Genomic DNA, 72,089 nt, shown 5'->3' with positions numbered 1-72,089 from the left:
TGCCACATGCTAGTAAGGCCATAACTAGAAAGATGATATTGTTTAACACATGGCTAAAGAGATAAGACCATAAGTATAGGAATAGAATTAGGCTATTTGACCCATCGAGTCTGCTCTGCGATGACATCATGTCTGATTTTTTCGCAGCCTCAATGTCAAGACTTCTTCCCGTATGTCTTCATTCCTTGACCAATCAAGAATCTATCAATCTTTGGCTTAAATAAGCATAAAGACTTGACCTCTACAGATGCCTGTGACAAAGCATTCCACAGATTCTCCATTCTCTTCCTATAGACATTCCTACTCATCTTTGTTCTAAGCCTCTATTCTGAGGCTGTGTCCTCTGGTCTTAGGCTATTCCACCATAGGAAGCAGCCTCTCTATATCCACTGAATCAAAGCCTTTCACTATTTGATAGATTTCAATGAGATCACCCCTCATTCTTCTGAATTCAAGTGAATACAGGCCCAGAGCCATCTGTCACGTACCCCGTGACGGGTTAAAGAACCAGCAGAAATGGAAAACACCTGAGAGTCTAGTATTGCTGTTAACCAATGGTATTTATTAGTAACTACACAATACAGTAATATAAAGGCAGATATATCAAACAGGTTAGCAATGATTTTATATATATATATTTGTGTGTGTGTGTGTGTGTGTGTGTGTGTGTGTGTGTGTGTGTGTGTGTGTGTGTGTGTGTGTGTGTGTGTGTGTGTGTGTGTGTGTGTGTGTGTGTGTGTGTGTGTAAATAGAAAAACCAGGCTTTTTCAAACCTAGGGCTAAATGAATACAGTCTTACGATGATGAGTAACGTTCAGTTCAGTTTGTGGTATTGAGTTGAGTAGTGATGGCGAGAGAGAGGTGTATAGAACTTCAGGTAAGTTGAAGTCGTCGATCTTCCCGTTGTCCTCTGAAATTCTTTAGAAGTCACCGAATGTGACCACAACAAAGGGGACCGTTCTTCTGTGGTGTAATTATCAACCCAGGCGAGGGTTGGACACACGAATGACTCCCCACCGGTCACACCATTTCGACACTGCGAGAGCCACTGTTCGATTCTCTTTATCGATCCTTCAAAAACCCACCTTCATGTGGACACAACAAAGCTCATCCAGTGGCCAAAACCGTGTGTCTGTGAGTCTATCAGCTGACCTTGTATTTATCTCAGCATGCTGAACACCATCAAGCTGCTCCGTCCTTCTCTCTCTGTAAGAACTTACAAGCAAAGCAGGCAGTGTCCTTGTAGAAATGCAAACACGCTGCCTAGAAACATAACATCATCTTCCTAGCATTCTTCACCTCTCTCTCTCTCTCTCTTAATAACAAGGTCTTTGTGTTGGACACCTCCCTCTCTCTCTGATCTTAAAAGCACTGCTCATAGGGTCAATTCAGGACCCTGTCACAGATTAAACACTCTTCATATCATAAACCATTCAATCCTGGAATCATTTTTGTGAACCTCCTTTGAGCCCTCTGTGTTTCAGAACATCCTTTCTAAGATGAATGGTGCAAAACTGCTCATAATGATCCAATTTGCTCACCTGTAGTTTATAAAGTTTCAACATTACATCCTTGCTTTTATATTCTAGTCCTCTTGAAAGGAATTCTAACATTGCAATTACCTTCTTCACCACAGACTCAACCTACAAGTTGGCCTTTAGGGTATCCTGCAAAATGTCTCCAAAGTCCCTTTGCACCTCAGTTTTTTTTTTGTCTTGTCTACCCATTTAGAAAATAGGCAACACTTTCATTTCTTCTAACAAAGGATATGACCATACACTTCCCAATACTGTACTCCATCTGCCACTCCTTTGCCCATTCTCCTAATCTATCCAAGTCTTTCTGAAGCCTCTCTTAATTCTCTAAACTACCTTCCCCTCCACCTATTTCATATTGTCTGCAAACTTTGCAGCAAAGCTATTAACTTCATCATCCAAATCATTGACTATAATGTAAAAGGAATTGGTTCCAACACAGACCCCTGTGGAACACCACTGGACACCAGCAGTCAGCTAGAAAATGCTCTCTTTATTCCCACCTTTTGCCTCCTTCAAATTAGCCACTACTTCATTCATGTTAGCATATTTCCTGTAATAGCAAGGGCTCATAACTTGTTGAGAGGCTTCATGTGTGGCTCCTTGTCAAAGGCTTTATGAAAATCCAAGTACACATCAGTCGATTCTCCATTGTCTATTTTGCTTGTTATTTCTTCAAAGAATTCCATCAGATTTTCCAGGCAAGATTTTCGCTTGAGAAATCCATGTTGACTATGGTCTATTTTATCATGTGCCTCCAAGTTCCGTAAGAACTCATCATTCATAATTGATGCCAACATCTCCCCTGCTACTGAGGTCAGACTAACTGGCTTATAGTTTCCATTTTCTGCCTCTCTCCCTTCCTGAAGAGTGGAGTGACATTTGCAATTTTGTAGTCATCTGGAACCATTCCAGAATTGAGTAATTACTGAAAGATCAATACTAATGTGTCTATTATCTCTTCAGCCACCTCACTCAGACTCTGGGGTGTGCACCATCTGGTTCAGGTGACCTATCTACCATCAGACCTTTCAGTTTCCTAAGAACATTCTCTCTAGTTTTAGACCACAGACTGTTATAAGAATCATAAGGTTTTTATAGTAGGTGATTTTAACTTTCTACATTAATTGGGAATCCCATAGTATAAAAGGACCAGATGTGATAGAGTTTGTCAAATGTGTTCAAGAAGCTTTCTTTCATCAGTATGTAGAAGTCCCAACTTAAGAGCGTGCGATAGTGGTAATTTGTTGAAAGTGGCATCACAGGTAGATAGGGTCGGAAAGAAAGCTTTTGGTACTTTGGCCTTCATAAATCAATGTATTGAGTACAGGAGATGGGATGTTATGTTGAAGTTGTATATGATGTTGGTGAAGACTAATTTGATGCATTGTTGCAGTTTTGCTCATCTACCTATATGAAAGATGTAAAGAAGTTTGAAGGAGTGCAGAGAAAATTTACAAGAACGTTGCTGGGTCTGGAGGACCTGAGTTATAAGGAAAGATTGATTATGTTAGGATTGCATTCATTACACCGTAGAAGGTTGAGGGGATATTTGATACGGTTATAAATATTGTGACGGATATAGATAGAGTAAGTGCAAGCAGGCTTTGTCCTCGGATGTTGGGTGGGACCAAAACCAGAAGTCATGGGCCTTCGAGCCTGCACTGCCATTCAGTATGATCATGGCTGATCATCCAACTCAGAACCCTGTACCTGCTTTCTCTCCATAACTCCTGATCCCTTTAACCACAAAGGCCATATCTAACTCCCTCTTAAATATAGCCAATGAACTGGCCTCAACTGTTTCCTGTGGCAGAGAATTCCACAGATTCACCACTCTCTGTGTGAAGAAGTTTTTCCTCATCTCGGTCCTAAAAGGCTTCCCCTTTATCTTTAAACTGTGACCCCTCATTCTGGACTCCCCCAACATCAGAAACAATCTTCCTATATCTAGCCTGTCCAATTCCTTTAGATTTTTATACGTTTCAATAAGATCCCCCCTCAATCTTCGAAATTCCAATGCATATAAGCATCGTCGATCCAGTCTTTCTTCATATGAAAGTCCTGCCATCACAGGAATCAATCTGGTGAACCTTCTTTGTAATCCCTCTATGGCAAGAATGTCTTTCCTCAGATTAGGGGACCAAAACTGCGCACAATATTCCAGCTGTGGTCTCACCAAGGTCTTGTACAACTGCAGTAGAACCTCCCTGCTCCTGTACTCGAATCCTCTTGCTATGAATGCCAACATACCATTTGCCTTTTTCACCGCCTGCTGTACCTGAATGCCCACTTTCAGTGAATGTTGTACAATGACACCCAGGTCTCGTTGCACCTCCCCTTTTCCTAATCGGCCACCATTCAGATAATAATCTGTTTTCCTGTTCTTGCAACTAAAGTGGATAACCTCACATTTATCCACATTAAATTGCATCTGCCATGAATTTGCCCACTCACCTAACCTATCCAAGGCACCCTGCATCCTCTTAGCATCCTCCTCACAGCTAACACCGCCGGCCAGCTTCCTGTCATCTGCAAAATTGGAGATACTGCATTTCATTCCCTTGTCTAAATCATGAATATATATTGTAAACAACTGAGGTCCAGCACTGAGTATTGTGGTACCCCACTAGTCACCGCCTGCCAATCTGAAAAGGGCCCATTTATACCCACTCTTTGCTTCCGGTTTGCCAACAAATTCTCCATCCACATCAATACTATACCCCCAAAACTGTGTGCTTTAAGATTGCACACTAATCTCCTGTGTGGGACCTTGTCAAAAGCCTTTTGAAAATCCAAATATACCACATCCACTGGTTCTCCCCTATCCACTCTACCAGTTACGTCCTCAAAAAATTCTATAAGATTCGTCAGACATGACTTTCCTTTCACAAATCCATGCTGACTTTGTCCGATGATTTCAACTCTTTCCAAATGTGCTGTTATCTCATCTTTGATAACCAACTCTAGCATTTTCCCCACCACCAATGTCAGGCTAACTGGTCTATAATTCCCTGGTTTCTCTCTCCCTCCTTTTGTAATAAGTGGGGTTACATTAGCCACCTCCAATCCTCAGGAACTAATCCAGAATCTAAGGAGTTTTGAAAAATTATCACTAATGCAGTAGATATTACCCTAGGGCTAGACCGATCAAGCAGTGGGTCAATAGCACAGTTCAAATCTCCTGAAATGATTAGCTGCTGTGTATTCAGGTTAGGTATTAATGAGAAAACGTTATTTGCAAAGTGGATGTCATCCAATTATGGGCGGAAACATTTACCAAAATGACAGGTATCTGAAAAAGAGATCCAGAGACTATAAAAAAGCGACCATTAGGGTCACTGATTACAGCAGATGGTTTAAACTGCATTCTTTCGGTGATTAATATTGCCACCCCCTTGGACCTACTATTAAATCCGGAATGAAAAACCGAACTAATCCATGCTTTATGGAGTCTGTTATGGTCTTCCACTCTTAAATGTGTCTCTTGTAGAAATATTATATGTGCTTTTAATTGTTTCAGATGAGAGAACACTTTAGCTCTTTTAGCAGGACAATTAAGCCCCTTTACATTCCAAGAAATAAACCTCACAAGGTGGCCTCCATCAGCAGCATTCATGTTAACCAGATCAAAAGACACACAGGGCCACAATCCAGAACAGTGCGAGGGCACAAGCTGCACACAATAACGCACAATGTAAAATTTTCTGACCAACCAGTTTCACACAAAAGAATAAGCTGCCATGGTGATCCCCCAAAACACTCCCCCTACCCCTTTACCAAACAAAAATAAACAATTAACCCTGGAATCCTAGATCTACCTCCACAACTGAGGATGATCGCAGGCATTACCAAACAAAAAACTTACACAGCATTTTCCATACAACCAAAACTTTCAATCTAATCTAGAGTGGCTCCCCTCCTTAAAATTTGTACAATCACTTATTCTACCTCTAAAATATATATGTGTATATATATATATATAGGCTAAAGATAACACAGGTGAAGCAAAGCATTAAAAAAAACAAAAACAAAAAAACTACGAAACTAAACGCCAGAGATGCAAATCCCAAATATTTACATTTTGCTCGTTGTAAGTTTTTGTTTTTGAGAGATACCGCAGCATAGCAGTTCAACCCGATCGCGTTCCACAAACTAAATTGGAAAAAATGAACAAAGAAGTGAATTGCGAAAATTAACAGTTTACCTCAGTCCTGGCGAAGGGTCTCGGGCCGAAACGTTGACTGTTCGTGTTAACGGATGCTGCCCGACCTGCTCAGTTCATCCAGCTTGTTTGCCCGTGTTGAATAGTTTACCTCGACGGGAGGCCCCTTCAATGCTGCATGAATAGCCTACAAAAAAGTCATTGCTCTTCTCGTTCTTCTTCTCCCGAGCGCGAATGATAAAACTCTTTGGCCGCCTCAGGTGTATCGAAATAATGCTCTTTACCTTCATGGATGACGCGGAACCGGGCAGAATACAAGAGGCCAAACCTGACCGGAAAGCAGGGATTTCACCTCCTTGAACGCTGCTCGTTTGTTCCCCAGCTCCACACTGTAATCTTCATGAAAGAAACGCGCGATGCCCGCGGAAATACAGCTCCTGCTTCCGTCTATTGATGATGCGTTGCATATCTTGAAAGAAGTGAAAGAGAACCAGGGATGTTCTTGGTCTCGTTTGCTTGGCTTCATGGACGCTGGATGGTTTAGACCCGACTCGGTGAGGGCGTGAAAGCACGAGAGGCCATGGGAAGAAATTCGTCCCCAGCACTTCGTCCAATAAGTCGGTCATAAATTTAACAGGGCCTGAACCTTCCAAATTTTCAGGAATACCGACCACTCTCAAATTGGATCTCCACGACTGATTTTCGAGGTCATCTAGCTTTCCCTTCAGAAATGCGTTTTCGCTCTGCAGCGCTGCAAAGGCTGCTTCGGCGCTCGCCAGTCGGTCACTATAATCATTCAGGCCATCTTCAACCTTACGAATGCGTTCATCGAGCGACTCGTAATAAGACATAATTTGTTCCATGGTAGCATTCACTGGTGGCAAAGCATCTTCAAGTTCTCCTTGTAGGGCAGAATGCATCGCTTGAGTCAGGTCAGTAAAAGTACTAAAGGAAGCCTCTCGAGATCATCAAGTAGCGCAGATCCAGTACCGTGCAACGGCGCCATAACCGTAACATCGGCTTTCTTGCTTGAGGCTTCGCTTTTGCCCCAGTTTTACTTCGAAGATGCATCTTATTTGCCACTTCAAAGTCCAGCAAAGTCCTGGGTTGTTCACAATGTTAAATATTCAGTTATCTCGAGCATGCGGTAAATATAAACAGGTAGATTTTTAATAAAAATCAAGAGCCACAGTCACACGCACCTACTTAGTCCGTACTCAACCCGGAAGTTCCGCAAAAATTGTTTTTGATATGTGTCATTTCCAGCCCCTCAAAGAACTTCAGAATGATTAGCATCAATGTCACCGGTCGGTAGTTATTTATTTCTGAAGGTGTAGAGCCCATTGGCACAAGGATGTTGGTGGCTGATTTTAACTTGTGGCACAGTAGCCTGGATGACTGAAGTATTAAAGATGTTGATGAAGTCGTCAGTGAGCAGGTGTGCACAGTCCCTGAGTACTCGGCCAATGGTATTGGCTGGTCGTGTCGCCATATGGGGATTGACTGTCTGCAGAGTCCTTCTCACGACCTTCAGTCCACATTCTGTAAATCTGTGCCCATCAGTTTAGTACTATATCAGTTGCTACACAGCTGATCAACTAATTTCCAAACCATGTGAAAATAATTGATTTCAGTTCCATGAGTTTCAATTTTTTTTCATAATTATGTGTAAATAAAACTCACATCTTTGTCCACAAATCATGACTTGAAGAAAAGATTATTTCTTTACCCTATAGCAACCCACCGTGTTAGTCTCTGATTAGCTAACCTTACTAGGGTGAGAATGATTGAAAGAGACAGCAGGAGGTATTTCCTTCTGTGGAATCATGAGCTGCTCTGAAGAGCACCTTTGCAAATCCCAGTGTGTTTCCTCGAGCTATCAATTCAAATAAAATGTTTCACGGGATTTACAATTAGATTCATGCTTGGATTCCAATTTTTAAAAATTTTCACAGGCAATTTGCAGTCAAAAAACTTTAATATGTTATGTAGAATAGCTTATCATGCACTCAACTCAGGAATGATCCATGGAATATGACTTTGGTGGACAGTGGGAGGGATATGGTGTGGCCCATAAAGCCCCAAGCTGGCCTATGCATGTCCATGCAAGGTTCTGAGTTGGTAGAGCTGTTAGCCATCAGTTCTGTTAGCTGTTTACTGGAAGCCCCTTCATGGAACATGAGTGGTTATTGTCATTTAATGTCGTTCACATATTATGCTGTCCAACCATTTTTCCTAAACCAACAACTTTACATTGTCATGACTAAACTTCTCACTTATCACCTACATGCCTTTCAGTTCATTCTTCCTGCCCCACTAAGTTATTTTCCTCCTCATCTGTCTTCACAAGCTTGTACTCCTTCCATCTCCCCACCTTCTTATTCTAGCGTGTTCTTCTTTCCTTCCCAGTACTGATGAAGGGTCTCGGCCTCAAACATCAACTGTATATTGCCTCCATTCTATAGGTAGGGTATTGCCTGACGATGAGTTCCTCCAGCATTTTACATGGGATTTCCAGCAGCTGCAGAAACTCTTGGATGTATACTCCAGCTGCCTTTCTGCTAACTTATCAAACCTGACCATACATAATTGCAGATCTTTGTGTCTTTCTAGTAATCATCTATATGATGCAACAGACTTTAACAGCGAAGCTTTATAGAAACATAGGTGCATCAGAATAATAGGTTCCCGTGAGTGTGTGTGTGTGTTGTATCTTTTATCCCACCAGTTACATTGTCAAAGAACTTTGAGAAGGTAGCAATGACAAGCCAGAGAACTAAAGGTCACTCAGGTTGACATCACTAGTGGGGAATTGACTCAAGGGAAGTCTGAGCGACAGGACTGGAGGAGTTAATATGGCTTTATTTGTAGGAAGTCATGCTTGATGAATATTCTAGAATTTTTTGAAGAAGTAAACAAAATGTCAGTTGAGGGTCGAGCTGAGCCTTCGATTAGATCCCACATGGTAGGCTGACCTGAAAGTCCAGGAATCCAGACAAAGGCAGTTAGACGGATTCAAAACTGGCTCGGAGGTAGGAAGCACAGTGGTGGGTGAAGGATGTTTCTCAGAAAATAAGCTGGTCTAAAGGGATGTCTTTGTTTTCCGAGTCTCTGCCCACTGTTTCCAGCATCCCTCACGATAGGAAACACTACCTGCACTCCACCTACTATGGCATTGATTCCATCATCCAAATCATTGACATATAACCTGAAAAGAAGTGGTCCCAACACCTACCCCTGTCGAACACTGTTATCCACTGGCAGCAAACCGGAAAAGGCCTCCTTTATTTTCACTCTGCCTTCTGTCAGTCATCCAATCTATCAATTTTTCCTGTCGAACCATGTCCTATAATTTTGTTTAGCACCTTTACCTATGGCGTCTTGTCAAGGGCCTTCAGAAAATCCAAGTAAACAGCATCCACCGATTCTTTTTAGTCTATCTTGCTTAATATCTCCAAAAAGAACTCGAGCAGATACGTGAGGCAAGATTTCCCCTTCACTAAACCATGCTGAATTGGCCTGATTTATCATATGCCTGCAAGTACCAAATTCTTGACCAATTAGGGAAGTGCACCAAGGTGATTCAACACTACTAATTGTGAGGTGATGGACTATCAAAGTCAAACCAGCATGGGACTTATCTGTGAATGGTTGGGCATTTCAATCAGCTACGAGTGAATGGTTGATAATAAAACAGGAACCTCCCCACACCGGGTCTCCGGAAACAGTAGTTTATTTAATCTTCCAGGAATATATTCCTATGAGATTTGAAATCGAGACGGAACACATAATGAATTAATTGATATCGTCTGCACTTCTCAATTCGAGTTGCTGAACTGTTTCTGCTATTTCCTTTCTTTCCAATAGAAATAACAAACACTTATAACAGTTAAATGTCAGGGAACTGCAGCGAATTATTCATTGTTTCCTTTTCAATGCCGTGAGGATTTGGTAAAATGCCAAACTAAGTTGAAGGAAATGTGTCTGTTACTGATAATCTGTATGATGTTTCCAGTGTTTACTCGCTGCATAGCAGAGAAGGAAACCGACAGAAAAGTCATGAATCACGGTCGGCATGCGGAGACTACAGGCATGCCCGGAAATTGAATTCTGTTATCCATATCGAAAAGAGGCGACTGTATTTCGAAAGTCTGTATTAATTTTCTCCCACATTGCAGCATATACTCCTCCACATCGTCTGCAGGCAAATACTGTCTCTCTGTTAATAACCCATTGCCCTCTGCCATAGCCCGTCCACCCGACTAGGTAGAGTGCAGCTGCCAGACATCAAAGGCACTACCTCTTTCCAGAGCCCCCTGCATCTATAGAAAGAAGATAAGATCAGGAACAAAAATCTTACCATCTACAACACAGGAACGGCCACTAACGGTCCACCTGTTTCGTAACAACAATCGTATTTCTCTGTATGAGGCTGGATTTCTTTTTTACCTTTCCTATATAGGCATCTGTACAAATGTATTTTAAATGGTATAGTTGTGGCCACTTCTATCAGCTTGTTCAAGATAACCATCACCCTCTGTGTGAATACAGTTACCCTTCAGATATCATTAAAATTTCCTCTCTCACCTTGAACCTGTGTTTTCTCATTCGAAACTTGACTGTCTTTGGAAAAACCGCCCTTCCTTCCTCTCATAACTTCATGAGCATGCCCATGCCTGCAGCGTTTCATTGGGAACAATCTCAGCCTACCCAATCTCTGCTTGTAACTGGGGTCCTCAATTCCAGGTAACATCCCGTTGAATCTCTTCTGCTCTCTTGTACTACCTGATCCTTCCTGCAGCTTGGTGACCAGAACCATATACCGAATGATTAAACTCAATGAACAATCGATGCTTTCCTGTCCTGCCACATCCCATCACAAATGGCCCAGTAGGAACAATTTAGTCCTGATAAATCGACCTTGAGCTATTCTTGTAACTATAATGTTCCTTCCAAGCAAAACGGATTTCCCACTGCCTCAGTTTTTGCCTCAAACCATGGAATACCATGAACTAATCCAGGTCTATATACAGATTGGCACAAAATGTTTTTACAGTATCAAATGACGGGAAATCATTTTGTCTCTGTGTCCTACGAACGTCGAACATAGAATGGTACAGTACGGGAACCAACCTTTCGGCTTTTTATACCAAATTAAATCGTTTCCTTCTGTCTGCATATGATTCATAACATTCCGCTCACTGCATATGCGTGTGCCTGTCTAAAAGCCTCTTGAAGACCACTATAATGTCTCCATCACTACGCCTGGTGGCCCAACCCCACCCCTCGCATTAAAGTCATTCTCTCTTATACTCGACATTTCTCTCCGTGAACAGTGATTCTCGCTGTCATGCCTCTTATGAACTTGCAAACTATCGGTCGCTCCTCAGCCTACGATGCTTCAGAGAAAACATTGCAAATTTATGCAACAACTCCTGATAACTAATGTCCTCTGATCCATGCAGAGTCCTTATAACTCCGCTTTTTCATTCTCTCCAAAGCATTTCACATTATTTCTATAGTTGAGCCACAGACCTACAGAAAATATTGTCACCAAAATTTTATACATCTGCATCACGACTTCCTGGCTCTTACACTCAAGACCCCTAACGACGAGGCAAGCATACTTTATCACTCTATCTAAATGCGGTGCAACTGCGGTATGGATTGGACCCAAGAGTTGCTGTATCATTTCATAATAATCCGGCGATAATATGGTATATACATTTTCATCTTTGTCCTAAAAAGATGATCGAAACTTTTGCAGAACTCTATTGCTCTGCTGGAAAATCGAAACCCTCAATTTCTTCAGTATTTGGCTTCCAGTGTCGTCGAGATTCGCCACCTAAATACGGACCCGTGTTCATGAGATTTGACTGTCAACTATATCACTACTTCGTACATAGTAGTGCATTGTTCTGCAAAAAGAACGAATTGTATTATAATATGCAATGCAACTAACAAAAAGTTTGATAATAAATATACTTTTAACTTTGATTGGAAATCGCAACTTGTATATGACTTCACGGTAATTGTGATGTCACAGTGTTGAGATATGATAAATTATATATCACAGCGATGACAGATAATTAAAGCTAAGGATTTTGAATCGAATTTCTTGCGTCCATGCAGCTTTTGTTTCAGATTTCATTACGTCTTCCAAAACTTGTTGCAGAAATTGAACACAGCGATATTGTCAAGGCACTAGCCCAAACCTGATATTACGAATTACTTTGATTCCCAGCATCTGCAGATTTCGCTTGTTCTTGATCATGAATTGGTGTTGTAGTTGTAAAGCTGTCAAAATAATCTCAAAACAGATTTATCAAATAAAATTATGCATCTTTTAAAGCAACACACACGCTGAACGAACTCAGAAGGTCAGGCACCATCTATGGAAAAGAATAAACAGTCGAAGTTTCGGGCCACGACCGTTCGTCAGCACTGAGAAAAAAGGGAGAAGTTGCCAAAATAAAAAAAGTTAGTGGGTGGGAGGAGTGTATATATGCTAGGTGGAAAGTGCTGGGTGAAGCGAGGTGAGTGTGAAAGGTCAAGGGTTGGAGAAGAAAGAATCTGATACAAGACGATAGTGGAGCACAGGCGGATGAAGGAAGAAGGAGGGGAGCAGGGGGAAGTAATAGGAAGGTGGGAAGAAGTAAACGGTCAGAGTATGGAGCAGTAGAATGGGAGTGGGGGTTTCTTTACAGAAACAAGAAATTGATATTCATGCCATCAGGTTAGAGGTACCCTGTAGCAATACGAGCTGTTGTTCCTCGACCCTGAGGGTGGCTTTATCTCGTCACGAGAGGAGGCCATTTATTGATACGTCCGAAAGGGAACCAATCTGGAATTCCTCTATTCCTCACTCTGATCTTTTACTTCTCACCTGCCTATTATTCCGCCCTGGGTCCCCTCCTCTTTCCCGTTCACCTATGGTCCATTCTCATCTCCTATTAGCTCCTTCATTCCCCAGTCCTTGAGCTTTTTCATGCACCTGGCTTCACTTATCACCTTCCAGCCAGCCTCTTTCTCCTCCCACCTTTTAGTTTTGCCATCTTCCCCCTTCCTACTTAGTCTTGAAAAAGGTCTCGGCCCATAGCGTCCACTGTTTATTCTATTTCTTCGATGCCGCAATATCTGCTGAGTTCCTCCAGCATTTTGTTTATGTTGCTATGGATCTGCAGACTTTCTCGCGTTTGTGTATAATTTATGTTTAATTTTATGCTCCTTGCGAATGTTTATACAATTTATGCCAATGAAGCTGCTGCAAATATTTTGCATTGAACCTGTGCACACATGTTTTTGTGTATATGGCAATAAACTTGATTCTGTGGGTTCTACTAAAAGCGTGGCCGGTTCGGCTAGCACCAATTTACCATTCTTTTAGGCTTATGAAATATATTGCCTCCGTGTAGTGGGGAGATGAATTGCAGACTGACACTTCAATTACGATCTGCAGTTGTGACTTTTAAGCCTCTAATTTCTGTGTTTTTCGCTTAGATGCAATTTATTTCCATTAAAATATTAGTTAGGGGAATCTGTGACGTCTGGTGGACGTTCGAGTAATTCAAATAAACTTTGAATGGGTGGAAATATCATAGATATTCCATCTCCGATTTTAATTGATTTCCATTGACGTATGAACAGCCTAAAGCGAACCTCACTGGTTCTTGATCTGTGACCTCCCGTGGGATAACAGTGAAGGGTACTTTCAGAAATTGGAGCTGAATAATTCGAGCGGGAGGGCCCCGAGACGCAAAGGGTGGACTGACCAGTTACATTCTCAAATGTAACAATCGGAGGGGAACTTGTTGACGTTGCGCAAGTTTCTCCATTGACAGCAATTTGTTCAATCAAGAAACTCGGCCAGGAAACGCAGGCAAATAAGATTTTGCATCATTTTGCGGTGACTCATTGTGAGTCTGAGAAACAGACGTTGGATTAAAATTCAACGGAGGCGTCTTTGGAGTGTCCTCGACTGTGTTTTGCTCTTTCATTCCGATGGGGAAAAAGAGTCTTTGCTATGGAGAAAATAAATACCTAGTGCTATTCCTATCAGCTGGATTTCGCTGTGCCATCTTTGGGGCTTTCGCAAAACAGGTAGAACACCCTAATCTTTACTTTATAAGAACGGGATCACAGTCAGGATAAGGGTGTGAGGTTTCAAAATATATTGAGCAGAATGACTGGTCATTCGTAAATCCTGCGAATTTAAAAGTCAAGTACGAATGTTGTGAACAAAACCAGGAAGCGCAGATGTACAAAGTGGAAGTTGCATTGAATATCAGGTGAAGGAACAATTGAACTATTTAACTTCCAAATTCACAAGATACAATCGATGTCCATCGTACTTATTCTGGAAGCCAAAGGGTAATTGGGACACTGTTTGGCAGAAACCCTGTTGTTAATCCGCTGGAGCTGTTTGGATTTATCAATAGTCTGTCAACTTAACTGCCAACATCTCTCCTATCTAGATCCCCCGCCTAAAAAGTTTAACAATTTTGCAATCAGGATATTTAGTAGAATGTTATGGCTTATTGGCAGAGAAATCGAATTCAAAATTGGTCCTGCTTCAGGTTAATAACTAGTGTCAGAGCCAGCTTTACGATCACTGAAAAACCGAGGTGAAATTTGCTGTTATGCAGCAGTAGTACCGTACAAAGACATAAAGATCTGTAAATAGTTCAAAAATAGAAATAATGAGGTGGTGTCCGAAGTCCATGGATCGTTTAAATATCAGCGAAATAATACTTAGAGACCTGTACAGAGTATTACAGTCTTGTGGGAAAATGTTAATTCTTTGGATTTGAAACGTCGCTGACTGATAAATGGAATAGAAGAATTCTGACGTTTGACTTATGACGAAAGGTTGAACAGGTGAAACTTGTATCCACTGGACTTCAGAAAGGTAGCAGGGGAACCTTTACAAATGTTAGTTATATTCTTACCGCTAGATTTTATTTTCAATGTGTGCGTTCCTGCAATTTTGGAGTCTCGTCATGCTTTTCTTTCGCCCATATTGAATATCATGTGAATCCTGACTGTAACTAATATTCAGAGGGAAGCGTAAAACTTTCGACTCCAGGACATTTGAGAAGTATGGTAGGACTGTTTCCAATGCTACTTTTAATAACATCATGATAACAGTTTTCGTTAGGATCACATTATGCATTGTACCGCAATGTGATATGTACAGTATATACCATATCCGTTGCTATTCCTTTTCCTTTGAATTGCTTATGGCCTACCAAGGCATATGTAGATGTGTGTGTGCGTCCTTAACTCCTGGTGGAGTCGTCGGGGCACCGTCATGACAAGCTTTTTGCACCGATCTTCTTGGTGATTGCTCATTATACAGCGTGTCTTGGGCATCTGAAACCCATCCATATCCAGGTTTTTTGGAGAAAGCCCATGGATTCGAACTCGTGAGCCTTCACTCAGAAGTCCGAAACTGATGCCATTACGCCACCAACCGGCCTATATGTAGATCTCGTCTATTAAATCTAGAATTTCCCTGCATGAATTTTAGATTGGAATTTTATTTAAAATACAACTTATTCTGTAATGACCAAGTTCTTCATAAATCAGTGAAACATTTAGTTCTCACGTAGAAATAAAAAAGTTCTCAAGTGGAGAATGGAAAATGCAACTGAGATGTGTTGCTCGAGATGGTTTTTAGAAATGACATGGTTCTGCAATAACTCCTGCATGAGCGCGAGAAACATTTTGGGAAGTGTCCGTTGGAATACAGACTCTCTGACCGATTGTGGATAAGAAGAAATAAAAGGAACAATTAATATATTCGTTTCTAAAATTCTACCCTGAGAGAAGGACTTAAATGGGACAACATGGTACTTTACAGGAATACTAAACATTCCAGAAAATGACCTTCACATATCAAACTCTGTTTTGAAAAGTAATTACAGATGTAAAAGTAAAACCAACTAACGGAGGATCACGTTAAAACTCGTCGTCTAATAATTACTAGGGATTACTGTTCTGTGTTTTTGAATATTAAGAGGCGCAACGTTTTAAACATGGGCTTTCTTTCAGAGTAGAAAATTACAATGCTGTACTGAAAGGGTCATCGATTTTTTTCACAATAGAACCAGTTTCCAAACTGTTCATTAGAATTTCCCCTTACCTTTTCTTATTATAAAGAACATATTTTACTGTCATTAACTTAGCATTTGTTTTATAAAAGTCTATCCAGCAGCAATTGACAGTGCAGAATGAAATGTTCGGAACAGCCAAGAAGGGTCAAAACGCCTGTTTCTGTGCTGTAATGTTCTATGGTTCTGTGGTTGGGAGCAAGTGAACCAAAGTTGTTATAGATTTGCAGAGGCGATGTTGCATCCACTAGTTCACCTGCATTGACACAACACTACCTGTAAGTCAGAGATTGCGGTAAAGAGACAACCAGACCGAATGGTCAAAAGTGTGTATCAACACATCATTTCATTTGTAAATCATTTGGTCCTTTCTCAGTTGAAGGAATTTTTGTTGTGGTACGCACAATAGTCGAACCATTACATGCATATGCAATAGCGATAATACAGAGATATGAATTATCAATTGGCTCATATTCTTTGTATGCTTCCAATCAGCATCTGATCACTATATCTCAGATATGGAGGAGCTGGTGTATTTATCACTTCATCCGAATGTCGTGTCATTTGATGTGCTGTGAACCTGGAGTTGTATTGTCTTTTCAGATCATTTCCATTCAATCATATTCAAGTAACACTTAACCTAAAATGAGCTTATCACCTTCCATATATGTTCTGAACAGAAGGGAACGAGTCTGTCACCATGAACCCTGACAGTCTCCAGTGCAGCTGAATTACAGACATCAAGACGGATGCATGATGAGTCTTCCTGGTATTGTCCCTGACTATGTCTTGAGTTCTTGTGGGGTTCAACTGGAAGACACACTTTCAAACATTTTTAACCTCTCCCTGCTCCAGACTGTGGTTCCTTCCTGCTTTAAGAAGACGCTATCATCCCAGTAACCTCCCTCTGCAAATAGCACGCCCCCCCCCCAAAGTATTGTCAAGATATTGGACATTATCAGCTCTTGCTCACAACGTCTGCATCCCAGTAAATCCCTTCTGCAAACAACCCCCCCCCCCAAAAAAAAAGGTATCAAGATATTGGATCTGACATCTACTGGGCTCATCCCTGGAGGATCTGTACAATACACGTATCTACATCAGACTATGTTTATTGAGTACAGTTTGCGTTCAACGCTATTATTCCAAATAAATTCAACACCAAACTCTGACGCTGGGAGTCAAAGCTTCCCTCTCAGTCTTCTGAGACTGGATGCTTGGCATCTTAACAAACAGACTACAGCTGTGAGGATAAGCGGCAAGATCCCTGCCATGATTATTCTAAACACGGGTGGTGGACGACGTTGTGTCGTCAGCCGCTTACTGTATTCCGTGACTGCGTGGCCAGATTCCGTTCTAACTACATCTACAAGTTTGCAGATGATATCACACGGTAGGCCACATAGCAAATAATGATGAGTCGGATTTCAGAAATCTGAATCAAAATCAGAATTATCACTACCATATGTCATGAAATTTGTTGTTTTGTGGCAACAGAATTGTCCAAGTTATACAAGAAACTAAAAGTTACGATAAAAATGAGATAAGTAAATAGTGCAAAAGAGGCTTAGTAAGTTAGTGTTTATGTTAATGGGCCATTCAGAAATCAGATGGAGGAGTGGACAAAGCTGTTTCTACAACGTCAATTGTGCATCTTTAGGCTCGTGTACCTTTACCCTGATGTTAGTAATGGGAAAAACTCATGTTTCGACGATGAGGGTTGATAGATGGAGTCTTCTCGAGATACAGTGTTCAGAAGATGTTCTCGATGGCAGGGAAGCTCTTGCCCGCGATAGAGCTGACTGCATCTACAAACATCTGTAGCCTCTTTCGATCTTGTGCATTGGAGCCTTCATAACAGCCGGTGATGCAAAAAGTCCTAATGTTCTCCACAGTACATATGTAGATATTTGCTCAAGTCCTTGACAACATTCCAAATCTCCCGAAACCCCTAATGAAGTATGGCCACTGGCTTGCTTTCTTTGTGATTGCTTTGTTATGTTGAGCACGGAATAGGTCGTCGGTGATGTTGATGCGCAGGAACTTGAAGCTGAGTTTGAGATGTTGATGCCGTGGAAGGTGAAGGAGACAGAGAGCTTAGTGGCATGGAGTCACGAGCAACATTTCCCTCAATAACAAGAGATCAAACAAGTTTTGTTTTCTTCAGAAAGGGAGGCGGTTCACACGCTCCTCTCTACATCAACTGCTGAGGATTGGAGCGCTGAGAGCTTTAGGTTCCGAAGGGAGAACATAGCGAACAGCCCATCCTGGCCCTACTACCTAAACACCAGACCCAGAAATCTCAGCAACGCCTCTACTTCCTCAGGATATACTAGAATTTAGCATGTTCCCGTGCATCTTGCCAACTTTTATCGAAGCATTATAAAAAGCATGCAGGCTGGATGTAATGTGCCTTTGTATGGCGATGTTCTATGTGTGAACTCAAGAAACTACAGAGAGTTCTGGACACAGCGGAGCACATCACGTGAATCACCCTCCCCTCTATGGACACTTGTCCATATGCCTCTCTGCCTCAGTAAAGCAACCAGCATAATCAACGAACCCACTCACCCCAGTCATGCTTTCATCTCCGCTCTTCCACTGGGCAGAAGATACCAGGTTCAAGAAGAACTTCTGTATCATTGTTATCAGATGACTGAATGGTATTAGATGGTGGACTTTTGATTTCACAATCTACCTTTTTGTAACTTTGCACTTTATTTAGTATAGGCGCTACACTTTCTATGTCCTGCAACACATTATTCTGCACTCCGTTATATTAGCTCATCACAATGTTGCTATGAATTAATCTGTATGGACGGTATGAAAAACAAAGTTTCTACTGTGCCTTGGTTTCTGTGGCAATAGTAAAACATCTTACCATTTTACAATTTAATACTCTGGATTATACTGTGCATTGCTTCTCGCGATCCTATATTAAGCAAGTGCTATCATTCACTTGACTAAATAGAGAGCTTGAAAGTGTTTTGAAATTATCCGAACAGTTGTGTTGTCGTTCAAAAATCTGAATGTGGAGAGGAAGGAGCTTTTCTTAAAAAGGAGGTTGCAGGTCTTCAATCTCCTGTACCTTCTAGCCTACGCAACACACACAAGTTGCTGGAGGAACTCTGCAGGCCAGTCAATATCTATGGAGAGGAATAAGCACTCTATGTTTCCAGCCGAGAACGTTCATCAGGACTCGAAAGGAAGGAAGAAGAAAACGGATTAAGAATATGAGGGAGGGCAGTGGAATGAGTACAAGCTGGCAAGTGGTAGGTAAGACTAGATGAGAAGGCAGTTGGGAGAGAGGGGAATGGGCGATGGTGAGAAGTTTGGAAATGTAAAGGACTGAAGAGGAAGGAGTCTGATAGAAGCGGACAGTGGACCATGGAAGAGAGCGTTAGAAGAGGGGAGAGGCTGGTGAGGAGAAGAGAAAACATGAGAGGGGAACCAAAATGGGGAATCAAAAGAGACATAAGGGGAGGTTGGTGAGGAGAGATTACCGAAAGATAGAGAAATCGATGTTCCTGACATTAGGGTGGTGGTTACCCAGAAGGAGGTGTTGTGTCTCCTGACTGAGTGTCCCCTCATTGTGGCAGTAGTGGAGGCCATGGGCAGACATGTTGCAATGAGAAGTCGAATTGAAATGAGTAGCCACCGGTAAACACCGCCTTTTCTGGCAGACGGAGTGAAGGTGCGAAACAGTGCCATAACCTACGTCGAATCTCACTCATTTCAATTCGACTTCTCATTGCAACATTAGGAGTTAGTGTTAAATTACAAAGTCTAAGTTTCGAAGCAAATTTATTATAAAAAAAATATATATCGGCATATACGACTCTGAGATTCGTTTCCTTCTGGGCATTCTCAGTAAATCCAAGAAACAAAAGAATCAATAAAAGATTGTACCCGACAGGACGAACAGCCAGCCAATGTTCAAAATGGACCAAACTATGCAAATACAAAAGAGAGAGATAAAGAAATTATAATTAACATCGGTAGCTGAGCGAAGGGCGCTGAGTAGGCTACGGTCAATTATGGATAACTCTGAACATCCTCTACATAGCACCATCCAGAGACAGAGAAGCAGTTTCAGCGACAGGTTACTATCGATGCAATGCTCCTCAGACAGGATGAAGAGGTCAATACTCCCCAATGCCATTAGGCTTTACAATTCTACCGCCAGGACTTAAGAACTTTTTAAAAGCTATTATTAATGCTTTTTGAGATAGTGATTTAGATGCATATCATATTTTTACTGAGTTAAGTATTGTATGTAATTAGTTTTGCTACAACAAGTGTATGGGACATTGGAAAAAAGTTGAATTTCCCCATGGGGATGAATAAAATATCTATCTATCTATCTATCTATCTATCTATCTATCTATCTATCTATCTATCTATCTATCTATCTATCTATCTATCTATCTATCTAATGATAATGATAAGAGTCCTTGAAAGTAAATCATTGGGTTGTGGGAACGGTTCAGTGATGGGGTGAGTGAAGCTATACCAAATGGTTCAACAGCCTGATGGCTGATGGACACTAACTGTTCGTGAACCTGTTGGCGTGTGTCCCGAGGCTCCTGTACCTTCTTTCTGAGGGCAGCAGCGAGACGAGAGCATAGTCCGGGTGACGGGGGTCCTTGATGATGGATGCTGCCTTCTAGTGAGAGTGCACCGTGTAGATGTGCGCTATGTTGGGGAGAGTTTTACCCTTGATAGACTGGGTCATATCCATTACCTTTCGCAGGGCTTACCGGTAAAGGACGTTGCTGTTTCCGTACCAGGTCGTGATGCAACCAGTCAATATACTTTCCGCCACACATCTACAGAGTTTGTTAAATTTTCAGATGACATGGCGAATCTTCTCAAATTAAAAACCAGCGGAGGCACCTCATACTACCGAAGTGAGAATTTAAAATTATCGGTGAACACATCAGCCATGATCAGCACATATTTTTAATACTCAGCCAGGTACTCAATCTGTGGTCTGTGAGATTTCATGAAGGTTCATCCATGTGTTGATGGTCAAAGCGAACATAGAAGGCATTGAGCCCCTCTGGGAACTAAGCTTTTGTCAGTAACACCAATTGAATTTTGTCTTTTTGTGTGTTTAGCCCCTAACCGTCAGTCTGTGAGTTTGTATTGCCATGTGCTCTTGTTTGTTTTCACGCCCCATGTGCTTCTGTCCCCGCTCCTGCTCTACTCCTGCCTCTGTATCACTGAGTACTCCACCTCTTACCTCTTTCTCATAATTACCTGTTTTGCTGTTTTACGTAACCCGTAACGGGTTAAAAGGACCAGCAGAAATGGAACACACCTGGAGTCTGAGTCTTCTGTTGCAAACTCTATTTTATTAGTATCTACGTAAAATAATAATATAAAACAAGATAAGGCAAACAGGTTAGCAGAGTTTATGCATATATAAGCGAGTAAATAAAGTTCCCAAACTTCTCCAAGCTCAGGTGGTTAATGATTCAGTCTTTCGATGGTATAGGTATGAAGTCAGTTTAGTTCGTAATATTGAGTTGAGTAGATTGAGGAGAGGGAGGGAGGGAGGGGGGGAGAGAGAGAGAGAGAGAGAGAGAGAGAGAGAGAGAGAGAGAGAGAGAGAGAGAGAGAGAGAGAGAGAGAGAGAGAGAGAGAGAGAGAGAGAGAGAGAGAGAGTGTGGTAACGGAGCTATTGGCATTGGTTAATGGTTAAATTGTCTCTACATTGGAGGCATATAAAATTTAAAAAAAAACACGTTTAAGATAAAAGATGTAAAAGGGTAAAAGGATTTCGAGGGATTTGGAGAGATTTTTCCTCTAAGGAAATGTCCATTACCTAGAATTCAGTGTCCAAATGGAGCGGTGAAACAGAGTCGTTGACAGCATTTAAAATGTATCTGGAGGAGCACAGGAATGACCTCTGCGGCTCTGAGCCGAGTGCTGGAGGGTGTGATTAATACGGACATGTACTCACTGGTTAGCATGGACATAACATTGCTTCCAACATTGGCACCAAGCATGACCTTGAAAGAAGAACGTTGAAAGAACGACCTATAGGTTTTGTGCATAATGACGGCACTGTTGGAAAACAAATTGTCTAGTCTAGTAGTCTCTTAAACTTCACTAGTGTATCTGCCTCCGTCACTGACTCAGGCAGTGCATTCCACGCACCAACCACTCTCTGAGTGATAGACCTTCCTCTAATATCCCTCTTGAACTTTCCTCCCCTTACCTTAAAGCCATGTCCTCTTTTACTGAGCAGTGGTGCCCTAGGAAACAGGTGCTGGCTCTCCACTCTGCCTGTTCCTCTTAATATCTTGTACACCTCTATCATGTCTCCTCTCATCCTCTTTCTCTCCAAAGAGTAAAGCCCCAGCTCCCTTAATCTCTGATCATAATCTATTCTCTCTAAACCAGGCAGCATCCTGGTAAATCTCCTCTGTACTCTTTCCAATGTTTCCACATCCTTCCTATACTGAGGCGACCAGAACTGGACACAGTACTCCAAGTGTGGCCTAACTAGAGTTTTATAGAGCAGCATCATTACATCGTGTCTCTTAAACTCTATCCCTCGACTTATGAAAGCTAATACCCCATAAGCTCTCTTAACTACCCTATCTACCTATGAGGCAACTTTCAGGGATCTGTGGACATGTACCCCAAGATCCCTCTGCTCCTCCACACTACCAAATATCCTGCCATTTACTTTGTACTCTGCCTTGGAGTTTGTCCTTCCAAAGTGTACCACCTCACACTTCTCCGGGTTCAACTCCATCTGCCACTTCTCAGCCCACTTCTGCACCCTATCAATGTCTCTCTGCAATCTTCGACAATCCTCTACACTATCTACAACACCACCAATCTTTCTGTCGTCTGCAAACTTGCCAACCCACCATTCTACCCCTACATCCAGGTCGTTAATAAAAATCGCAAAAAGTAGAGGTCCCAGAACAGATCCTTGTGGGACACCACTGGTCACAACCCTCCAATCTGAATATACTCCCTCCACCACGACCCTCTGCCTTCTGCAGGCAAGCCAATTCTGAATCCACCTGGCCAAACGTCCCTGGATCCCATGCCTTCTGACTTTCTGAATAAGCCTACCATGTGGAATCTTGTCAAATGCATTACTAAAATCCATGTAGATCACATCCACTGCACTACCCTCATCTATTTGCCTGGTCACCTCCTCAAAGAACTCTATCAGGCTTGTTCGGCACGATCTGCCCTTCACAACGCCATGCTGACTGATCAGACCATGATTCTCTAAATGCCCAGAGATCCTATCTCTAAGAATTTTTTCCAACAGCTTTCCCACCACAGACGTAAGGCTCACTGGTCTATAATTACCTGTACTATACTTACTACCTTTTTTGGACAAGGGGACAACATTTGCCTCGCTCCAATCCTCCGGTAACATTCCCGTGGACAATGAGGACATAAAGATCCTAGCCAGAGGTTCAGGAATTCTTCCCTTGCCTCGTCGAGCAGCCTGGGAAATATTCCGTCAGGCCCTGGGACTTATCCGTCCTAATGTATTTTAACAACTCCAACACCTCCTCTCCCTTGATATCAACATGCTCCAGAACATCAACCTCACTCATATTGTCCTCACCGTCATCAAGTTCCCTCTCAGTGGTGAATACCGAAGAGAAGTATTCATTGAGGACCTCGCTCACTTCCACAGCCTCCAGGCACATCTTCCCACTTTTATCTCTAATCGGTCCTACCTTCACTCCTGTCATCCTTTTGTCCTTCACATAATTGAAGAATGCCTTGGGGTTTTCCTTTACCCTACTCGCCAAGGCCTTCTCATGCCCCCTTCTTGTTCTTCTCAGCCCCTTCTTAATCTCCTTTCTTACTACCCTATATTCCTCAATAGACCCATCTGATCCTTGCTTCCTAAACCTCATGTATGCTGCCTTCGTCCACCTGACTAGATTTTCCAATTCGCTTATCACCCATGGTTCCTTCACCCTACCATTCTTTATCTTCCTCACCGGGACAAATTTATCCCTAACATCCTTCAAGAGATCCTTAAAATTCGACCACATGTCCATAGTACATTTACCTGCAAAAACATCATCCCAATTCACACCCGCAATTTCTTTTAAATGTCGAGACACTCGAATTCCTTCACAGAACGTTACGGTTTCTTAACATGGCCGCTATCTTTTAAAAAAACTACCAATTGCTCTAGTTTATGTAAATATCTTCTGATGAATTTCAGTATAAATTGATTCCGATTCTGAGTAGCACACTGAACGTAGAACATGGACACAGATTGTGCAGCCCTTGGCCCAAACGTTGAGCTGATCTATATAAATCTTCTGCACGATCAAGTCCATAACCCTTCATTTACTTACATGGACAGTAGATTCTGCTTATTTTGGACATTTCGGGGCCAGTACAGTTTGGTCCAATTGAGTGGCCAAACTGGGGAAGTATCGTGGAAATACTTTAAAACATATAAGAAAAGACAAACTACGATTTAAATGAGTAACAAATTATTTAAATGGAATACATAACAAATTAGAGCATTAATAATACTACTACAGTACTATAAAATTTTATTTCCTAATGGATATAATCGTAGGAGTTCATCAAAGGGTATGCTGCCCTGTTCATTTGATTTACTGTGAACATAACAGCGCAGGCACCTCGACGATTGCATGCTCAAAGCATTCAAGATAATTGTCCAAACCTTCAAATTCTTCGTATTTTCGAATTGTTGAATTAGACAAATCGTTTCATTTTCACTCCCGGCCGTCTCCATGGCTGAATTTTTGAAACCGCAGTGAGCAAAGCAGTTCCAAATTGTTTTACTGCTTACTTCTGACCATCTAACAGTGACAAAAAGCACTGTTTCATGGACAGTAACACACACAACAGACGCTAATAAAAACTGTTCAGTCTAAGGACAACATTCGCCTCACAAATGTACGGTACTGACGCTAGTTAGAAACTTTGGCAACAGTGTCGTGGCTCGGTTAACTTACATAGTGTGCCAGGTTAATGAAGGGAAACGGGACAGTGTTCTTTCGAATAAATTTTGTTCCTTCAGAATTGTCCCAAATAAGCTGCTGCCCCGATTAACCAATGGCCCATTTGACCGTAATCCACCGTATGTGCCGATCTAAGAGTCTCTAAATGTTCCTGCTTTATAAATGTTCCTCTTGACCACCATCTCAGGCAGAACTTTCCAGGAAACCATCAATCTCAAAGTAAACATCAAAACAATCTCTCACATCTCTCCGAAACTTTACTCCACTCTGCTTCAATATATCCTCTCGTACTGGCCATTGCCTCGCTGAGAAATAGGGCTCTCTATGTTTCTCGTACCCGGAAACGCCTCTCATCCACCTTTGCTCCAAAGAGGAAAACCCTATGTCGCACAATCTCTCTTCATAATGCATGCTCTCCAATCCAGGCTGGATTCTGATAAATTTCCTCTGCACCCTCACTAAAGCTTCCAAATCCTTCCTAAACTGAAGCAAGCAGATCTGAACTTGCTTTATTATCCGAAAGATGTGGAAGCTTTAAGTGCGGTGTGTCCAGAGTTTTATAGAGATCCAACATTAGCTCGCAACTCCTGACCAAAATCCTCAGTTCAACGACCATCTGCCATTTTTCCACCCAGCTCTGCACTCTGCCTGTATCTCGTTGTTGCCTATGACAACCTTTTACACTAATAACAACACCGCCAACGTTTGTGTCATCTGCAAACTTACTAACTCACCCTTCCACATCCTCATCGAAGTCATTTGAAATAAAACACAAAAGGTTGGTGTCACAGAACAATCCCTGCGGAACACCACTCGTCACCAACCTCCAGGGACACTACCCTCCATGTTCCACCACGCTCTGACTTCTACTGGAAAGCCAAATCTATTTCGTGCAGCTAAGCCTCCATGGACCTCACGCCTCACGTCTGTCTGGAAAAGCCTGCCTTGAGGAATCTTGTCAAATACATTTCTAAAATCCATATACAACACATGCACTTCTCTACCTTCATCATTTTGTCATAACCTTCAAACATGCTCGTGAGGCGCGATTTCCCCCTCAGAAATCCATCAAAGTTTCGTAACAAAAATTCCACCGCATCTTGTTGTGACCGAACGTATGAACCAATGCACGAACTTTTTAAACTTCACTTCATTCGCTCATGTTATGTTTTTGTGATAGAAATTATTTTAACGCTGACTTTCATACGGCAGTATTTGATAATAGTTTCAATGAGAAAACCATCATTTTGATGAATATCTTCAAATATCAAATAGTATATTACGAAGCGCATCGCAACAACAGTTTATATCTATATGCTACTAAAATTCTCGTGCTCTGTTTGTCTGTTTGTGAGCTCCAATAAGCCCAAACGGTGCATTACTGCGGCACTTTTTTGACTAAATCGACTTAACTTACAAAATGCATGCAAAGTTCAGGGTTGCATATTCGTATAAAATTGTTCACTCGTCAACCCGAGCAGATTCCAGCTTTACTGGAAACCGGGACGCGACACCACAACGCATGCGCACGGCCAACCTTAGCAGCGCCTCCCGATGCTCACAGCAGCGACACCAACCGCAGCAAAAGGGCAGGGCAATCACGTCCATTTAGGAGAGCGCCAACCACACCATCAAGTAAAACCAGCATCCTGGAGGCTTTGGTGTTGCTGCTTCGTATCTTCTATCAAGCATGAGGGTAAAAAATATGGACAGCCTAATTATGCCGCGTGGAAAGAGAAGGGAGACATTATGGTCAAGAGATGACGCCAAACGTCGTCGGGAAGCGCAAGGAGAGGGAGAGAACAAGACTCAAGCCAGGGCCGCATGACTCCAGGATCAAAAAGTCAGGACAAAAAAGATGAGAGAAGAAGAGACAGAGGAAGAGAGGTATGCACGTCTGCAAAATGACAACAATAAGCACAGAAGGAGGAGAGAACAAGAATCGGTCAGGCCGGGCCGCACGAATCCAGGATCAGAGAGAAAGAACAAATGGTAGAAGAGATGAAGAGACGAAGGATGAAAGGGCTGCGCGTCTCCAGAATGACAAAAATAGGCAGAGAAGGAGGAGAGAAGAAGAGACAGAGGAGAAATTAAAACGTTAGAGTATTCTTGAAGGGTGGCAGATCAACCAGAAATGTAGTCATCAAGTGTCCTTCGTTAAACGAGGAGGAGCTGTATTTGTCTTGCTACGCGTCTTTCTTCTTTAATAAATTGAGTTTTTCTTCTTTAGTTTCCAAAGGACATCACATCAGACTGCACTACCTTCTCTCAAAGGGTGCCCCTACGTTATTTCCATTATTTAGTTCCGAAGTGCAGCTCGTTCACTTTAAGTTAAGTATGGTTAAAATTTATTTAGATGTTCTGATACATTTAAAACGTTTGTTTGGAAAACTCCTGATTACATTTCATCGACAACGATAAGCAAACATCTTGATTTAAATCTCTCCTGATGAAGGGTTTCGGCCCGAAACGTCGTCACTACCTCCTGCCATAGATGCTGTCTGGCCTGCTGAGTTCTGCCAGCATTTTGTGTTTTGATTTAAATTATTAACGTAGAATTATTTCCTTTACTCATCATGCGGATTTAATAGGCATTGTGGTTCGGTTTTATCAGGAGTCATTGTAGCATTGAAATAGATACAGTATTTTTGAAAAATGTATTCGTAGGCATATGAATTTTAGACCGGAATTTTCAGTGGTTAAAAAAGCGGTCAATTGGCATTTTACAGAAATCTCTTGTTTGGCATTCTGAGAATAATATGTCACAAATATGAAACAAATAGTATCAGTCAAAACAGCGATAAGCATATAATCTGTTGATGAGATCATTTATTTTCCTCGTGATTTTATGGTCCCGATGACTCAACGTAACTTTTGCCTTGACGGCCAGTAATATCAGATTTTGGATTCCTGTGAGGATGAAAGATTGTGATCCTGACTCCCGTTGCTTTGGCGAGAGTATGTGTTCTCTATCGAGTGTTCTGATTGCTACATATCAAGGGCCCGCGCAGTGTCTCCTCTCACGGATAATTTATTGATGAATCTCAAGGCAGTCTCATTTCCGTTAGAAATGCGAAAAATTTCAAAGACAAATTGGGCTACCAGTGTAAATGAAGAACCGAGTAATGCATACATTTACAGCTACACTGTTCTTCCAATGTGAGCAGTCAGGTACCGTCCGAGCTGCGGTAATGCAGTTTTCTGCCCTCAGTGAATGCCACAATTCTGGCCACTCCGTGATTGCTGACTGCGATGGAAGATCAACAGGGCAGCTTTTGTTTATGGCCGAGAACATGGTAAGATTCTTTCTATTGCCATTCTCTCTGATAGTGTAATTATATGCTTACCAATACACGCATTACGGATCGTGGCAGTTGTATACCTTGGCCGTAACATTTGCATGAAAATTCAGTGATCTCAGTCTTCCATCATGTAATATCTAGAACCAGAAAAGTTTTTGCGTGTTTTCCATCAAACGTTCACGCTCTACAAAAGCACGCGTACATCTCGTGTATTTATTCTAAGGGTTTGTAGAATACAATCTGTATTGTACTTACATTAAGATTCAAGGTTTTCTGCAATGAACAACTTCTTCACAAACCTGTGAAGTATTTAGTACTCATGTAGGAAAACGTAAAGCTGGTTCTAGTTTGGAGCACAGCATGTTCATTTGGTTGCAACGCACACAAAATGCTGGCAGAACTCAGTAGGCCAGACAACATCTATGGAAAGGAGTGAATAGTCGGTGTTTCGGTCTAAGACCATTTATTAGCACTGGGAAGGAAGGTGAGAAGTTAGAATAAGAGGGTAAGAGGAGGGAAAGAACTACAAAATGGCTGGTGAACGGAGACACCGGGAGGGGTAAGGATTCGGGTAAATAACTGGGAAGTTGATTGGTGAAAGAGATAAAGGGCTGAAGAAGGGGGAATCTGATAGGAGAGGGCAGAATGCCTTAGAAGAAAGGTACGGTGGTTGGAACACTAGAGGGAACTGATTGGCAGGTAAGTGTTCATTTATTTGTTACATTTGAGGTCTTGAATATAAATTATGTGATTGGGCACCATCCCATGCATTAGAATCAGAAAAGCTTTGGAACTTATTCGGAACTGTGGCACACAGCGTGGCAAAGTATCAAGAAGCATAAACAGAAGTAGTAATCAATATATTCCTTTGTAAAATTCCAGTCTGAGAGAATCACTTACATGGAACAATGCAATTACTTCCAAAATCCAATAGATCTCCTTTAAGCTTTGTTATTCGTGCAATTTCAGTATAATATTTGCACGTGGCACACTCAAACCTGATGTTTCTTTTATAAAGGAAAGTAACTGATTAAACTGCTGGACACAGAGAACTATAGTTTACTAAATCCATAGCCTTTTCCCAGTGCAGAGCCTTGAGTATAAACTTTATTTTGAAATGCATACAACGGAGAAGTTACGAAGAGTCAATTCGAAACAACTCCTAAGTTTTCTCTGCCAGTGAATATGGATTGTAGGGGAGGGCGCCGCTCATAAGGTCAAAGTAAACTGATAGTTTTGTTCAAGCACGAAATTGGAATACCAGATTGCAAGGTGCATTTAACTCTTTCACATTTGTGGTAGATTCCAATCTTTCACTGCTGGACAATTATTTCACCCCAGTTTATTTTACATCATTCAGAGGAATAAACATTGTATTTCATTGTTTTGCATCTGTTTTGTGAAATTCCAGCCAAAACCAGTCATTGACAAAGCAGAAATCAGAAGAAACTGATAGGATAAACAGAAAAAAAAATTATAAATTCACACACACAGTACTAAGGGTATTATAAATGCAGCAGTATGATGTTATCATCTACACAAGAGATTCTGCAGATACTAGAAATGGAGCGGCATAACTATCGACATTACGGGCCGAGACCTTCATCAGGACAATCACCATTCGTCGGATGCCTTCATTTGGCTTCGGGTCCATTAAAACAAAAGCTGCAGCTGCGTCTGTTTCAACATTCTCTACTTCACCTGAAATGATAGAACACGAAGAGAGAATCCAGTGAGCAGCTAAGTGAGGCAAACAGTCAAACAGACTGAATGGATCAAAAGAGTACAGTAACAAAATAAAATGTTTTAATATATTCCTTATAAATTTTTAGATTCGTTATCAGCTATTTTTTACAGGAAAAACAATGGTCGATGGGCTCGTTGGGTCTTTACGTTTCCAATCAGCATCAGATCCGTCATATGTCAGATGTGAAGGAGCTGGTGCATTTTACTGTTCGCTACTTCGTCTGACACCTGGTGCCGCGTGGTGTAATGTCTGTGACGGGGCATATTTTCTTCAACCCGTCTCAATGAACTAATACTCTAAAATACACTGTTCACAACTTTACATATTATTTTCATGAACGAGAACCACCATCTGCGTTAAACACAAAGAATTATTTCTTCTTTGGTATGTTCTGAACTGTTGTGTAGTCGGACGTAAAAGAAGGAATATTGTCAAACAAGGCTGCAAGTAATCAAGATGTGTTATGGAGCACTCGGCATCGTTACACAATAAATAGATATCGAAAAGTATAACGTGCGTCCGAAGGCACTCTTTCAATAATGCCCACGTTTCTGGTCTGCATAATGAAGGGCAACCTTTTTGTTTGCGCTGAAAATACGGTAAAGTTTTAGTAGTTTCTTCATTGGAATGAATAACTTGCCTCACGCGGAAAAATTGAATGGATTGCAATTACACATATGGAGTTTGGAATCCTGTACGCTGATGTTTTGAAGCAAGTAAAATCGTATTGTGCATGATAAAGATGAACATTGTAAAAATTTCCAAGCATGAGTGACCTACAACAGAGAGAAACACACACATAATGAAGTATATTGATATTAGCGATACTGACTACTAGGGATATTAGGGATACTGTTAATATCCGATTGAAACATATGAAAATCTTCTACAATATCCACAAAACCACCAATCCGCGTCATCCGCAAGCTGACTAAAATGCCCTTCCACTTATTCATTTGTAAAAACTCCAAAGAGCAGGGATACCATAAAATTTCCCCGCGGAATATCACTACTCACGGAACTCCAGTCGGAATGCGCTCCATTTACTGCCACAGTTCTGTTTCTGTGGGCAAGCCAGTTCCAACTTATATAACAACTGTCTCAGGATCGCCTCAATCCTGACAGTCTTATTGAGCCTGCTATGGGCAACCTTGACAAGTGCCTTACGAAAATGCATATTCATCGCATCTGCTGCTCGATTTTTAATGCTTATTTTTTCACGTCCTCTAAACAGTTAATCACTCTCGCGAGGCACGGCCTGAGCCACACAAAGGCATTTCGCTACAAGCCCGTAAAAGCTGTCTGTAACAACCCTCTCTAATCGTTTGCCCATCACCGATATAAGACTCTATACTTTTAATTCCCAGAGTAATGAATTCTACAAATTTACATGACTTGATTTATCTGTGTACAGAGTATTAGTAGTTGATTGGTATTATTGACCCAGCTATCCTCTTTGTCCACTTATTTCGCTTTGAGTAAAGGACATACTCAGACCAACATGCCGTGATTATCACCCTGCTAAACATTTTATAGCTCATACATTATTTTCCCCTTAATTATACACCTTAGTTGTCCGATTCCAGTAGGTGTAACTCTTTTATCCCCGCATATCACCACCCATCCTTGGTCTCCACATTTATCCTCGCCTCCCCGCCTGGATTCAGCTGGCCGATTGTTTGCTTTATCTTTGTCTGCCCCACCTATCACATTTCAACAAATTCTCTCCCTTCTCACATTTACCTGCTTCTGCCCGTGTCTGTCACCTCGGCTAGGTAAGATTTTCACCTTCAGCCTTTTGGGTCAACTTTCTGCTCTCCACTTTATAGAGACTACATTCTTTCTTCACTTCAGTTCTGATACACCGGGTCAACTTCCGAAACATTCCGCTCGCAATCTTGCATGACCCGGCGAATGCCTCAAATAGTATGTCTCTCTGCCCGATTGCCAGCTTCTGCAGTTTCTTCTGACCCATTTCTATGTCTGTGTGCCTCTATTTGCGTTCTAATTCTCGAAGAGCTGTCATTAATTCTTAGATCAGACAACCTTGTTTATATCTTATCACCGTGATTCATCCGGGTTTTATCCTGTCACTGTCAGAAACATTGTACTTTACAAGTTTCTTTGTCTCCTCGCAAGTTCCGAAGAAAGGGTTTCAACATCAATTGTTAACTGTATTTTGCTTCCTATAGATACATCTTCAACTACTGACTATTTCCGGTGATTCTCTCATAATTCTCCGCACTTTTGAAGGTTAAGAAAACGTAACTTATTTCCTCTAGATGAAACTGCTGCAATAAGGTGGGAATGACCTAAAAAAAATATTCCTTGGCCGCTGGCACTGAGATTCACATAGAATATTTTCGCCAAGGAAACTATTACTGCCGTGGGTGAATATTTCAAAAGTGAATATGTTTGATTTATATTAGTCGTGTAAGCTTTACAGGTAGCATGCTCATCCTAATCAAGAATTATATTATCATGTGGAAAAAACAACTCGAGAAACCAATCGCCTGTCCTCTGTTTCTATGCAACAAATTCATATCCATTTTTACCATCACTATGTTCTTTGTTTGTTATAACTATGTATATGAACAGAATTCTGTGGAAATTTCATTATAAAATTGACTATCACATTTTATACATTGGTCAGTTGTCAATCTTATATACGTCTCCTGTGTTGATTAGCATAACTCATTGATATTTGCTAAATACTAATTCAGTAGTCCCACCAGTCAACTTTCTAATTACATTTACTCTTCCTGATATTGGACGCTCTGATAACCTGCTGGAAAATGACTGTTTTCCCACCAGATTGCTGACCGAGAAATATCGGACCTCTCCCTAATCAATGTGCCACTTATTTCTTCTCCTCGATCAAGTTTAAGCATAAATGAATACTTTTATCGCCGAGTTCTCGTCTCGGTTACAGCACTTGGTGTCTCTCTGCGCCTTTCTCTCAAACAAACGTGCGCGTGCACACACACACATACACACACACTCTCTCTCTCTCTCTAATCTAAGAGTTTTCTTCTCTTTTATTTATCGCATTTTCTTGACAAATCCTGCTGGCATTGTCAGTAATTCCTTCCTTTAGTTATAATCTTTGTGCATGGTCTTTTAATTCTTTTATGCACGGACGTCATGTTCATAAGAGATATTAGGTATGCACTATAAGCCCAGCGAAGCTTCCCGAAACCCAACCACACATTGGGAGAAACATGAATTAAGTTTCTGTTAGACTGATTGTTTCACAACTTGAAATGTGAAATATACGCCAAACATTTTAATGGATTTGCATAGACTATTGGACAATTGAAACTCGTTATTACCTTAACAGTCGTTGTAAATGCGCTGTACATCATACTCATCATAAAGAGGATCACAAAGGTGATGAGCGCTGAAGAAGAACTAACATCTTCATCCAGTTTTTCGAATCTTTCTTCATCGTCTGAATAGTCGTCCATGTCTTCCAGAGTTATACAGATTGCTGAAATCGATAGATTAGAGTTTTACTGGATTTTATATATTTTCTTAGTAGAAATTCAAATGACCCACTTCCCTTGACGCACTTGTTCATCAGACTGTTCTCAACTTCAGGTTTCAATTTTATATTCGTTCAGTGCATTCCTGAAAGTGTACTGGCATTAGTTCTGTGTCGTCCTTGTCAATTCTACTTGATATATCTTTTAAATAACTGATCATGTATCTACTTGATCTGGGTTTTAGATAACACAAACCAGACGGTGAAACCCCTTTCTCAAGTTCATGAAAGACAGATTTAATTTAGGAGAGCGCTGTTAAGCGCCTTCAGGCAAAGGACAATATTCACCTCCCATTCCTAACATATACCGAGCAGTTGCCTCCTGATCACATCCCACAGAGCAAAGAAAAGACAGAATTCAGTACATACACGTGACATCCCTTTCTTTTGCCGGGCTGTGCTTTATGTAGTTGCAGCATGCTTTCAACTTGCGTATTTTACTCTTCTAAATGTAAATTTATATTGTTCGCTTTTGGCTGCAGCTTTAGTCCATGACATTGCAATAATCTGCATACACAAATTTCTTTCGTCTCATTCCCGAACATCCACTGCTTCTAACACATTTACGTTGTAAAAATATATTTATCTTCTCTAAACTGAGCTCCAGACACTATACAATATTTACCGGAACATGGCCTTGTCATGGTCCGGTCCATGAAATCCACATTCGGGTTTGCGGTCTGGTCCATACTCTTTATTCCAGGTTTTGTGGTTTCCCCAGTTTTTGTTGAGGCAGTTGATTCTCGTTTGGGCTGGCTTCATAAATAGCTTCAGGATTCAGCCTCTGGCTGCTGGATTGTTCCTGTCCAACCCCCCTGTCTGTATCCTATCCCTTCACCTTCCTCCTGCAGCCTTGCCTTGCCTCGGCTCGCCTAGCCTCTCCTTGCCTTGCTTTGCCTGGAGCCTTGCCTTCCCTCGGCTGGAGCCTTGCCTTGCCTCGTCTGGAGCCTTGCGCTGAAACCTGTGCCTGGAGCCTGGCCCCGCCTCGCCTTGCCTTGCCTTTTCCTGGAGCCTGGCCCCGCCTCGCCTTGCCTTGCCTTTGCCTGGAGCCTTGCCTCGCCTCGCCTTGCCTTGCCTCTGCCTGGAGACTTGCCTCGCCTCGCCTTGCCTCTGCCTGGAGCCTTGCCCTGTTTGGAACTGTCTCTTTGTGTCCACACCTTCGCTAGGTAGGTCCGGCCGTTTTGCCGCTACCTAGCATTGGGAACTGTCTCGTCGTGTTCAACGTTCTGTGTAATGAGCCCCGGCCCTACGTCCCGTATCCAAGGAGGGGTACTGGCTCGGTGTTTCATGTTCCTGTCTCTCCCTCGACCAAATACTCTGCATTCCTGTCTCTTCCTCGACCAAGTCAAGGCTTCGGGGTCTCGTCCAGTCCCAGTCACGTCCAAGTTCCTTTTCCTGTCCAAGCCTTTGTGTTCTCGTCTTTTCATGTGCCTCGCCCAGCCCAGGAGTACCTTGCCCAGCCCAGTGCTGAGGTTCCCTCGTCCTGTGCTGGGGTTTCCTTGTCCAGTCCTTGAGTCTCACGTCCAGTCCTGTGCCTCTCCTCGTCCAGTATCCACGTCTTGTCCTCACCTGGTTCTGGAGTCCGAGCCCGAGTCAAGAACCAGGTTCTGGGTCCTTATCTAGTCTCTGGCTCGGAGTCCAAGCCCAGGCTCCTAGTTCCCAGTTCTATGTCCTGGTTCCGCTATCCTCGTCATGTGCTTGCCCAGGCCCAGGATTCTTGTCACACCTGGGGCCTGTGTAATGTCCAACGTCCTTTATTCCCCACTTTCCTTGCTTCCTTCTCACGCCTAATCCTGTTCCTGGTAGTTCAGTGTTTATGTCTTGCTTTTTGGTCCACTCCCCACGTTCCCATTTATCACAGGCCTATTCTTTCATTTATTAATATCCCTTCATACATTTACAATGCTGTCATTTGTATGGCCATCAGTCACTTGGTCTTCTCTGTTCTGTCAGGTGAATGGTTATTAACTGTTGTGAGGAGTTCTAAATAGAATACATTGGACCCTATTGAGCAAGACTGTACAACTCTCAAAATTCAGTTACCTGCACACGAGTCAAGAGAATACAAAACTGACTTAAGAGTACCACTTCAGATCTTCATTTGGAATTCATAATGCCGGACACAGCAACATTAGATTGAATTCGACTGCAGCTGACGCACCAATTTTTACATAACTACAGGTTCCACCCTCCTTGCAGATCAGTTAATTCTGGACACGTGATTGTCCATTGCAGTCTAAGTCGGCGTTTTCTTAAACTTGAACACTGTTCTCGTGTTGTTCACTTTGTCTGGCGCGGTAACCATATCAAGCAGGCCCTGAGCAGAATCATGCAGCCAAAGCCCGAAACCAAGTTTAGCTGATAGAAATCCCGGGGCCGAGAGGAACAGTTGGATGGATGATAGATCTCACTGAAGTGTATTTACTTAGGATATCACAGTACCATTCACAGAAAAGTCACGGGGAATATTTAACAACATATTTTTTAAAAATCATCTAAACATCTGGATTTATGTAGCATATTAATATAAATAGACGAGGAAATGTGCAGTCACTGAACTGGCTACAATGTTTGGGACCTTCACATGACTGCCAATTATTGTGCCGAGGAGCCCAAAAAGGGATCTAGCTTGAGATATCGGGTAGGGCATGACGAGATTGAGAGGGCAAGGACGAGGCTGTGAAAGCTCTCAATTTCAAGATAATTATCTTCACACAGAGACTTCGGCCGATCTATAACTCGTGTATGTCAAGATGCATAGGGAAGGTAAGTCAAATAGCCCGTCTTCTAGAACATGGTGGCATAGTCTGTGTTATATAAAATGTGAAAGACTAAAGGGCTTTTGGGAGGGCATTGCCATGTTCATGGGTGCTCAGAACTAATGCAAAGACAAGCTTTACAGGGTCAATTCAGTAGATGCAGACTAAGAAACTGGTGTTAAATAAGATCATATAATAGCGAACATGAAATCCGCTTCAGCCATTTACTAGGAACAGGGGTGGTGGCCGGCGAACGACTTTTAGGATTCGCTGATGTCGATTGTTTCGGCCTTCTCAATTCTATTGAGCACTGGATGCCGTATAATCAGTGTTAGAGGCCAAATGGAATATGGAGGTCAATACTATTTACCTGGCATCAGGTATGTTTCTGCTTGAAATCAGCAACCAAGTATCATGTACTTAATTCACAAAGAGATGAGAAGGAAATGTGATTTATAAATTTGCCAATGAAACTGCTGTCAGCAGAATTTCAGAGTGTGACAAAGAGGGGTACATCAGTGAGATTAATCAGCTGGTTGAGTGGTGCTGCAGCAACAACAGTATTCTCAACAAGAATAAGATAAATGAACTTATTGTCGACAGTCCTGACAGAACATGGAGGTCAATACTATTTACCTAGCATCAGGTATGTTTCTGCTTGAAATCAGCAACCAAGCATCATGTACTGTATCCAAGTTCTAATCGAGGAGATGGCAGTGGAAAAGGTGAGCTATTTCAAGCTCCAGGAGGTATTCTCTGAAGATCTATCCAGATCCCAAAATATGGATGTAAATAGGTAAATAAGCACGTCAGTGGCATATTTTATTAAGACCTAGAGAAGATTTGCTATATCACCAAAGACCAGACCAAATTTTTGTACAAGTCTAACATTCATAGCGTCAGCATTCTAACTGGGTAAATCGCCAGCTGGAATTTAGGCACCATTGCATGGGAACCGTAAATACTGCAGAGTGTTGTGTGCAGCTATCCATAGGCACGAGAATCCCCAACATTGAGAACATGTCAAACGGCGGTATCTCAAGGGGTTGGCAACAATCATTAAGGGCTCCCACCATCCAGGACGTGCCATCTTCTCATTACTGCCATCAGAATTACAGGGGCATGAAGGCACACACTCAACTTTTTAGGAACAGCTTCTGTTCCTTCTTCATCGGATTCTGAACAATCCATGAACCCACTAAAACTACCTCACTAATTTTCCCCCTTTATCACCACTTATTTATTTTTAAGCATCTCTTTCATATTGTATTTTATGGATTGCATTGTACTGCTGCTGCAAAACAATAAAATTCGCGACAATGTCAAAGAAAATTATTCTGATCCTGATGCTTATTCCGTGCTGTTGTCTATTGTCTATGAACCTTTTGCTTTTAAAGTTCAGATGGCAGGTACACGTGCACGAACGAGCCTATCCATCAATTCAGATCTCGAATCTAATCTCCACGAACCGCTAGGATCTGAATAACCTGAGTAATTTGCCTTATATCGTTACCTCTCTCGTCTCCCTGCCATATTTGCGACATGTGAAAAGGAAAGAATAGAAGTATACCATATATATTAATGATGCTAATATAAAAAAAAACTGAATAATGTTTTACTCTTAAGAGCAAAGATATGAACACACATGTGGAAGCCAAGTTTTCATTCTGAATTTATTTCAATATAATGTGGCGTACAGAATAAATCGCTATCTGCTATCTATTCCGCGACTTGCTAGCATCTCTGAAGTATTACATTTTCAGAATCAACGTAAGGTTAAAAATATTCTAATGCTATCGAGAGCTCATCACAATGTTATCGAACAGATGAAATTAATGGAATATTTCATTTACGGTGGGATAATCTGAAGAGTGAATGCTATGCGTGTTCGACAGTAAATCAGCAAAACGGAAACTCAAACAACTACGCAGTAAGCAAGAACCACTTCCAAGCTATTAATCATCAAATCAAGGATGATTAGACGCACGATTTAAAGCTGTCAGTTAGAACAACTGACACGTTAACTAAAGTAGGTTTACCCCGGGATTTATTAATACTTCTGACTATATTTGTTTGTAGCGACGGATGTCCAACCAAACAGCTATAGGTGGTTCCCTTCTCCCAGTCTTCTGCGCTGATCCTCAGTTTGCTGGTGACCGAGTTAGAGCCGTTTTCCTTATCGCTGTTAAACTGGATGGAGAATCCCGAATGCAAAAGGGTGTCATTAGCCATCCAACCGACGTATATATCTTCTGGATAAAAACCGGTCACGAGGCAAATTAGGGTAGCTGCTTCCTCGGCTAGAATCTCCTCAGCTGATGGGTACAAGAGGTAGGCTTTAGGGAGGTGCATTTCAGTAACTGGAAAGGAAAAAAAACATACGTTAAATTAGTTTCATCTGTGACTTGCAGATTTGTATCTTCACCAGACTCCGGATGTTCAAATATCAATAAACTCAGAAATTAGATCAGCTTTTCAACTGAAAACATATCGGCTCCAAATATAAATAAGGTGTTGCATTTGCTCTTTGTTATTAAGATACCATGTATAGTTTTACAGTTTTGTGCAGCTTCTATTCTACGTTACCACAGGTGGACATTTTTTTTTCTTCTGGATTGCTGTTACGCAACGGAATGGAGGAGATTATATTTTGAAACTCTATTGACTAGTCCATGAATGTCACTTCCAAAAAGCTTATTTGATGTGCCTCAAGACGGCAGTTAATTGCGCTTACCCTTGGACTTTTTGGTGGCGGTTTTCAGTGGTGTTGGCAGATCACGGTATTCTACGAAGCACAGGCATTCGGTTCCACTGTTCCACTCCTCTGCACTGATCTTCAGTTTGCTGATGATGACGGATTTACTTCTCCTCCACTCTGGACCGCGAGTCTCTACTCCGTTCATTCTCCGACTCCCATTTACTCGCCAGGAGACTGTGACGTCATGTAAATCTGTGTAAACCACTTCGCACACAATTGTTGCTCTCCGAAGCATCCAAATCTCTTCAAAGGAAGGCTTTTTTATGATGGCATTAATGTCTGCCACACGGCATTCTTCTGGCAAAAAAGTGGGAATGGTTATATTCATTCTGTGATGTTTCAGATGTGGATAATAACAACTATAACCAGGCCGGAGTAGCTCATAATCCCACTTACTACTCATTTCTCTGACATTTTTTTCTGCTTCGCTCATACAACTATTCTTGCCTTATCAACCTGACTCCTCTATCTTCCTTGTCTGATATCCTCATTGATTCTCCCGATTATAGATACCACAGCGCAAACAGTATACTGACATGAATTTAATAGTAAGTATTTTTTCCCATTCAGGGATGCAAACGTTCCCCCTTAGATCTTCAAAATACTGAGGGAAAACGTGGCTTCCTTCAAAGGTATTCACACAAAATTAGCAAAAGGTTTGTCTTCCAGTCCCCAGTGTGATTCTAAAAGAAGTTGATCGAAAAGAACTATTAAGCGGAAAGTTATACTCAGTTAAAACAGCAGTACTTTCTCCATTATGGACGGAGTAACACGCTCTTCGAAATAAGAAAACAAAATATAACATGCCACTGAATTCTAATAAAGAACATATTGTGTGATTAGCATTCAATACATCATTACTTTACGAACCGAGGACGGACTGCCAGTCCTTCAATATTTTCGGTCATATTTTGTGGGAGTTACTCCACTAGAAATAGGAAAATTTGCCAGTAACGTGAAACGGAAGCGGCCACGTTGACTCCGTAGGTTACCACGTGCCATAAAGTGTAATGGAACCACGTATTCGAAGGAAGGGCTTCCACTTAATTGATCTTGAAAATTATAAAACTCTGCTGCGATATATGAGCCGACACCTCCATTATTTACCACCCAACCCATTCCAGAAAAAGTATAAACTGTGATATTAAAATACAGTAACAATTGGAGGATCAATTCAGTTTCAAATGTGCACGAGTCTTTAGTAACTTTGCTTAATTACTTTTGTTTCGATTCTCGATGCAGCTAGTAAGTTCCTTGTTTACCTGCCTTGCATAGAAAATGTGAGCTATTTTCCTGAATTGCTTCAATGCTTCCGGCGAAGCATAATTTTCACAGCTGTTGGGTAGCGAGTTACAGAATATAAACCCATCGAAACTGAAAGGAAGGTGCCATACTCTATTTCCAAGTGACACCCGCGTATTTGAAGCCCCTGTCCATCATGGTATTTTGTGTTTGGGTAATACTGTCAGAGTAGCACGGGTGAATAAAAGCAGTCCATGTTGTGCATGTTAAACAGTACAGCAACCATGTACCAGAAGCGAACCCTTTCAGGGTTTACGGCCCTAAAAGCTGTGGCAAACAGGATATCACGGTGATCGATACTGGGGCCTCAGATACTCTGAATCTATTTCAATTATATTACTGGGGGATATACTGTAATATGTCTGTTTACTGGGAATACGAGCTATGTGGCATCGTGGGCTGTGGGAATGATTCTGGGCGAATTTGGTGGGATTTACACCAGATAAGTAAATTGTTAAGTACTCAGCAGATTGAATGTTACGTGGAAAACGTGAGGATACCGACCGAGGAGAAATAAATATGACGATAGTATATTTTATGAATGGTCGGAAACTGGAAAATGTTGGTGTTCGGAGTGGTCTGAATGTTCTTGTGCGTGAACCATTGAATATGCGGAGCAGATTGTTATAATTTATTTTAGTTATTGTCTAGAAATTATGTCGTAGAAATCTCACTTTGCGTCGGTGCCAGCTTTAGGATATGATCTCGATCTTCCCGCAAGGAGACATGGACTGCTTCATTTGATCAGGCATTGTGATTGGATATGTTCAATATGCTTACAAAAACGATCATCTGTGCTTATCATGGAAAGGAGTTCACTCATGAAGCTCCTGAAGGGTACTAAACTGCCCTAACCATCTAATACGACGACGTCATTGTGCTTGTATAATTGATTTTCATTATTTTCTTTGGTGCAATTAGTGGCTCCGACCTTTGCCAACCAACAACAAGGAGCCACGGTAGCGCGACGCTATTACCGCTCGGAACGTCTTGGAGTTCGGAGTTTAATGCCTGCGCTGTTCTATAAGGAGTCTGTACGTTCTCCCTGTTTTCCCCAGCTGCTCCAGAGTCAAAGAAAAACCGGGTTGGTTAATTGGGGTCATTGAGAAGCATAACTCGCATGTGTGTGTATCGCAATGGAATAAATGGAATTGCAGATGCATGAAAGAGGAGCGTGTCCAGGTAGATTGGAAGAGGATATTGGCGGGGATAAAGGCAGAGCAGAGATGGCTGAAGTTTCTGGGAATAGTTCTACAAGGCGCAGGATAGATATGTGCCACAGAGGAAGCAGTTCTCAAATGGCAGGGGCCGGCAACCGTGGCTGACAAAGGAAGATAAGGACTGCGTACAAGCCAAGGAAAGGGCATATAAGGTAGCAGAAGGGAGTAGGAATTTATATGATTGGGAAGCGTTTAAAATCAAACAAAAGACAACTAAAAAAAGCTATAAGAAGGGAAAAAGTGAAATTTGTGGACAGACTAGCCAATAATATAAAACAAGATATTATTATTTTTCAATTATATAAAGGGTAAAAGGGCGGTGAGAGGTAATATTGGACCATTAGAAAATGATGCTAGTAAGGTAGTAATGGGGACAAAGAAATGTCAGATGAATGTAATGGGTATTTTGCATCTATCTTCACTGTGGAAGACACTAGCACTGTACCAGAGGTCCATGGGCATCAGGGAGCAGGAGTGAGTGCCATTGCTATTACAAAGGAAAAAAGTGCAAGGCAAACTGAAAGTTACGTAAGTCACTTAGACCAGATGGTCTACATCCCAGAGTCCTGAAAGAGGTTGCTGAAGAAATAACGGATGCATGGGCCATGATCTTTCAAGAATCACTTGATCCTGGCATGGTCACGGAGGACCGAAAAATTGCAAATGTCACTCCACTCTTTAAGGAGGGAGGGTTATAGGCCAGTAAACCTAATCTCAGTGGTTGGGAAAGTGTGGGAATCTATTATTAAGGGTGAGGTTTTGAGGTACTTGGAGACTGATGATAAAAATAAGTCAACGTAAGTGTGGTTTCTGTGAAGGGAATTCTTGCCTGACAAATCTTTTAGAACTCTTCGAGGAAGTAACAACCAGGGTGGACAGAGGTGAGGGAGTGAAGTCATTTACTTGGATTTTTAGAAGGGGTGTTATAAGATGCCACAATTGAGGCTGCTCAACAAGATAAAACCCTATCTCTTTACCGGAAAGATGCTGGTATGGGTTCCAGAATAGCTGACAGGCAGGAGGCTGTGAATGGGAATAAAAGGAGCCTTTTTTCTGGTTGGCTGCCAGGGACTTGTGGTGTTCTTCACGGGTCAGGAATAGGACACCAGTTTTTCACATTGTTTATCAATGGTTGACATAATGGAATTGATGGCTTCGTGACAAAATTTGCGGATGATACGAAGAAAGGTGAAGGAGCAGGTAGTGCTGAGGAAGCAATGCAATTGCAGCAGGGCTTAGAGAAATTGGAATAATGGACAGAAAGGTGGCAGATGGAAGACAGTGTTGGGAAATGTATGATAATACATTTTGGCAAAAGGAACAATAGTGTGGACTATTATCTAAATGGGGAAAAGTTTCAAATATCAGAGGTGCAGAGGGACTTAGATGTCCTCGTGCAAGACTGCCAGAAGGTTCATTTACAGGTTGAGCTTGTGGTAAAGAAGGCCAATGCAACGTTGGCATTTATTTCGAGGGGAACAGAATATAACAGCAAGGAGTTTCTGTTGAGTATTTATAAGGCACTAATCAGGCCGCACTAAAAGTATTGTTAACAGTTTAGGGCCCAATATCACAGAAAGGATGTGTTTTCATTGGAGAGAGTCCAGAGGAGGTTCCCGAGGATGATTCCAGGAATGACGGGGAAAACATATGTGGAGCATATGGCAGCTTTGGGACTGTACTCACTGGAATTTAGAAGAATGCGTGTGGATCTCATTGAAACCTCCCTAATGTTGAAAGGATGAGACAGGGTGATGTGGAAAGGATGTTTTCTATGGTAGGGTATCGAGATCTGGATGGCACAGCCTCAACATTGACGGGCGACCCTTTAGAACAGACGTAAGGAGGAATTTTTTCAGCCAGAGAGTAGTAGATTTGTGGAATGCTCTGCCACAGACTGCGGAGTAGGCCGCCCGTGCATATAGTTAGGGTGGAAGTTGATCGCTTTCTGATCGGTAAGGGCATCAAAGGACATGGCGAGAAGGCAGGCTTATGGGGTTGAGTGGGATCCGGGATCAGCCATGATGGAATGGCGGAGCAGACTCGATGGGCTGAATAGCCCAATTCTGTTCCTATTTCATGGTTTTTTGGTCTTACTGTAAAATTTAACTTGCAATTAGGTTAAGGTTAATCAGGGTTGTGCAGCTTTTGGTGTGGCGTGCCTCGAAAGACAAAAATAGCCTACTCCATGCTGTATCGCTAAATGAATGTTCACTATATAATGGGATCTAATGGTCCAAGTAATTGAATGAACTATGTTGACTTTGCATCTTCCTGTGAATTACATTTCAGTTTCTCCATAAAACGGATACGTCTGAAATCCTTAAACTTCCCGCAGATAGTCGTGGATGATATTATGTTTTGATGTGAGATCTAGGCCGAGGACCATCAACACCACGCGAGAGAAAAAACTGACAGTCGTCAGGTCGAAAGTGTTCCACTCAGACGTGTTTTCTCCAGTCCTGGTCAGATGGCTGCAGATGGTACGGAGGATTTCAATACTTACTTTACTAATCGTGGAATTGAATTTAGGAGTCGAGAGGTAATGTTGCCGCTATATACGATCCTGATCAGAACCCACTTGGAGTACTGTGCTCAGTTCTGGTCGCCTTATTACAGGAAGGATGTGGAAGCCATAGAAAGTGTGCAGAGGAGATTTACAAGGACGTTGCCCGGATTGGGGAGCATGCCTTATGAGAATAGGTTGAGTGAACTTGGCCTTCTCTCCTTGGATCGATGGAGGATGAGAGGTGACCTGATAGAGATGTATAAGATGCTGAGAGGCATTGATCGTGTAGATAGTCAGAGGCGTTTTCCCAGGACTGAACTGGTTGCCACAAGAGGACAGAGGTTTATGGTGCTGGGGAGCTTGTACAGAGGAGATGTCAGGGGTAAGTTTTCTACAGTGGTGAATGCGTGGAATGGGCTGCCGGCAATGGTGGTGGAGGCAGATACGATAGGGTCTTTTAAGAGGCTTTTAGAAAGATACATGGAGCTTAGTAAAGTAGAGGGCTATAGGTATGTCTCGTAATTTTTAAGGTAGGGACATGTTCGCCATCACTTTGTGGGCCGGAGGGCCTGTATTGTGCTGTAGGTTTTCTGTGCTTCTATGACTCACATCAGTTAGTTGGACCTACATTTCTTTATTTATTCTAAGAGATAGGGCAGAATAGGGCCGTCCGGCCATTCGGGCAGCGCCGCCAGCAACTCCTGATATAACCCTGGCCTAATCACTGGACAATTTACAACGACCAATTAACTTACTAACCGGTAAATCTTTAGACTGTGGAAGGAAATCGGAGTAATAGGAGGAAATTCACGCATTGCACAGAAAAGACGTACAAAATCCTTACAGAGGATGGTCCCACCCAATTATTCACGCCAACACATCGGAGACGCATCGTTAAACCATCCTCCGTTACCTGTGAATTATTAGTATGCTAATTCGTGTGTATTGATTATACTTTAATCGAGCTTAAAAAAGTTTGTTTACATGTGTGGCCCATTAAACAATCTTCTTAGAATATAATCAGAAACGACAAAAATGGGCTCTATTCATATTGTTATTCAACAATTAATGTCCGTACATATTCCTTCAGCTTTACCCTATAGAGCTTCTATTGGTGAGACGTTAATATTATAATGCATTTTGTCTTCGCAGGTTCAACAGTGATCCGTTTGCATCTTATGAATTTTAGTTGACGCTCATATATGTTATTTTAGCAGACCATCAAAGAGGTCTGATTACTACTATACTACTTTACAATGATCGTTCCACTCTGCTCATTGCAGGCGGTTGATGCTTTTTATCTTTTGTCTGGGATATCGAACACAGAATGGATGTGTGTATATTGGCCAACCTTACTTACCTTTCGGTGTCCTGATGTTTGCTGTCACAGTAGATTTTGAAGGTGGGTGCGTGATGACACAGGAGTATCTTGCGTCATTCTTCCAATCAGCTTCAGTCAAGTAAAGGAGGCTTCTCGTGCTGAAGGTCATGTCCTGTTGAAGTGCCGTGGAGAAGCTGCTAGCGTTCGAGTAGAACGCGGCTCCGTCCTTCTGCCACAAAACGGTTATGTCATCAGGGTAGAATCCCGTTATCATGCATGTGAGTATAGCGATACCCGTAGTTAAAATCTCCTCTGGAGACGGTGGCAAGAGGCGTACCTTTGGTTCCAATGGTTTGGCTGCAAGAGAAAGTCAACCAGTATTAATCTCCAAAAACTGTCTTTCTGAAATGTGGTTGCAATGAAACGGTGCAAGTACTCAGCTGGACTTGTAGGATCTGCGGAGAAGAAACATTGCTCCCCTTTCTATTTGACAAGGTTTCTATCAATACGCTTTGTCAATTTGTTTTAGACTCCATGGTGAGCAGCCTACTTGTTAGTGAGCTGCTAAGGGTAATGGTGATAATAACTATGCTACGTGCGGCGTACCACAGTACTGTGATTTTTGTAGTTTGTGATAGAAATAACGATTTGTATGAACATATAGGAAATATAATTCCTGAGGTTATGGTTGACACTAAACTTGCTGAATCGTGAGGCTTGGTGTCTAAACCGGTGACACGACACAGATCAAATATAAAGTTACACGATCGGCGGCAGATGAACTGTAATGGCTCATTATTAAGAAACTTTTATGAACAGAGATATACTGAAGTTCAAGCCCATAGTATATAGAAAGTGGCAGCACCACTAGATGGAATGTTGGCAAATGAACATGACATACTTGCCTTCATAGATCAGGGTTTAGCATGTTAAAGTTGGGAAGCTCTGTTTTAATTTTACCAAACACTCGTGCACTCGCGTTTGAAATACGTAGTTCAGTTCTGATCGTCACTTTATAAAATGAATGTCACTGCACTGGAAAGAGTGGATATCATATTCAACTGCATGTTAATTGGACTGGAGAACCTCAATTATGGGGAGCAATTAGGTAGGCTTGTCTTGTTTTCTTTGGAGTGAAGGGAACTGAGGAGTGACCCGATAAAACCAGATACAATTATTAGCGGCAAAGATAAGCTAAATTGACAACATCGTTCCTTATTGCTAGCATGGAATCCAAAGAGAGCATATGCTTAGGTTAAGAGAAGGAGCTTTAGGGAAAGGTATATCAGAAGAAATGGCTGATATCTTGATCGTGGTCACCATATTATGAAAGTATTTGGACGATCACTGAAATAGGAAAGACAAAGAATGTTTTTGTTACTGCATTTTGGATTGAGGTAGACGTGAAACAGCATTTAACATGGTTTTCAGAGGGACATGGGTTTCCGTGTTGTGCCATTTTATGACTCTACGACGATTGAGTGTGGTAGCACAGGGATACCGCTATGAGTATGTCTGACACAAATCACATTTAATTTAGGTTTTTCAATTCTCATGTCGATAAACATGTAGGTACTAGCTACGTTGACTACTGTAACTTATTCCTAATGTGGAGGTTGAGGGTAGACTCTGTAAGGAGTTGTTGAAACTACAAAACAATTTTTTTAAATGTATAATTCCTTAGTGCCGATGCGCACTCAGTTTTACTGGGCCGAAAAGGCTGCTCCTATGTTCTAGCACCATATGTCTCCAACATTTCTGTTAACAATGCATCGGGGGTATTTTATTGGTGACGTAATTGTCGCAACGCCCGTCTTATAGCCATATAAAATAGCCATATAACCATATAACAATTACAACACGGAAACAGGCCATCTCGGCCCTTCTAGTCCGTGCCGAGCGCTTACTCTCACCTAGTCCCACCGACCTGCACTCAGCCCATAACCCTCCATTCCTTTCCTGTCCATATACCTATCCATTTTTTTTAAATGACAATATCGAACCTGCCTCTACCACTTCTACTGGAAGCTCGTTCCACACAGCTACCACTCTCTGAGTAGATAAGTTCCTCTTCGTGTAACCCCTACACTTTTGCCCTCTAACTCTCAACTCCCCTGAGTCTTCCCCTGAATTTTCTATTAACTTACGGCTCTACCAGAGGGCAACTCGCTCACAGTCATGCCTGTTTTGCTCTGCAATCTGCTGCCTGACATCCAGCACTTTCTGTTCCTCTTTCTGCATCTAGACTACTTTGCGTTTCGATTGTTCTTATTGCACCCACCTTTTGTGTTTCGTGTCCGTTTTGATAACGGAGTATCTAATTGATTGTCCTGCACCGAGCAGGAGTATTCTACCCCGCTGTCCCACTCCGCAACGCTGCTGGTCAAACGGCCGACTGTCATGTACTGGCTTCCGATCTTTGTTGCCTGTCCTATTTGAACACCATCAGCCCTTTTCTTTCCACCCACTGTCCAGGAGATGGAAACCTCAGCTGGAGTTGTGGTGATCACTTCACACACCAGTGTGGCAGTTTTGTTTATCCACATTTCTTCAACGGTAGGATCTCTGAGTAACAATGCAAAACCTAGAACACAAAATTGAGAGGATGATTTACTGATGACGAACCTGAAACTTAGCAATGATTTCAATTTAATAATAAAGAAGGGTGAAGGGACGGATACATTCAGACTTTCCCTGAAAGGACGACAGTGATAAAATACCGGAGTGGGGAAAGGGTCAGTGGCTTGTGGCAGAATAGTCAGAGGTATGGAGCTAGCCGAGGGTGGACAGAACACAGAAAGCTAGATCGTGGAAGCGAATATTAGATGGAAAAGGTGGCAAAATATGCAGCGTCTAAGGTCATTCCATGTATTTATACAAGAATGAAAGACCAGTTTACACAAAGTTCAACTGTTTGAGTCGTCGGGTGGTTGCCTCGACTACTTTCTTCCTTTAATTTATTTCTTTTCCAAAACTTTCATTATTGCATCCTGATTCCAGCCAGAGATATAATATATTCGTAAAATTTAACGTGCAACGAAATTTAAAAAGGATCGCAGAATATCTTTTACCACCCCTTGCACGTTCCTCTTTTAATCATTTATTATTATTATATTGTAACTTGTCCTTTACTGTGCCTATTGTTTTGTTTATTAATTATTATACTGTCTTGCTCTGTTTTGTGCACTTTACAGCGTCCCGTGTAGGCCTGAAGTCTGATGTAGTTTTGTGTTGTTTCACGTAGTCTCGTGTAGTTTTGTGTTGTTTCATGCAGCACCATGGTCCTGGAGGATCGTTGTTTCGTTTTAACTGTGTACTGCACCAGCAGCTATGGTTGAAATGACAATAAAAGCTACTTGACTTGACTTGATTTGGATTCCTTAGAATCGTTCAGGATACACAAATTCTATTCGATGCATTAACATGATCGGAAATCAATATTCACTGATGCAAATTGAGATATTATGACTACTGCTTCCAAGATTTGTTTGGAATTCTTACCTCTGATATTTCATTTTTGCTGACTAAACGTTCAGAATCACATTCCAGTCTGTCCCTTAACCAAACTTTATATTAACAGGCACGTCAATCTTTACTTGTCTGGTTCTTTTTAAATCGCGTTGATCACAGCCCAACAACTGTAAAACTGAGGATGAAAGTTGAAATATTTCACCTGTAAATTGGGAACTCCCTCTCACCTGACACGGTTCGTATGTCTTTGCGGATGTTGCTGCTCGTTGCAGAGTGGGATACGTGGCACGAATACACAGAACCACCGGCCCATTCATTCAGCGGCACTTTGAGCACACTTGCTGAGGTAAACGTTCTGTTTGATGTTTTAGCCGGAGGACTGGTGGTAAAGGCAGAATGTACGGTTTGTCCGTTTTTCTGCCAGATCACTGCGATGTTTTCAGGTAATTGTGTTTTCAACACAAAGCTACAATAGACTAGGTGAAATGCTCATGACACAAATCAATTCCACAAAACCCTGTGCTTTTTGTTTGTCGGTTGCAGAATAGACAAGACTGATGTTTGGTGCGATCGGTTGCCTTGGTAAAATTAACAAAAACGAAAGACGTACTCTAATAATTTGGTTAGACACTTATCACTGTCCCGTATAATATTAATCTTCAGAAACATCGTTGAAATGATTGGATTAATTTTACGCTGTTCTTCGTGACAACGTGTTAGGCATAATAACAACTGCAATACTACTTACATCTAGAACTATGTTAGCGCTTCTAAGACGTTTTGGCTGAAGGGGCGACTTAAACAACGGTATTTCATTCAGTATTGTGCTTTCAGAGCTTGCAGTGAATATTTCGTGTACCTTGAATGGTACTTTATAATTACGCCTGATAAACCCTTGGCCGTTTCAAAGGTGCTCACGAAGCAACACAGAGAAGGAAGATTGAAAATCTAGCTGCCAGAATAACAATCTTTCACTCAATGTCAGCAAGACCAAGGAGCTCATTATTGACTACAGGAGGAGAAAACCGCGGGTCCATGAGCCAGTCCTCATCTTGGGAGAGAATCACCAACTTCAAATTCCTTAACCTATCCTGAGTCCAAGCTCATAAGTGTCATTAGAAAGCTAACGTAGCAGTAGAACTGCTTTCTTAGAAGTTTGAGAAGATTCAGCATATCACCTAAAACTTTGACAAACTTATGTCGATATGCAGCAAAATATACCATTGGAAATTCCATTGCCCTTGAGTGGAAAGCCTACAAAAAGGTTGTGGATACTGCCCAGTTCATCACGAGTAAAGACCTCCACACCATTAAACACATCTACATAGATCGCTGTCACAGAAAAGCCGCATTTATCTTCGAGGACCACCATCATCCGTGCCACACTCTCTTCTCGCTACCCCCATCAGAAAGGAGGTACAGAAGCCTCAGGACTCAAACCATCAGATTCAGAAACAATTACTACCCCTTCACCATCAGGCTTTTGAACCAGAAAGGATACCTTCACTCAATTCATTCACCTGCTACTGAGCCTTTCCCACAGCCCACAGATCACTGTAAAAAAAATCATCTCATATTGTCAATATTTATTGTTTATTTATTTATTATTGTTATTTTATTTACTTTTTTAAATTGAATTGCACAGTTTGTGTTTTGCCCATTGGTTGTTCATCTTGATGTGTACCTGTTTTCATTGATTTTATTCTGTTCAATAGTATCAATGAAATTCATTTAATGTGAATACCACCAAGAAAATTAATTTCAGGCTTGTATATGATGACGTATATGTACTTTGATTATACTTTGAACTTTGTACTTTGATTATCATGATGTACGTAATACTCACAGCAAAAATATGACCAGTGCACTGCACCTCAGTGTGATATGGCAATTGTCCCGTATTGGACCGCAAAGCACTCCAGCGGGTGGTGAAAACCGCCCAGCGGAGTATAAGCACCCAGTTGCCCACCATTGAGAAAATCTACCATAACCATTGCCTGGGCTGAGCGAAAAGTATGATCAAGGATGCACCTCAGCCTAGCCATGGACCTTTTACTCTCCTCCCATCTGGTAGGTGCTACAGGAGCCTCCGCTCTCGCACTAGCAGGCTCAAGAAGAGTTTCTTCCCTGAGGCTGTGACTCTGCTGAACCTCACATCACAGCGCTAAGCAGAATTGCACCCATATTGACCTGTCCCAGTACTTTTATATTCATATGCTGTAGCACTTAATTTTTATTCACAGGTATTTTGTGAATAATACTATTCTTTCGCACTTCTGGTCAGATGCTAATTACATTTCATTGGCTTTGTATCTGTGCTCGGCGCAAAGACAATAAAGTTGAATCTAATCTAATCTGAAACGTTTCCAATCTGTCCATAGCACACAACACTGTATTTTACAATTACAATTTTCTCAAACTGCATCTTGCTGTTGATGAGTGTTGAGGTGTACTGAATGTGGGAATCAACATGGCAAGTTTACCGTGTGCCCCCTGAGATGAACCTGGAATTAGATATCATTGATCATTATACCACATTAATTCTCCAAGTCCACCCTTCCAGTTAAACATCCCGTTTTACACTACGAGAGACAATTTCCCGTACCCGGTGGGATGAAACTGAAGCAAACTCGTGAAATGCGCCGTTTGTGTCAAATCAAATTAGCCAGGAACGTGCTGGGCAGCCTGCAGCAATCGCTGTTTCCGGCGCCGACATAGCATGCTCACACTCACTAACCCTAAGCATACGGCTTTGGAATATGGAGAAAACCGGAGCACCTGGAGAAAGCACACAATGTACAAACTCCTGACAGACAGGAATTGAGCCCCAATCTTATAGCCGACATTGTAATAGCGTTATGCCAAGTGCTCGCTAGAATAACGTGGATAGATGTTGGGTCCCGAATATTTATAATTAGTCTAAACGATAAGGACGAAGGAAACGTGGATATTTAGAAAGAGGTTTGGAGAAGCAGAAGGCACATGGTAACTCAGCAGTTAGCGCAATGCTATTGCAGCTCGGCGGGTCTTATTTTGGAGTTAGATTCCGGCGCCATGTCTAAGGAGTTTGCTCGGTCTCCCCGACACCGTGTGGGTTTCCTCCCGATACTCTCATTAACTCCTATAGTGGAAAGACAGACCAGTTAGTAAATTGTCCTTTGATTAGGTTAGGGTTAAATAGGAAAGTTACAGGGTGGCGTTACTAGTTGCAAAAGGAAGTCCTTTCTGTGCTGTATCTCTGAATAAAATAAAAGCAACAAACGAAAAGAAAAGAAACAAGTGTTTCGATCTACCGAACGTGTGCAGAACTTGTACCAGTTACTTACACTGATTCTACATGAATCTATTTTGGTTTCTTCGCCTCCACAATCACATCAATTCCACCCAAGTTCTATCATTGTTCTAAGCACTGTGAACAATATTCTTTTGAAAATTAACTAAACAATTGCACGTCTTTCGGATGTGGCAGGAAACTGGAGCATAAATATGAGGTCCCTCTTTTATGACAGAGTCCAGGTAAAGATATCTTTTCTATTGTATTGTATTACAGATATTGAAATTACTTATATGCAGTAGAAGGATATTGCAATACTTTTTATGGAGAGATGGATGCGTACATACAAAGGGCAATCACATATCATGGGTGGGGAGTGAAGGCTAGAGCACATAATAAGACTGACGACGGTGAAGTGGAGAAGTAGGATTAGCGACAGCATGGTCAGGTCCATTTCATAATTTGTATATTTGCATTCTTGCCTTGAATGTTCATGTCAGCAAAGGAGTCAGAGGCCAAGGATGAATAGAGCTGTTGGGTAGATTTAATTAAATCTTTGGACCGGTTGAGGGTAATGGGATGAGGAATCACATCCATAATGTTGCTGGGGTGATGAAGTCACTGTCTGAAGGCTGCGTGCAGGAAAAAACCGTGATCCTATTTGGAAAATACATGGATCCCTACAGTTTGCAGGATGGAGGAGGTTGGGCTTACATTGGATACTATGAGATTAAAAGCGTCATCCATTCTGGGCCTTCTTACGCATGTCTGTGCCAATAGCCACCTCTCAATCACCTGCGCAGTTTACTTGAGGTGGGCAAGTGAACAAATAAAAACGAGGAAGCGACAAGCAGAGCAGTCATTGTGTGAGTGGACCAGTGTTGGAGTGGGGAGGATCTGACTCACCAGGCTTGAGCGACAACCCGCTTGAGCGAGGCAAGTATCTGGTTATTTTCTTCTTCTACAATCTTCCTCGGTTGGTACAGAGAGCAGTGAGCATTGCTCCAGGGACGTGTTGTGTTCTTTGTGTGAGAATTGGAACACTGGGAGACCTCCAGCCTTCTGGATAACCACATCTGCATCAGTTTAACCGAAATGCAGCTCCTCAGACAACCTGCTCGTTGACCTTCGGCTCATACGGGAAAATGAGGAGGTGAGACATAGCACCTACAGGAAGTGGTCACCCCGAAGCTGGGTGACTGTCAGGAGAAGGAAAGAAAATGGGCAGCCAATGCAGAATACCTCTGTGGCTGTTCCCCTCAATAATAAGTACACCACTTTCGAGTGTGTGTGTGTGTGTGTGTGCGTGCGTGTGTGTGTGTGTGTGTGTGTGTGTGTGTGTGTGTGTGTGTGGTGCACTACGACGACCTACCAGCAGGGGGGAAACCGCAGCGATAGGGGTTCTGGCACTGCATCTGCTGCTATGGTTCAAAAGGAAAGGGGGCAGAAGAGGACTGAACTAGTGATAGGAACAGTTGACGCCAGAATCTATGGACACGATAGAGACACCCAGATGGTATGTTGCTTCCTAAGTGCAAGTTTCAGAGACTTCTCAGAATGGATCCAGAGGATTTTAAGTGGGGAAGATGAGCAGCCAGAAGTCTGGGTATGTAGTAACACCAATGGCATAGGTAGGAAAAGGGAGGAGTCCTGAAGAGAGAATTGAAGCTGCTAAGTAAAAAGCTGAAAACCAGGACCTCTAGTGTTGAACTGTACTCTCTGGAGTTCTGCCTGTGCTACGCCACAGTGAAATTCAAAATAGGATGGTCTAGCAGATGAATGTATGGTTGAGGAACTAGTGCAGGGGCACTGTTGAAGATTTATGGATCTTTGGGATCCCTTCTGGATGACCAACACAATAGGAGCGTGTTTGGGGACCAGTATACTTGCGAGAATGTTTACAAGAGCTGTTGAAGAGGGTTTCAACTAACTTGGCGAGGTGATGGGAGACGGTGAGATAGTGCTGAGGATGTGGCAGCTGGTATGCAAGCAGAGGCAGTGTGCAGCGGGATTTTCAAGAAGGTCAGATAGATGATTGGGCAAAGTTACAGAGAGTGAGTTGCAGTGTAACAGGGGGACAAATGGAAAAATGTTGACGAATACTGGACAGAAGATCTTATATTTGAATGCACGCAGTTTGTGAAATAAGGTAGATGATTTGTAGCGCAGTTTGAGACTGGCAGATATAACGATGTAGGCATCACTGAGTCATGGCTGAAAGTAGATTATAGTTGTGAGCTTAACGTCCAAGGATACACCTTGTATGGAAAGAACAGAAAGGTAGGCAGAAGGGATGGCGTGATTCTGTTGGGAAAAAAAATGAAATTCAGTCCTGAGAAAGAGGTAATATAGGATCGAAGATGTAGAATCGTTATAGCTAGTTTAAGTGCTTTTTAGACGACGATATGTGTTTCTAAATAAACGATATTTTATTCTATTCCAGCAATGTATCAAGTTGTTTTCACTACGAGTTTATGATTCAACTTCCCTGCCAAGTATCAAATGATTAAAATACAGTTTATATTTCTGGCGACCCCTTTGTGCACTATTTCATCTTCAAACTTCTTTCGTATTTGGGTTCACTTTACACACTCAATCTTCATATATTTGAACTAATAAAGAGGTTTTCTCTAATATTGGTAGCGCACGGCAATGTAGGTCATGTCTGCGACAGTGGGAAGCTAATCGGCACTCAAATATACAAATATATGAAAAATCGCATTATATCAATGAATCAGGTAACACTTTAAAGTTACTCTCGGGGGAGGCGTGCAGCAGGTCGAGGGTAATTGATGCGCTTCGATTTGTAAAATACTCCAAGTTCAGTTTTCTTCCTTTAAGCCAACGAAAGAATTATCTTGGGAGGAAAGGCGAGTATCTAATTTCTTCTGGGACATCTCAGCGAGTTAGCATTTTTCTATTTGCAAAAGTACATTATGATATTGCACTACACCGTTTGTATCCTTTAAGTGAGAATCTAATTGCCCTTCTCATCGGGGAACATATGCTCTTGCCCAAAATGTAATGAAAAATGTCACTTACCAGCTTTCACAGTCAGCTTTGTGCCACCTCCGTACTCGGTACACAATGATTTACTTCCTATTCATCCCAATGCGGAAAGTGATCATTAACAGTGAACTATAGAGGTAGGTCTTCCAGAATAAGACAGAAACAAAAGGCTTAACAATATATTCTATTTGTCAATGGGTTTCAATTTCTTTCAGTTTTCATCTGCCTTTCTGTTTATTCGGTGCATTAAAAGGGCTTGTGTTATTGAAACGGGAATTTTGGTGATTAAGTACCAAGGAATGTAGGTGGAATTCAACCCAAAGAAGAAGTATCGTTTTAAAATTATGCCGAGCAACATCGATGAACGTAAAGGCACAGTTTGTAATCCCACTTACAAATCGACGAACAAAATAAAACTGTCCCGGAGGTTTGTGCTATGGCTTAGACGACTGTGGCACTGTTTTGACACATCATTTCACGTGAGCACAATAACCTCACTGTTGTAAATAGTGTATAAATCCGTCAAGTAATCCTATACCTCCATGATATGAGGGAACTGGACATGAATGAAAAGGTTTTATTGGCTTCCGTCGATAATAACTCTCAGCCAGGCAGATATCAAGGAAAATACCAAGCTTTGTTATTCATATGATTATAACATTTATATTACAATTACACAAGTATATAGAGCAAGGCTCCATTATGCATACCAGTGTCTGGCAGAGGCAGAATGTTTGGCAGCGAAAAGTTTTAGTCGCTGAAGGAATGTCTTGCATTCGTTTTGCATTAAGAATTGCGGAGGAGATTTATGTATGACGGGGATTGAAGATTCATCACTGTGACACGTTTGTTGACACAGTCACTGATGCTAGTACTAAAAGGTTCCTTGTACATCAATACTAGATCATGTGGTCACGGCGCAAATTACAATCTTGCTTAACGCCGTTTTTATTCCGCACAGCTACTTTTATAGCCAATAATCTCTCGAAAATGGCGTCTGCATTGTACAGTTCAGAAACGGGTTAGCATTGTCCTTTCTCCAATTACCAAATGCATTGGTGATTTTTGAATTGCAGAGTCTGTGCTTTGGATCACTGTGGCAGTCTTTATCTGCACAGTGGTTCATTCAATAGCAATAATGTCTCCATTTGCATAACTCTGGAAGGACAAAGTGACGCTGCACCTCCAACTGTGCCCACTTGGATATGTGCGGCATAGTGACTGTCGCTAACGTTTTATAAACCAACCCTCGCACTACAGTGTAATCCGTTACTGCTCAGCAATTTTCTTCCGCAAAAGACCGAAGCAATCATAGTTTCTCGCGTGAAAGATTTTCCAACGTATTTGAATAGGCTTGTGCTCAAGTTTGTTACTGTGGTAGTGGAGAGCATAGCAGAAATACGTGGCTGTATCTTCAGCAATTAGATTCGTGATCTGCAGGGAAAAGGACTTTGCTTGCTTGTTGATAGATTCCGCATATCGTCCTCCAATCGATAAGCTTTCATTATTGGTTTGACCGGGTCTTTGGCGGTACCAATATGTGCTATTCAGGTCACAGGAAGCATTTTTTAAAACACAGTTGATGGTCAGATTTTCGCCTGTTTGTTTTTTTGCTTCTGTTGGTGTCTGTTCTACCCATGCACTGAAGGCATCTGAGGGAAGGAAAACAAATTTAATCATCACATATCTGAAGCAGCACAGGATGTAACATAAAATGAAATTTGTTTACGCAACGGCAAAATAGTAATCATTATTCTCTTTAAAAATGAACTGCAAGTACCCGGTAACCACGCTAAAAATATCAGAACACAGAAAATATTCATGGTTTCTTCACCACCAGAAAGCCTGTTAAGTAGAGTAGGTTCCAGACATCAGCGTCGGCTGTCTGTGCAACCTTGTGAAGGAGCGAAGACTTAATAAGCCTCGAGAGTCTGGGCTCATTTGCATAATGCAGAAGGCGTATTAACTGTGATTATAGCTCGGTTAATGATATTCATTATATCCGATATTTCCATAATTACATCGGTGAAATATATGAGCACAAACGTATGGATAGAGATATAGAGAAAGATCTCCATCCGCACTGAATGTATTTCCATTCTTCTTTGCTTTATTATCTGGAGAGGGCTTCAAAAATGTGTTAAAAGCATCCATGAGTAACCGTCAACTTGAGACAGCAAATGCACTAAAAGCCATTCGTTTAATCACCATGAATAACTAAATAATATTCCTGTTGTTGCACATTACTGTCTTGCGGTCCTTCGTCTGTTCAACATCGGTAGTCAACATGAATCTGAGGCCAGCCGTAGTTAGAAAACTGACCCTAAGTTTATTGTCAATGGTGGTGTCTTAGAATTCGCTTGCAGTGTATGTGCGTAATAATGAAGCAACACACAAGATTCTGGAGGAATTCGGCTAGACAGAAAACATTACTGCGAAAGAAGAATTCAGATGTGCCTCATTTAGGGCATTAATCCGGGTCATTTATGGTCAGGGAAAACACTACAGTTAGATTTAGGGACGAAGATCCCGTGAGGTTGTTTACTTTAAAGATATTTGTTCGAAATTCGAATAACGTGGCAAAATACGACACACACTCCATTATGAAGTGAAGGGTAGAAGCAGATGGGCAACGAATGTGAATAATTATCAACCTCTGAAGGTCAATATTACTCATAAAACTCTGTAACTTGAATGGAATATACAACTTCTAAGGAACCTTCGATGGCGACAGGCGTGGCAAATTTAGTCAATAAGAAAAATAAAACATTCATAATGTTTAGGAGGATAACATCGAACAGTGATACCGAGAAAATATAAAGAAACCCGAAAAGACGTTCAGTATTAAATTAGGAGACAGAGGGTACTATAATCATATTTTGGCAAGGCGGACATATGTATCAAGAGACGGGGATAACTAGGACGAGGATAGAACCACTGACAGAAAAAGTAGGAAGCATGTTTTTGGAGAGACAGCAGTGCGGTTCTAAATGTGCTTTTTGCGTCGGTTTTCACCAAGGAGAAATCTTTACAGGATAGTGAGATCAGAGTGGAGCATGCTAAGATGGTAGGAAATTTTAATAAAGAAATAGGTAACGTTAGATCACTTTGAAATCATTACGTTGAAGTCTTCTGGAGAGCGGCGATAGGTGCAATTACCGTTGACCAACAACGTTGTTTAAGTTCAAGTTCATTGTCATTTGACTGTACAACCCAAATAATATAACATTCAGTACAGTTAGACCACAGTGCTTCAACACAACAGATATCACACAGCACGTCAACCAATGTATTATACTATAAATGAGTTAATAAAATATAATTGAAAGTGTATGTTGTAAAACGCAGCACAGGTAACCAGTAAACAGCTCTCAGTCCTAGTAACGGGACCTCAATTGTGGCAGAGTATTCATAAGTCTCACAGCGTTCAGGACAAAACCTGTTACCCTGTCTGGCAGACCTACTCCTGACGCTTCTTTACCTCCTTCCGGATGGAAGTGGGACTTAGAGATTGTGGGTTGGGTGGTATTGATCCACAAAAATGCTTCTGCTAAAGGTCATATATTGGTTGGGGTGGCTTGTGGGAGACCTCCACTGATCCTTTCAGTTGGTTTTGTTGTCTTGTGATCTTGCGCCCTGATGCCTTGGAGCTTTGATACCACACAATGATGCAGCCAATATGACACTCGATGGCACTTCTGTAGAAATCTGTTAGAATGGCAGCGGGAGCCTTGCAAGCCTCAAGTTCGCATGAAAGAGCTGCTGCGCCTTCCTAACTAGTGAAGAGTTGTTGTACGTCCAGGGTAGATAGAAAGTTATGTGCACACTGAGAAACTTTGCGCTGTTGTATCTCTCTCTCCATGGCATAGCCAAAGGTGTGCCATGGAGAGAGGTCCACCTGTGCCTTCTTGAAGACCACAATAATCTCTTTCGACTTGTCCACCTTGAGACTCAGAATGTTATTCTAGCAACATTTGGCATGCCTCTATACCCCATCTCTGAATGCTGATTCGTGATTGTTGCTGATGAAGCCATCCACTTTAGTATCATCGGTGAAGCTGGTGATGCGGGTTGAGATGCATCAGGCAGTGCAGCCGTGAGCCTGAAGCGTGAACAGCAGGCTAAGAATACAACCATGGGGGCATCAGTGCTCAGCATGATGGAGCTTGAAATGTTCCAGCCAACACGGACTGATTGGGGTTTTTCCATCAAGGCGTCCAACGTCCAGTTACCGAGAGGGGTGTTGAGTTCCAACAAGGACAACTCAGCCACCAACTGCTGTGGGATGATAATATTAAACATCGAGCTGCAGTCAATGAAAAACATTCTGGAGTACGAGGCATTCTTTTCCAGGTGGACAAGTGTCTATGGCACCATCAATGGCATATCAGTTTGAGCTGTAGGCGAACTTGAAATGGTCCAATGCAGCTAGGAGGCAGGATTTTATGTATTCCATTACTCAGCCGCTCAAACCACTTCGTGATTATTGAAGTCAGTGCCACTGGGCGACAGTCATTTCCATCAGTTATTGTTGCTTTCGGGGGTATCGATAGATGGTGGTTGCCTCGAAACGTGCAGGGCCAGTGGACTGTTTCAGACAAATAGAAAGATCTCCGTTAAGATCCCTGTCAGCTGGGCTGCCCAGATCCTTAGTGCCTGCCCAGGTATGTTGTCCAGACCTGCAGCATTGCATGGATTTACCCTAGATAGGGTTCTCCTCGCCTCAGCTGCCGCCAGTCATGGTGGATGTTCGCCGGAAAGAGAGGGACCTTACTATGATGTCGCATCATTTAATTGGTCAAATCGTGGATAGAAGAAATTCAGCCCATTAAGAAGGAGGGCATCATCGTTGTTGATGAACCGTGTTGACTTACAATTGGTAATGCTTTGTATAACTTGTATTTTTGCATCTCAAGGAAGGTGTGTGTAGCCAGTGTTGTTCCTTTGTCCAAGAATGGAGATGGCGATAATCTGGAAATAATAGATTGGTGGGTCTCATGTCCGTGGTAGGGAAACTAATGAAGATGATTCTTAGGGACAGAACTTATAAGCATTTGGAAAAACATGGCCTAATTAGGGATGGTCAGAATGGCGTTGTGCAAAGGCAGATCATGTCTGAGTAACATCATTGAGGTTTTCGAGAAGATGGAGGTGATTGGTACAGATAGAGATAGAATATGTCTACGTAGGTTTCAGTGAGATATTCGACAAGACCATTCTTGGGAAACTCGTATAGAATATTAAGAAGCACTGCATCCCGAGCGACTTGGCCGTTTGCATTCATAATTGTGTTGTATACAGAAGACAGAGTGTAGCAATCAATGGCTCTTATTCTAGTTGCAAGTATGTCAGTAACGTTCTTCTGTTCTAGGATTTTCGATGTTTGTGATTATATATACATACATATCGCTTTAACACAACCGTAGATGTGTGGAATAGTAAGTTTGTGGATGCAGGAAGGTAGGTGCTATTATGGATAATACAGAGGTTTGCCAAATGTTAGAACAGAAAATAGATCAGTTGCAGAAATGGTCAGAGAAAACTCAGACAGAGCTTTAGCCCTGCAAATATAGATGCTGCAGTCCTGAAGATCTAATGTAAAGTCCCATCTACACAGTTAGCGACAGGACACTTTCAGAATTGGAGGTACAGAGCGATCATGGGAATCCATGTCGACATCTCACAGTTGCAGCCCATTTGATAGGATAGTAAAGAAGATAAATGTCATGTTTCCCTTTATTAATCAGAGAACTGTTTTCAAGCAGCGGAAAGTAATGTTTCAGTAATGCAGAAGAGGTTTAGGAAAATGCTGTCTGGATTAGAGGGTATGGGGTATAAGGAGAGCTTGGGAAACTGAAATTGTTTACTCTTGACTAACGTGGCAAGAGAAAACCTGAGAGCATTTATAAAGTTATGGGAAGCATTGAAAGACAAAGCAGCCGAAATATTTTCCACAGGATCGAAATGTGTAGTGCTAGAGGACATATATTTATGGTTTGAGGGAAATTTGAAAAGAGATATGCGGTGCGTGTGTTTTACATGGCGAGTGATGTGTGTCTGGAATGCTCGACGAAGGTTGATGGCAGATACAGATACAAATGGAGATATTCAGGATGGTCTTGCACAGGCACATGAAAATACGGAGAATTCTATGTGCGTGTATGGGGGGCGTGTGAATCATGTGCTGGCCGAACGGATGAGTATAATTATGCATTATTAGGTGAATTAGAATTAAAAGTTCAGATTATTAACACTAACAATCAAATAAAATGACTTGAACTTATTATCATAAGCGTAGTATATAAAAGCCAGATTAGCAATCATTATAGATTTTGTTTCTGTTTGACCCATCATTATAGATCATAAGGTTTTTTTTTCTGATTTTACATTGGTACAGTGGCTTTAGTAGTTTCAAACTGATATACTCTGGAAATCAGACCAAATTGACGAAATATAGGGAAAAACTAACGATGAGACGTAAGTCGTCCTTCTGAAGATCTCAGATTAAAGATTCAATCACAAATAAGAGAAGATCTGCAGATGCTGGAGATCAAATCAACACACATAAAATGCTGGAGGAACTCAGCAGGCCAGACAGCATCTATGGCTGTAACCCGGAACATTGACTGTACTTTCCATGGATGCTGGTTACCTGCTCGGATTAATGATTGATGTAGTGAAAATAACTTCTGCAATTATGTCTTGACACCAGATAGATTGAAAGCAGCAGTCTCCAGTAGATTACGAATCTAAACTGTGGCTCGTTAATTACAAGGTTATATTTAAGTGAATTGGGCATTAATCAAGGAAAGTTTAGTAGATTCAATGCGCGAATCAGAACATATCTTTACGTTCAACATATGCTTGGAGAGCAAAATGAAGGAAAGACGCTGCCTGCTTCCGAAGAAAGATTGATGTGAAGAGAAATGTCTCCCTTGCTCTGGGTAAAAATCAGAATAAACTTGTTACATTTCGTCACCAAATCCCCAAATTACTACTTTTCGGAATGTAGAATGCATAATACGAAGAGTGCTTCAAACAATAATATTCATCACTTTTGTATTCCAACTTTGCAAAAAGCTCTTGGAATCTATGATGATTTCACACAAAAGTTGACATTGTAATTCTTTGAGGAAATATGTTCCATGCCTTACAGTCTTATGGTTTTTTATATCTAAAGCGTTGAACTTTAAAAACGATGTGTACCAGATAATCAATCGAAAGGCCCTCCCACATATTTCAATTGTCTTTCCAACTGATGACCCACAACGAATTTGGTAGGGTCTCTATTTACCATCATGATCCCGCCAAGACCGTGAGCAGAATTTTACTCTTGGTTGCTTGTTGTAAACGTGCAAAGTATTTGAGCCAAGATATATATCCGATTCTTTAACCTCCTAGTTCTTCTTAGCACAAGTACACTTATGTTATAGATTCCTTTCTCAACTTTCCAAAACAAAATGATACTTCTCACATTGTCCAAAAATGTTATTTATTTACCCAAATCCCAGTCTACCTCCGAAGTTCGTTACTCGCATGTTTATTCTTAACTACATTCTGGAATATTAATTCCCGTTAGTGACAATCGACTGAATAAATTGCACGGACAAGAGAACCAAGATTGGAGACCATCTTACGTGATAAAGCCGTGCCAATTTCATGGCGCTATTTAAGGTTGCCGAATCTTCTAACGGGCACAACGAAATACTTTATTATCACTTGAAACTAATTGTGCTATCCACGACAGTGCAATGACTAAAGAGCAGAAAGATTTGAAAGCAAATTGAAACCAATATTCATAATTTTCAAGTCTAACAAGAACGCTTTCGATTGATGGTATTGCTGTGACTTTAAATATGTTTATTCATGCAAAAGGCCTAGTCTATTTCTTAATTCTTGGTACCATATTATCACTGTCTTGATGTAACGAGGTTGATGCTTCAAAGCACCACATGGAGATTTGTAAAAACATTCGCTATTTCGCTACAACATTATGTAATGAAGGAACTGCCCAGTAAAAAAGTGTAACATGTGGAAGGACCAATAAGTGACCCCTGCGCACCTATCTTCAGCTGCCATCCGTTATCGCCCATCTGTTCTGTATTGGTGACCGCAACATCTGAGTTCGGGTTTGCCCCGTACTTCATTTAGAAGGAGGTGTTCACTTAAATTTCAGGAAGTAAAACTATGGGATGAATTAGTGAATACATTTATACCACAGGGTGGCAGATAGAATAGGTGGGCGGAGGCGACAGCAGTCTCGTACAGCTGTTTCAGTGAACGGAGCTGCCACCTGCATTGTGTTGAAAAATCAAAGTTATAAGCATATTCAATGGGCATTCACGGTGATAGTGGACAAATGTTAGCATTTGATATAATTGAGATTTTAACCTGTGGCTTCTCAATACATTTAGCTTGTACGGTGGCTTCAGAAATAATACAGTGATCATCAGTTTGTAACCGCTCTCCAATAAAATTCAGAAAGCCATATACACACATTCCCAATATTGTTTCTGGGCTCCAAATAAACACTGAGCAAAATTTTAAAACTCTGCTTCTCCAAAGAGTGATGGAATTGATAACGGAAAACAAGAACTTGGCAGATGATATGTTAAAATATATATTTTGTGTCAGAGGTTACACTCGAGAAAGTGTCGGAGAGCAAAAAAAATGTAAAGGAAGGGAGCATTCATTACAATTGCAATTGGCAGGTTAATAGTACTTAAAGAATTGTTGGAGCACGGAACGGCAAGTCTCTGAGTTTGATAGATTCGTCGAAGAGATGGAAAAGTAATGGCTTGTAAGACGGCTTTTGACTTTTCAATAACAATTCCAACGTAGTTGTGATTTCAGTGAATAGACCTAAAGTTCAATCAAATATGCCAATCAAATGCATCAAGTACATGGAAAGAACTCTTCGCATTTGTTCAGCTTTTCAGTATTCTATATGGAAAAACTACTATAAATGCAGTCCTGGGCCAATCAACTCTTCTGCAGATTTTTTCAGGTTTTTGAAATGTGATTTCAAGGAATGTGTATCTCAAGGAAGGTGTGAGTAGCCCGTGTTGCTCCTTTGCTCAAGAATGGGAATGGCGATAATTTGGAAATAATGAATTGGTGGATCTCATGACAGAGGTAGGGAAACAAATCAGATGATTCGTAGGGACAGAATTTATGAGCATTTGGAAATACATGGCCTAATTATGGAAGGTCAGTATGGTGTTGTGCAAAAGCAGATCATGTCTGAGTAACATCATTGAGGCTTTCGAGAAGATGGAGGTGATTGGTACAGATAGAGATAGAATATGTCTACGTAGGTTTCAGTGAGATATTCGACAAGACCATTCTTGGGAAACTCGTATAGAATATTAAGAAGCACTGCATCCCGAGCGACTTGGCCGTTTGCATTCATAATTGTGTTGCATACAGAAGACAGAGTATAGTAATCAATGACTCTTATTCTAGTTGCAAGTATATCACTAATGTTCTTCTGTTCTAGGACTTTCGACGTTCGTGATTATATATACATACACATCGCTTTAACACAACCGTAGATGGGGAAATAGTAAGTTTGTAGATGGCAGGAAGGTAGGAGGTATTATGGATAATACAGGGGCCTGCCAAGTGTTAGAACAGAAAATAAATCAATTGCAGAAATTGCAGAGAAAATTCAGACAGAGCTTGACCCCTGCAAATATAGATGCGGCACACTTGAATATCTAAAGTAAAGTCCCATCTACACAGTTAGCGACAGGACCCTTTCAAACTTTGAGGTACGGATCGATCATGGGAATCCATGTCGACATCTCACAGTTGCAGCACATTTGATAGGATAGTAAAGAAGATAAATGTCATGTTTCCCTTTTTTAATCAGAGAACTGTGTTCAAGCATCAGGAAGTAGTGTTTCAGTAGTGCAGAAGGGGTTTAGGAGAATGTTGTCTGGATTAGAGGGTATGGGGTATAAGGAGAGCTTGGGAAACTGAAATTGTTTACTCTTGACTAACGTGGCAAGAGGAAACCTGAGAGCATTTATAAATTTATGGGAAGCATAGAACGACTAAGTAGCTGAAATATTTTCCACTGGATCGAAATGTGTAGTGCTCGAGGACATATATTTATGGTGTGAGGGAAATTTGAAAATAGACATGCGGCGCATGTGTTTTGTCTGGAGAGTGATGTGTGTCTGGAATGCTCGACTAAGGCTGATGGCAGATACAGATACAATGGAGATGTTCAGGATGGTCTTGCACAGGCACATGAAAATACAGAGAATTCTGTGTGCGTGTATGGGGGGGTAGGGTTGAATCATGTGCTGGCCGAACGGATGAGTATAATTATGCATTATTTGCTCAATTAGAATTAAAAGCTCTGATTATTAACATTAACAATCAAATAAAATGACTTGAACTTATTATCATAAGCGTAGTATATAAAAGCCAGATTAGCAATCATTATAGATTTTGTTTCTGTTTGACCCATCATTATAGATCGTAGGTTTTTTTTATTTTACATTTGTACAGTGGCTTTAGTAGTTACAAGCTGATATACTCTGGAAATCAGTCCAACTTGGCGAAATATAGGAAAAATCTAACGATGAGACGTAAGCCGTTCTTCTGAAGATCTCAGATTAAAGATTCAATCACAAATAAGGAAGATCTGCAGATGCTGGAGATCCAAGCAACACAGATAAAATGCTGGAGGAACTCAGAAGGCCAGACAGCATCTATGGCTGTGACCCGAAACATTGACTGTACTTTCCATGGATGCTGCCTGACCTGCTGAGTTCCTCCAGCATTCTGTGTGTGTTGCTCGGACTAACGATTGTTGTAGTGAAAATGACTTTTGAAATGATGTCTTGGCACCGGATAGATTGAAAGCAGCAGCCTCCAGTAGATTATGAATCAAAACTGTGGCTCGCTAATTACAAGGTTATATTTAAGTGAATTGGGCATTAATCAAGGAAAGTTTAGTAGATTCAATGCGCAAATCAGAACATAACTTCATGTTCAACATATGCTTGGAGAGCAAAATGAAGGGAAGACGCTGCCTGCTTCCGAAGAAGGATGGATGTGAAGAGAAAGGTCTCCCTTGCTCTGGGTAAAAATCAGAATAAACTTGTTACGCTACGTCACCAAATCCCCAAATTACTACTTTTCGGAATGTAGAATGCATAATACGAAGAGTGCTTCAAACAATAATGCTCATCACTTTTGTATTCCAACTTTGCAAAAATCATTTGGAATCTATGATCCTTTCACACCAAATTGACAATGCAATTCTTTGAGGAAATATGTTCCATGCCTTATAGTCTTATGGTCGTTTATATCTAAAGCGTTGAACTTTAAAAACGATGTGTATCAGATAATCAATCGAAAGGCCTTCCCACATATTTCAATTGTCTTTCCAACTGAGGGCCAACAGAGAATTTGGCAGGGGCTCTATTTACTATTATGATCCCGCCAAGACAGTGAGCATAATTTTACTCTTGGTTCCTTGTTGTAAACGTGCAATGTAGTTGAGCCAATATATATCCAATTCTTTAACTTCCTAGTTCCTCTTAACACAAGAACAATTACATTATATATTCTTTTCTCAACTTTCCAAAACAAAATGATACTTCTCTCACTGTCCAAAAATGTTATTTATTTACCCAAATCCCTGTCTACCTCCGAGGCTCGTTACTCGCATGCTTATTCTTTACTTCATTCTGGAATATTAATTCCTGTTAGTGACAATCGATTGAATAAATTGCACGTACAAGGGAACCAAGATTGGAGACCATGTTATGTGATAAAGCCATGCCAATTTCATGGCGCCATGTAAGGTTGACAAATCTTTTAAGGGGCACAACGAAATACTTTATTAACATTTGAAACTAATTGTGCTATCCACTTCAGTGCAATGACTAAAGAGCAGAAAGATTTGAAAACAAATTGAAACCAATATTCATAATTTTCACAGTCTAACAAGAACACTTTCGATTGATGGTATTGCCGTGACTTTAAATACGTCTATTCATGCAAAAAGCCTAGTCTGTTTCTTAATACTTGGTACCATATTATCAGTGTCTTGATGTAACGAGGTTGATGCTTCAAAGCAGTACATGGAGGTTTGTAAAAAATATTCATTATTTCGCTATAACATTTCATCATGAAAGAACAGCCCAGTAAAAGAGTGTAACGTGTAGAAGGCCCAGTAAGTGACCCCTACGCATCTATCGTCAATCGCCATCCATTATTGCCCATCTGTTCTGTATTGGTGACCGCAACATCTGAGGTCGGGTTTGCCCCGTGCTGCATTGAACATTCAGGAAGTAAAACTCTGCGATGATTCAGTGAATACAATTATACCACAGGGTGGCAGATAGCATAGGTGGGCGGAGGCGGCAGTAGTCTTATACAGCTGTTTCCATGAGCGGAGCTGCCACCTGCACTGCGTTGAAAAATCAAAGTTATAAGCATATTCAATGGGCATTCACTTGCTGATGTTGGACACATGTAAGCATTTGATTTAATGGAGATTTTAACCTGTGGCTTCTCAATACATTTAGCTTGTACGGTGGCTTCGGAAACAATACAGTGATCAGTTTGTAACCGCTCTGCAATAAAATTCAGAAAGCCATATACACACATTCCCAATATAGTTTCTGGGCTCCAAATAAACACTGAGCAAAATTTTAAAACTCTGCTTCTCCAAAGAATGATGGAATTAATAATGGAAAACAAGAATATGGCAGATGATTTGTTAAAATATATGTTTTGTGTCGGAGGTTACACTCGAGAAAGTGTCGGAGACCAAAAAAATGTAAAGGATGGGAGCATTCGTCACAATTACAATTGGCAGGTCAGTAGTATTGAAACAATTGTTGGAGCACGGGACGGCAAGTCTTTGGGTTTAATAGATTCGTCGAAGAGATGGAAAAGTAGTGGCTTGTAAGACGGTTTTTGACTTTTCAAAAACAATTCCAACATAGTTGTAATTTCAGTGAATAGACCTAAAATTCAATCAAATATGTCATCAAATGCTTCAAGTACATGAAAAGAACGCTTCGCATTTGTTCAGCTTTTCAGTATTCTATATGGCAAAACTACTATCAATGCAGTCCTGGGCTCATCAACTCTTCTGCAGACTTTTTCAAGTATTTGAAATGTGATTTGGTCCTTCGGTAGTTGATGGGTCAGTGGTGAAATAGATAAGCAATAGATACCAGATAAGCTACTGGGTGACATAATCTCAGAGCAACTATCCTGGGCCCAACACATTGATGGAATCAGGAATTAGGAATTTGAGGAGATTTGAGATATCACCAAATGTTCCAGCAAATTTCGACATATGTACGATGGAGAATGCTCTGACTGGTTATATAGTGTAGTCTGGTGTAGATGCTCCAATGTGAAGTATTGAAAGAGGCTGCTGAGGGTTATAGGCTCAGTCAACGCTAGCACAGACATAATTTTTCCACCATCATAAATATCTTTCTCAAGCAGCATCCATCATTAAGTATTCTCACCATCTGAGACAAACCCTCTGTTTATTATTGCATCGAGGAAAAGTAGAGCCTGAGCACCTACTCTGTGCCATCAGATATATGAACAATCCTTGATACTATCAACACGATCTTGTTATTTTGCTTGTTTGTTTATTTATTGTAACTTATAATAATTTATGTCTTGTACTATACCTCTGCTATGAAACAACAAATTTCAAGATGTCAGTGATGATAAATATCACTGATTCCAATTTCAATCAGAGTGGAATTGAAACCCATCCAACAAGGATGCACTATATTTTACATACTGGAGTGCAAAAATATATTGTCTGCTGCTGTTTTAGAGAATCATGATAGGTTCATGATGCTCAGTTGCAATTTGAGCATCGTGATCTGAAGATGCAGTCAAGATATTTGGAAGAATTCATTGAGGAATTAGTGAGGTCAGCCATATATCTACTCAGTGAAAAAATGAATGGCAACGATTTATAAACCAAATGCTGTGGAAGATTTGGAAAAAGATTAACTGTTTCTAGTTATTGTCAAATGCTGAACCTTGAAAAGCACAGTGAAGCAAAAAAGACTACAGGACTACGGGACAAACGGAAATGCGTTTTGCAGAGCTCTTCGCATTTTGAACATAGAACAAGAGCACGGGTTGGCGGTTGGGTTTTTTGCTTGTTCTGTCTCTCCTTTCACAACCCCCCTATGTTCCTTGCGGCACAGTGCAGGTACTCGCATGTATCGCAGTTCCATCTTTAACATTGTTCCTCTAGGTACATGAACTGAGTGCAATGCCTTCTCCACTTTGTAGATGTAATGTTGACTTTCTTCAGTCTGATTTTGATGATGTATTTGAAGCGTTTCCTCTGCAATCAGATCACTTCATTTAAGTAAGAGTAAAGTATTTGTTTCGGGAGAAGAGAGTTAGGTATTTGATTTACATGATCTACCCATCGGACATGGTGTTGCTTTATCGTGTTGGAGGTGCTGTTCATGTAAGCTTCCTCCAGTGCTGTAGTGCGTCTGCCCTTCCTGCATATCCACAAAACATATCGTAAGTTTACTTGGTGGCATTGTTCTGGGGATTTTCAGGTTCCTACTCCATAATTCAGCTCCATGAAGTAACATAACTCAGAGAACTGCTTTACAGACCAAAGGTTTTGTTTAGACCCCAGAATGTACCTCATATGAGGAGGAAGACCTGGATGATGTGTGATTTCGAATAGGATGTGGTTCTTTTGCCGTTTATATTGGATATCAGTGAACTTCAGTCCAAGATTCTCAGTATGATCACCCGCATTGCGTTACCACTTAAAACAGTGACAGGCATGGAATGTTTAGGAATCAGTTAGGTGCAGCATTTTCCCAAGGAGATTTTGAGTAAATCCTTCAACTTGCCTTTTAATCTCTTTTAGTATCAAAACTTGTCTGGAACATGGTCTATTGCCAGGCATCTGAACAACATGAGCTACTGCAAGTAGCAGAGCGATTTGGACCAGTGAGTAGGATTTAGGATTCGTGGTTAGGGAAAAAAGATATTGACGAAGGCATACTGGATCTTTTGTTGGCAAACGCAGGGAACGCAGATGGACAGAGGGCTGAAGATAAAGAGATAGTATGACCTTAAATTCTAGTCACCCTACCGCAGAAAACGCAGATGGAAAGAGTGCTGAAAATAAAGCGGTAGTATGACTTTAAATTCTAGTCACCCGACGGCAGGGAAAATGTGATTGCATTTGTTAGTGTGCAGAGGCGATGTGGTTGGATGCCTTCACTACACAAAACCTCTTTTAGCCATAGACTCCACGTTTGTCACGCTTTAAATGCCCTAAAACAGTCCTTGCAGTTGAGGCTGCGCGTCACCTGTGAATTCACCGAGGTCATTTATTGCATCCGGTGCGGCCTCTTCTACAACTGTGAGACGAGGCGGGGCTGGTAGACAGCTTCGTTGAGTGCCTTCACTCAGTCGGCTGTAACATCGAGCCATTTTAATTACATTTCCCATTCCCAAACTGACATATCTGTCAAACTCCTCCCGTAATGCGACGGTAAGATCTGTTGCAGGTTAATGTAATAACACCTCATATTCCGTCTTCACACTATCCAACCTGACGTCATCACTATGGACATTTTCTTCTGATGACCAGTCCCCTCTGTTCTCCTCCTCCTTTATGTTCTCATCCCCTCGCACACCCTCATGCCCAGCCTATTACCCATATCCTCTTTCTTAAGGTTAGAGTGAGAGTCATAGAAATGTTTAGCGCAGTAAAAAGCCCTTCAGCACATTTAGTCCGTGACCACTGAATTAAACTGCCACACACATCGACCTGCACCCGGACGATAGCCCTCCATACCACTCCCATCCATGTACCTGTCCAAACTCCTCTTAAACGTTGAAATCGAGTTCGCATGTTCCGGTTGCGCTGGCAGCTCATTCACCACTCTTATGACCCTCTGAGCGAAGACATTTCCCCTCATGATACCCGCAAACACTTCACCTTTTACCCCAATCCATGGCCTCTAGTTGCAGTGCCACCCAACCTCAGTGGAAAAAGCTTGCTTACATTTACTCATAATTTTGCATATCTTTATAAAATCTCCCCTCCATCTTATATGTTCCAAGGAATAATGGCCTAACCTATTCAATTTTTCCACATAACTGAGGGCTGCCAGTCCCGGCAACATACTTCTAAATTTTCTCTGTGTTTTTTTTTAAATCTTATTTATATCTTTCCTGTAGGTTGGTGACGAGAACTGCACACAATACTCCAAACCCTGGTTTGTTCTACTGAAGTGCAACATCCTGAACATTTTTAGAATAAAGTCCATCTGCCTCAAATTTCACAAATTCACCACCCCCGGCTAAAGACGTTTTTCCACATCACTGTTTTAAATGATCGCCCCTTTAGCCTGAGGCTGTGTCCTCTTGTCCTAGACTCCCCCACCAAGTGAAACACGCTTTCCACATCTACTCTGTCTAGGCCATTCAATGTTAGTAAGGTTTCAATGAAATCTCCCCAATCTTTCTAAATTCCTTCGACGGCTGGCTAAGAAGAGATCTGATATGAGAGAAGTGTGAACTATGGGAGAAAAGGAAGGAAGAGGCTTCCCATTGGAAGTGATAGGCAGTTGAGGTAAAGAGACAAGAGGCCAAATTGGGGAAATTAAGAAGAGTCAGGGGAAGGGAAATTAATTACTGGAAGACGGAGATATCGAAGTTCATGCCATTAGGTTAGAGGCTAACTAGAGGGAGTGAGCGTTGTTGCTCTCCAAAACTGAGAATCGCTTCTTCGTGGCAGAAGAGGAGGCCATGGACTGACATGCTGGAACGGGAATGGGGATAGGAATTGAAGTTGGCTACCTAATAATCTCGCTTTTAGCGATAGAGCTGAGGGGCTTGACAAAGTGGTCCCCCAAAGCGGTACATCGTTTTTCACCAATATAGAGACGACGGCATCAAGAGCACTGAATATAGCAAACGACCACAACAGATATGCAGGTTAAGTGTTGCCTCAGCTGGAAGGACTGTTTGGGGCCCTGAATAGAAGTCAAGGAGAAGTGAATGGGCA

At 41.5% G+C, this 72,089-nt stretch overlaps 1 gene segment (V, D, J or C); it reads right to left on the bottom strand.

The window, feature by feature from the left end:
- Positions 1–37,811: 37,811 nt before the first annotated feature.
- Positions 37,812–56,056, bottom strand: LOC140716187 (Ig heavy chain C region-like). The segment is given in 5 exon segments: positions 37,812–38,523; positions 38,898–39,218; positions 45,313–45,630; positions 47,555–47,857; positions 55,061–56,056. Coding segments are annotated over 4 exon segments (1,287 nt in total).
- Positions 56,057–72,089: the final 16,033 nt, after the last annotated feature.

This window comes from Hemitrygon akajei, chromosome 25 (assembly GCF_048418815.1).
Source record: "Hemitrygon akajei chromosome 25, sHemAka1.3, whole genome shotgun sequence".
NCBI lineage: Eukaryota > Metazoa > Chordata > Chondrichthyes > Myliobatiformes > Dasyatidae > Hemitrygon > Hemitrygon akajei.
This window is presented reverse-complemented; position numbering and strand designations above follow the sequence as displayed.